At 41.9% G+C, this 66,142-nt stretch overlaps 5 protein-coding genes across 6 annotated transcripts in view; 3 read left to right on the top strand and 2 right to left on the bottom strand.

The window, feature by feature from the left end:
- The window catches only part of LOC147865382 (uncharacterized), a 4,415-nt gene extending 3,111 nt beyond the window's left edge, over positions 1-1,304 (top strand). Inside the window, exons 5-7 of the mRNA XM_087318170.1 lie at positions 215-326; positions 427-527; positions 1,016-1,304. Of these exons, the coding sequence (XP_087174296.1) occupies positions 215-326; positions 427-527; positions 1,016-1,072 (270 nt within the window). The 3' untranslated portion in view covers positions 1,073-1,304. The remainder of the gene's footprint in view (positions 1-214; positions 327-426; positions 528-1,015) is intronic.
- Positions 1,305-5,401: 4,097 nt separating this feature from the next.
- LOC147865381 (callose synthase 12-like) lies at positions 5,402-13,902 on the top strand. 2 transcript variants are annotated; one of them, XM_087318168.1, is made up of 2 exons: positions 5,402-6,025; positions 8,417-13,902. In XM_087318168.1, the coding sequence occupies exons 1-2, from the start codon at positions 5,530-5,532 to the stop codon at positions 13,366-13,368; spliced, it is 5,448 nt and encodes a 1,815-aa protein (XP_087174294.1). In that variant the 5' UTR covers positions 5,402-5,529; the 3' UTR covers positions 13,369-13,902. The 2 variants fall into 2 exon arrangements, with proteins under 2 accessions (XP_087174294.1, XP_087174295.1); XM_087318169.1 differs by lacking the exon at positions 5,402-6,025 and adding an exon at positions 7,249-7,452 and having other exon boundaries at positions 8,422-13,902.
- Positions 13,903-15,633: 1,731 nt separating this feature from the next.
- Positions 15,634-19,044, bottom strand: LOC147865380 (glutathione S-transferase T1-like). The gene is made up of 7 exons (XM_087318167.1): positions 18,888-19,044; positions 18,704-18,777; positions 16,975-17,035; positions 16,835-16,888; positions 16,681-16,760; positions 16,017-16,222; positions 15,634-15,925 (listed from the first exon to the last, which is right to left on the bottom strand). The coding sequence occupies exons 1-7, from the start codon at positions 18,953-18,955 to the stop codon at positions 15,725-15,727; spliced, it is 744 nt and encodes a 247-aa protein (XP_087174293.1). The 5' UTR covers positions 18,956-19,044; the 3' UTR covers positions 15,634-15,724.
- A 4,217-nt stretch (positions 19,045-23,261) lies between these two features.
- LOC147865379 (ARM repeat superfamily protein) lies at positions 23,262-31,844 on the top strand. Its single transcript, XM_087318166.1, has 8 exons — positions 23,262-24,460; positions 27,486-27,570; positions 27,723-27,819; positions 27,913-27,976; positions 28,056-28,112; positions 28,345-28,382; positions 28,474-28,555; positions 31,623-31,844. Exons 1-8 carry the CDS (start codon positions 23,282-23,284, stop codon positions 31,710-31,712), a joined length of 1,692 nt encoding a protein of 563 aa, XP_087174292.1. The 5' UTR covers positions 23,262-23,281; the 3' UTR covers positions 31,713-31,844.
- Positions 31,845-35,680: 3,836 nt separating this feature from the next.
- Positions 35,681-42,553, bottom strand: LOC147865378 (ubiquitin fusion degradation protein 1 C-like). Its single transcript, XM_087318165.1, has 10 exons — positions 42,535-42,553; positions 38,468-38,573; positions 38,227-38,304; positions 38,133-38,157; positions 38,018-38,050; positions 37,658-37,779; positions 37,345-37,475; positions 37,031-37,260; positions 36,721-36,962; positions 35,681-36,002 (listed from the first exon to the last, which is right to left on the bottom strand). The coding sequence occupies exons 2-10, from the start codon at positions 38,504-38,506 to the stop codon at positions 35,904-35,906; spliced, it is 999 nt and encodes a 332-aa protein (XP_087174291.1). The 5' UTR covers positions 38,507-38,573; positions 42,535-42,553; the 3' UTR covers positions 35,681-35,903.
- Between the last annotated feature and the right edge of the window lie 23,589 nt (positions 42,554-66,142).

Below are 66,142 nucleotides of genomic sequence, written 5' to 3'. Positions count from 1 at the left end.
AGATAAATGGGAACTTCTGAAAGTATTGAAAAGAGACAGAGAGGTAAGAGATAAGTGAAATGAAATGTCATACTAACATCTGTGACATGGCCAAAAGGGACCTATGAGAGCAAAGTTAGAACCATAATCTGGTATATGGTATCAATGTTAGATTAAAGGTTAAATGGAGATTCTCGTTGATTATGTTGTTTATTGGCTGTGCAAAGCAATGTAGGATGAAGAATTGGCACTGCCACCCCCAACTGACCAAGTTAAGGCAGCATCAACTGCGGTCTCCAAGGTACAGAAAGGATCTATTGAAGAGATGGAAACCATGCTAGAGCAGAGTAAGCCTCACTTATAATGCATAGCTATCTAACAAAAAAATATAGAGTGCAAGCAAGGTTGGTGACCTTCCCTTTTAATAGCATTGGAAAACATTCACAGTTTCCAAGGAGGTAGCGGAGCGAGACGAGTTCATGAGAGAAATGGATCGGCTTGGACAAGCAGAGAAGTACAAGAATCAAGTGCAATTTGAGATTCAGCAGGTTAGTAATAATTTCATAGTCAAGTCATTGAGTGTAAAATGTGGAGCAAATGTTCTTGTAATATAAAACATTGTAATAATCTAGTATTTCATTCAGATTTCACTTTTTTTGTTTAATATTATGATATATTTTGTAGTCTCTCACAGAGTATAATATTTGAGATGGAATATTAAACTCACTTGTGTTGTTTCGTAATGTTAAAATTTGGGTTGTCACAATTTAGTAGTGTAGTTCGGGAATGTGACAGAATTAACATTTTGTTATATAAACATGGAATATTAATGTGCTTGATTGGTGGATGTGAATTTTGAAATGGAATATGGAATATGGAACCTATAAAACTTTGCAATGGAATTTTTTTTAATAATTTTGTAGCTCATTTAGGGGGGGGTTAAATTTCTTCTATAGAACATGTGAAATACAGGATTTTGTAATGCAGAAGTTGGTTTATTGTCCGCACATTCTTATACAAGGCATTTTTTGTGCAGAGAGTGAAACAGATGAAGAAACTTGACCTGTTGATTCGGGAAGATCAGAGTTGTTAAGGATAATGATGAATTGTTGGTACACACATGTTCCACCAAAAGATTGATTTGTTTGGACTTTTTTTTTATAACAAGGCATATAATGATCTAAGTATAAGATATTTAAGAAATGGTGAAGCCATTGTACATGAGAAATCCTACTTTTTATGTTGTGCAATGGTTCCAAGTTGGACCATACGAAAGTTTGGAAGCATTCATGAAATATAAATCATAATTGACTAATTTTAAACAACTTAGGCCCATTAATACCATGGTCCTATGCGGATTCAAGGTGATCGATCAGTGATGATGATGAGGGGTTGGTATCTTGTCATAATATGTTTCTTTCTTGTATGTCTGCTTTTGAAGAAGTGCCTTTTGGTGAAGAATAACCCTCCAGTGAGGGTCTGTACAAGGGAGACAATTTCATTGCATTCTTCTTTTCTTTTTTTGTATTTTCTGGTAGTATCAATATCCAGTTGTGTGGATTTGAAATTTGCTCTTTTTTTGCACATATTTCTTGCAAGTATTTAGGACCACGTTTTATTTATAGGTGCATTTTTGCGTGTGTATATTAGTGAATGTATTAAGAACCTTGTTTTATTTATAATGTATGAATTTAAATTGTGTGGTTATGACTTTGTTTTCATACTTTGGCTAACTGCATTGGGACATTCTTTTTTATAATCATATTTTCTTACAAGTTGGAGCTTACGGCTATCATATTCTTTTCTGAAACTATGTTTTCTTACAAGCCACTAAGGGTGTCTAGAAAAATGTTGTTTCTCGAAAAGTTGTCATTTGTTTGAAGTGAATGCGAACTCGATGTGGCCAATGAATATACTTTTAACATGTTTGGGGAATGTAGTGATGCTATATCTTTTTTCTATTCAAATAGAATGTGTCCTTGCTCAATTTTCTTTTCAAAAGCAAATCCTTTGCCTTGATAGTCTTTGACTAAATGTAATGTACACGAGGATTGTTATAACAACCTAGCCTTGAACCTTTTAAAAATTACACATTGCGTACAAAACACATGAATGTCGAAATGGTAACAATAATAAAGTGAAATTGAAACATTATTTCATTTTTTTCTTCTTATGCTAAATGAATATCAAGAATTATCATCAAATTGTAGTAGCAATTTGAATATGACATGTACGGGTGTAATGTGACCAAAGTAAGATAGTTCACAATAAAATAAAAGGGGTAATCTATGGTTTTTTTGTCCTACTACTAAACATAAATTGTGGAAGAATGGATTTTATGATGATGGCGATAGATATGGTAGAGTGATAGAAAGATTGTCTCTTGTGGTCGTTAAGAATGAGATTGTCTCTTGTCGTAATTGAGTAATGGGAAAAACACATACAAAGGATGAGATGAGAAATTTGGTTAAATATAATGGAATTGCATTCTATGATAATGATATTTTATAATGGAAATGTATAAGAAAAATGAGTAGTATTAGTAGATAGGATGTCAATCATATTATTCATTATATTATCTCGAGGGAGACATCGAGGGAGGACCAACTTGGGTATTTTTTAAAAGAAAGCCCACAGTCCGATATGGGTAGTCGCACTTCGAAGCCTTTTAAAAACAAGGAAACTTTTCTTGGTAAACGTGAGGTTTGTTCAAGACTCCAACGACCATCCAAGTTCATATATTTATGTATATCAAGAGATTTCAAGTTTGTTTAAGATTTGCATGCTACACTTCCATTCCTATGTCCATAGTCTTTGAGTGGCAGGCTTTGATTTCAAATTTGGGAATTTTATGTGTCCTATGGGATATGAGCTAGTTTTTCCAACAATAGCTTCTGTTTTTTCTATCACATTGCTTTAGTTTATGACTTGAAGAATGGGAACAAAAGCAAAAACCTTAAAAAGTGGATATGTATCCCTTTATATTTTGCTTTTATTTATTCATTTGCTTTCAAGAAGAAAAGGCCATTGCGATCCATGTTAAAAAGATACCCTAGCTATTTGAAATTTGGTGGGCCATTGATCCCCTTAACGTATTCACATATAATAGAAGTGGAATAATGGCAAGCCAGTTGCGACACGTATGCCATTCATTCTTCTCAGTATATGGTAATAAAGCTCAACAAGTTGGAAGCCAACAAGCACATGCATCCTAACCGTGCATTACATTGCAATATGGTCAGAGTGCGATATTGTCAAAGTTCCACGTTCCCAAGCTTGTGTGGACCAACCTTCTATTGTAGTTCAACCTAGCACACAGTGCACTTGTAAAATTGTATAAGTTTTCAACCTTGTTCCACTTAGACTACTCCCCAAGAGTTTATTCAACACGTAAACGTAAGTGGATAGCTAACTTTCAAACTTGGTTCCTATAATACCATGGATTTATTGCTCAATCAATTACCCAATTTGCTACAATAAATAAGTTGCCCTTTTATTTTATCACATTGGTTGCTTGTTCACAAACTTCAAATGACTTTGAATAACATTACTCGCGTTTAGGGGAGAAGTGGCACTCAACACCCCCCCTCGCATATATAATTATATCAACCACATCATTAGATTTTTTGAATTCTACATCACCTTTGTATATAGAGAACTCATTTGCGCAAACTTCATTGTCCAATTCACTTTTGTACCATTGTTGTTATCACCTTATTTGAACGCTTGACAATATCATATTAGTCTACTCAAATTTCGAGACCTTTGTAAATTGAGCATATTCTAAGATCCACCAAATATTGCGAGAATGAAGCGTTGGTCGGAATTGGTGATCAATGTATGAGGTTTGCAAGGCTTAATTACCGTCATGATGGCCTTCATTTCCCTCACTCATCTGCAATACAATATGAACAAATATGAGCTCCCTTGCATGTGAGATGCCTCTATGAATGCTCACCCTCAACCTCTCTTGAACTCTCACATGAAACATTATAACAAAGAATCAAACCTTATTCCATTAGAAAATTCTCATATATGCAAATGTTGGCATGTTTAAAAGCGTGCTACTAATATGTCACTATGATGCGCATGTGAATCTCCTTTTCAATATATTGTTATGGTGGCAACTGGCAATCGAAGTAATAAAAACAACATTATAGCATCACTGTAGCACAAGTAACATATTATAATAAAATAGGCATCTCTCATAAAAGATAGCCTTATGTACACATGGCCCTGAGACTATAATGAACATCTTTGTAATAAATTAAAAGGCGGTGGAGACAGAGGCTATAACCTTATATCCCTAGCCTCGTTACTTTGCCAAATTGTGTCATGTCCTACATAACATAACACCTTGACGTTCACATACCTTGATCTATCATCTTCAAATTGGATATTGTTGGTTACTCAACAAGGGATATATGTGCGCCCATAGGCCAAATGTGTATATAAGTAGGTAGTATTAAGTGTTTTAGGAAGGAAAGTGTTTTATCAAGGAAATAGCCAATGATATTGTAAGTGAACGAGGTCGGTGGGAGAAGCCCACCCATCTTCTATCATTCTGTTGGTTGTTTATCTCTACTAGCGTCAACCTCACCTACGATGATTTGATATTGTTTGTGATCCATGGTAAAGTAGAAGTATTGGGTGCATGGACCTAATGTATGGTAATGTTGGCAGGAGGAGACATAACATGCATTTGTACCGATGCTTACAATATGTACCCACGTATGAAGTAGAAGTATTAGATGCAATGGATCTCATGTATGGCACCATTGGTAGGAGGAGAGGCGGTTGACATTTGTACCCACACTTACATGTATGTATATGGGCAACGTGGCCATCACGATATGGATATGGGTGGACATGGACGTCGAGACGGACAACTACATGTTATGGGCATATGTACATTACATATATTATATATATATATATATGTAATTGATAAAAACACAGCATAGGTTTCATTAATTTTTCTTCATTGTTGTGCCTTGGAAGAAATGTGGCTGCTTGACTCTATATCATGTTTGTGAAGCTGATCTTCTTCTTCTTCTTCCTCATGTTTGAAACAAGTTAAAAAAAACAGCTCAGAAAATCGACATCCATTTGAATTCTGTCGTCAACAGAAATTCAGCTCTGACGCGCGTGATCTCTCTCTCTCTCTCTCTCTCTCTCCATTGTTCTTTTTTTCCCTCTCTTCTTATCGTCAGTCCCCTTTTTCTCGGCAGAGCAGGGCCCATCTTCCCTAATGCGCTCACAGATCTCTTTCTTTGTTTTTTCCCCCCCCCCTCCCTGCAGTGAACCATTTGCTCTAATTTGCCGATAGATCGAAGCTTGCGCAGGGTTGTGATAACACCAGCGTCTCTGTAGAAGCTTTTCTAGTGTTCTTTTCCAAAGACTGTTATTGTTTGCTAGGTTTTGTTTTTTAGGTTAATTTTTTTCGGATTTAGTACCCCCCCTTTCTTAGTTTTTTCTGCCATGTTTTTCTCCGAGGGTTTATTTCACTAGGATTGTCTTCCCTAGTTTTTGTTTTCTTCTTTTTCTACCATGGAGAAGGTGCAGTATCAGAACTCCTCTTCCTCCGGAGGAAGGTCAAGAGGCAGAACATCAGCACCAACACCAACACCTGTACTGCCGCCACAGCAAACAATAACAAGAAATAGAAGAGGAGTTAGCGACGAAGAAGAGGTTCAAGAAGAAACTTTCAACATTCTACCTCTTCATGACATGCTGGCTGATCATGATGCCCTCCGATTCCCTGAGGTAAGAGCCGCCCATGCAGCACTACAGGTTGTCGGAGAGCTTCCTCGACCTGAGATGCCATGGCGAGGTGGTATGGATCTACTTGACTGGCTAGGAGCTTTCTTCGGCTTCCAAATCGGTAATGTGAAGAACCAAAGGGAACATCTTGTTCTATTGCTTGCTAACGATCAAATGAAGCTTCAGCCCCCGCCCGAGCCTATTGACCAAATGGATCAGGGTGTTGTTCGGAAACTTAGGAAGAAAGTGCTCAAGAATTATATTAGCTGGTGCTCCTTCCTTGGTTAGTAAGTCCATACCTTTTCTTTTCTTCTTCTAAAAGATATAGGAATTGGATGTGTAGTTTCATATAGGAAACTTTCCATTAATCAATTTATCCTCTTTTAAGATTTAAGAATCTGATATTTTATTTTCTAAAATGTTTTAACTTATGTGGAAAGAGCCTGCATAAGAAGATCAACCTCGTTGAACCTTCTAATATGTAAGAATCGGGTACTATAGTCACACAAGAAGCATTTAGAATTATGGTAAATACCATGATTTCTCCATCTTTGATTTACTAGAACACTAGCTATTTTATTAATAATGAATCTCCCTCGATACTGAATCCATAGAAGTGAGAAAGGAAGCAATAAAGAGGATTGAAAATTTGGGGCTGATATTGATGCAGATTGATGAGGTTTCCTGCTTAAAAAGACAAGCTGAAAACATATGGACCATCCTCTGTGAGGATATATTTATTAAATCAGAATTCATCTTATCTGCTAAATGGTCAAACTCAAGTGGGTGGTGGAATTTAACCTGAACTAGGTTTTCGTCTGATTTATGTGTCTTCATTTGGGAAGATTGAGGACAGTTGGACTTACCAACTACCTATATGCACTCTCAGAAGTGATCATGTGACCAGCAGGTTCTCAAATTCCATAGATATATGGGACTTATCTTACCCAACCTTCTTGGCAGTCAATAATTTCTAAAAGACTCCTCTATTTGTTAAAGTCCACTATTGGTTTTACAGAAGGTTGCTCTGTGATGTATCCCTGATGTAGTAATGGAATCGAAGCGCGTAGGTACTTCAACCAACCAGCTCCCATCGAGTGGTCTTGCAGAAGGAAAAGTGTTCCTATCCAGCTTTTGGGGTCATTACAGTGAAACCAGCCCTGCATTTTAGAGTGATGGATACTCCATTAGAGTTCATGCAAACTTCTCTCCCATTAATGCAGTTTGAGTGCCCCATAGGAGAGGTCTCTGCTCTTTGATGAAAAAGGTAGGATTGTTCGCTACTTGTAGAAGTAGCTGAATATTTACTTTATTATATGTTTGCCAACTGCGTCTTGCCCTCTTGGTCATGGGTGTCTCAATGTGAGCTTGGATTTGCCCAGCCAGCCTCAATCATTTTCCCAATATATATTGTAAGAAAGAAAGATATGTTATAATCTATTAGAGGCTGAAATCCGCATGCGAGGCAAATATTGATTGCAAACATGGGTGACCAAAACAAAAATAAAAGCTCTGGGCTTCTTTGTAAAGCTCCATGATATTGATGTTAATGCATGAAGTTATGATTGATGGTTATTCTTGAGATAGTCTTACAAGCATAAGATGGGTGGTGGTGAGGGAATGCAATGATGAAGTATACTGATTGCATCCGAGTGATCATCAGGTGGATTGACATGGTGGGCAATCATCTCCATGATCAGTCACTGGTATGTCCCATGGCCTTGTATCCTGGTTCCCGTCTTCCCCATTGTTGGCTGCATTTCTCTGCTTGTCTAATGGTGTCTACTTGACCCATGTATATTGATGATGATGATATATTAATGTCCACTTGTGCCCAACATGGACCAACGATGTTACGAAGCACTGGCCCTGGCTGTGTAAGTGGGCATTTTAAATGCTAAAGAAAAAAAACAGAAATAACAAAAGTAAGCCTGTTGCTGAATTTTGCTGCTGTTTTGTTCTCCCATAAGTGTTGAGTAGACGCACAAAGAGTATTCCTTCTGTTATCAGCAATGGTTCTGTCTTCATTAAGATTTGTTAAAAGCGAGCACAGCCGCATAGGAAATCCTGAAAATAATGCCTGATGTTTACATTTTTCAGTTATTCAAATGTGACACATTCTTCTTCTTTTGTTACGCTGAGAAATAGAGATCCCAAATTCCCCTTTTTCTGCTCAATATTCTGCCAACCCCTGTTTTCATTTCAATGTGTGTGAGCGAGCACATATCTTTGTGATTGCATGTCTTGTTGTATTGGGAGGCATGTCTGGATGAAAGTTTAGACATCAACAAGCTCTGCCCAGTAATTTTACCAATATTGAGTATTAATGCAATCGCAATAGTACTCAAAATTAGACTGTTCTCAACTTGTGTAGAGAGCTTCCAATGTGGCTGTGGAAGACACTGGTATCCCTTTCTTTTCCTTTACACACACATCCAGATATTCTTTAACAAACAGTCTCAGGATATAGTGGACCCTGCTGGAATGGCAGTTTTGAGGCATTGTCAAGTTTGCATCAAATATGCACTTATAAACTCTTTGAAGTGCATGCACTATTGGAATTTTTTCAATTTCTAGTAGCATTACAACGGACAGTGTTTGCAGAGAGTGAGGGGGAGAGTGGGCAAAGGGCGTAAGCTATGTATAAACAGGTGGATTGTCTTTCTGATAATAGGTAAGAAGAACAACCTATGGCTCCCAAAGAGTAAGAACCAGGTGAATGACCAGCGCGAGCTTCTGTACACAGGCCTCTTCCTTCTCATTTGGGGCGAGGCAGCAAACCTCAGGTTCATGCCAGAGTGCCTTTGTTTCATCTTCCACAACATGGCTGGAGAGATGAACCGCGTCTTGGAGAAATATATTGATGATACCGCCCAACCCTTCCGGCCGAGCTACTCTGGGAAGGACTCCTTCTTGCATCAGGTAGTCACGCCTCTTTACAACCTCGTTAGGGCAGAGGCACAAGCATCCCAGGAAGGTAAAGCTCCTCATTCAGCATGGAGGAACTATGATGACCTAAATGAGTTTTTTTGGTCAAAGAGGTGCTTCACCCAGCTGTCATGGCCGTTGAACCGTTCATGCTCTTTCATGCTTGATCCAGCATCAGCTACTGCTACTGCTGCTTCAGATGAAAATAGAAAGCTCTTTGGACATCAAAGGAAGGTTGGGAAGACAGGTTTCGTTGAACAACGCTCCTTTTGGAATGTTTTTCATAGCTTTGATCATCTTTGGACTGGGCATTTTCTATTGTTGCAAGTTATGATCATCCTAGCCTTCCATAGCAATGATAATCCTTGGACACAGCTGGCAGACAGGGAAGCTCAGGCACGGATTCTCTCTATTTTCATAACTTGGGCTAGTCTTCGCGTTCTTCAGGCCGTGCTTGATATATTTATGCAATTCCGTCTTATTTCTACACAAACACTCTCGATTGGCCTTCGTATGATCTTGAAGATTGTAGTTGCGGCTGGTTGGACTATTATCTTTCTGATCCTCTACATCAGGATGTGGAATCAAAGGAATTCTATCCGCAGCTGGTCAGGTGATGCCAATACAGCATTTATCCAGTTCCTCGAAGCTGCAGCGGTGTTCATATTGCCTGAAGTCATCACATTGGGCTTGTTTTTCCTCCCTTGCATCGGCAACGTAGTGGAAAAGTCAGAATTCAAGATTTTCTATGCTCTTACATGGTGGTTCCAGTCTCGTTGGTTTGTGGGCAGAGGCCTCCAGGAAGGTATCTGGGACAGCATAAAATACACACTATTCTGGTGCCTTGTGCTTCTTACGAAGATTTCTTTCAGCTACTTCCTACAGGTGAAACCACTTGTGAACCCAACCAGGGAGCTTGTATCCCTTCAGGACATCGAGTATTCGTGGCATGAGTTTTGGGGAAAGGGCACTCGGTTTGCAGTAGCAGTGCTTTGGGCACCAGTGATGCTGATCTATTTCATGGACACTCAGATTTGGTATACAGTTTACTCATCACTTGTGGGTGCCTTAGTAGGTCTATTTTCTCACATTGGTGAGATCCGAAACATCCAACAACTGAAACTGAGATTTCCATTCTTTGCAAGTGCAGTTTTCTTCAACCTCATGCCTGAGGAGTCATTGCTACCTGCAAGAGCATGGGGTACGTGGTCTGCTACCATCAGCGATGTCTGGCTGAGGCTCAAGCTTAGGTATGGATTTGGAACAAACTATAAAAAGCTTGAATCCAACTCTTTGGAAGCTGGGAAATTTGCATTTGTTTGGAACACAATCATCCATATCTTCCGAGAAGAAGACATTATCAGTGATCGGGAAGTGGAGATCCTGGAGATTCCAGCACCTGCTTGGAACATTAGCGTGATCCAATGGCCATCTGTGCTGCTCTCTAATGAGCTTCTTCTTGCGTTAGGACAGGCTGTCGATTTCAATGGCAAGGATGACAAGCGCTTGTGGAAAAAGATTCGTAGAAGTGAATATAAGAAATGTGCTGTGATAGAAAGCTATGGTAGCATCAAACACATTCTTCACAGAATTATTAAAGAAGGCACCAATGAGCATGCCTTAATTGAAAGGATATTTTCAGAGATTGAACATTCAATTGATAGTGGAACATTTCTACAGAATTACGTAGTGAAGGAGCTGCCAGAAGTGCATTCTCGGGTTCTTGCTCTTGTAACGATTTTGGACACGAAGCCAGGCCCCAAAGCTCTACCTTTGGTAGTGCGTGCTTTGCAGAATCTATATGAAGTTGTAGTAAGAGATCTACGTTCAGAAGAATTGCAGAGGCAATCATCTAGTGGCCTCGTTGTTGCAGAGGAACTCTTGTTTTCAGATGCCATTGAGCTTCCGAAGCCCAAGGAGGCATCTTTTTTCCGGCAGTTAAGAAGGTTCAAGACCACTCTTAGCACTCGGGAAGCTATGAACAATGTCCCAAAGAACCTTGAAGCCAAGCGGCGCATTGCCTTTTTTAGCAATTCTCTCTTCATGAAGATGCCACATGCTCCAACTGTTGAAAAGATGCTTGCTTTCAGTGTCCTGACCCCTTATTACAGCGAAGATGTCATGTATAGCAAAGAGAAGCTGCGTGCGAAAAATGAGGATGGCATTTCCATCTTATTCTATCTCAACAAGATCTTTCCTGATGAGTGGGACAATTTTCTCGAGAGGATGCAGAGGGAGGAGGATCTGAAAGATATGAAGCAGTTATGGGAGGCGGAGAATGTGTTACACCTGAGGTTATGGGCTTCATATAGAGGGCAGACTCTTGCGCGAACGGTACGGGGCATGTCCTACTATCATAGAGCCTTGCAAATGCTTGCCTATTTGGATGATGCCTCCGAAGTCGAAATGCAACATGGTAGAGAGTTGTTGGCAGCTACTTCATCGATGGGCACACAGACAGAAGGTGCTGACATTGCACGTGAGTCCAGCTCTCAATGGTCTTTCAGTCGCCGAAGCAGCGGTGTCGGTGCTCTCTTCAAGGAAGCACAACAGCGAGCCACTGCCAGCATGAAGTTCACATACGTTGTTGCTTGCCAGATATATGGTTCCCAGAAGGAAAGGAATGAGGTCCAGGCAGATGACATCCTGTTTCTTATGAAAAAGCATGAAGCACTTAGGGTTGCCTATGTTGATGAGATTACTGAACGCAACTCAAAATTGTATTTCTCGGTCCTTGTTAAGTATGACCAACTGCATGAAAGGGAGGTAGAAATTTATCGGGTTCAGCTACCAGGCCCATTGAAACTAGGTGAAGGAAAGCCTGAGAATCAAAACCATGCACTTATTTTTACTAGAGGTGATGCAGTGCAGACGATAGACATGAATCAAGATAATTATTTTGAAGAGGCATTGAAGGCCCGAAATTTGCTGCAGGAATTCACAAAGAAACATGGTGTGCGTCGCCCTCAGATTCTGGGCATTCGAGAGCATATATTTACTGGTTCAGTTTCCTCTTTGGCCTGGTTTATGTCTGCCCAGGAGACAAGTTTTGTGACACTAGGTCAGCGTGTGCTTGCTAATCCCTTGAAGGTGCGGATGCATTATGGTCATCCAGATGTATTTGATCGATTATGGTTTCTAACAAGGGGAGGCATCAGCAAAGCATCCAAGGTTATCAATATAAGTGAGGATATTTATGCTGGCTTCAATTGCACTCTAAGGGGAGGAAATGTAACTCATCATGAGTACATTCAGGTGGGGAAAGGCAGAGATGTTGGGCTTAACCAGACAGCCCTTTTTGAGGCCAAAGTTTCGAGTGGTAATGGGGAACAAATTCTTAGCCGAGATGTCTATCGCCTTGGCCATCGGCTAGACTTTTTCCGCATGCTCTCCTTCTATTACACAACCGTGGGCTTTTTTATCAGCAATATGATGGTCGTGTTGACGGTATATGCATTCTTATGGGGCCGTGTTTACCTAGCCCTAAGCGGCCTAGACAAGGGTATTGCTGCTAGTACTCTTGGCAATGATGCTCTTACTGCATCTCTCAATCAACAGTTCATTGTTCAGCTTGGATTATTCACTGCCCTTCCTATGATTGTGGAAAATACAATAGAGTTTGGGTTCACAACAGCAGTGTGGGATTTTCTCACAATGCTACTTCAGCTTTCTTCTGTGTTTTTTACCTTCTCTTTAGGCACTCGTGCCCACTTTTTTGGTCGAACTATTCTTCATGGTGGTGCAAAATACCGTGCAACAGGTCGAGGGTTTGTTGTGATGCATGAAAGATTTGCACATATTTACAGGCTCTTTGCGAGGAGTCATTTTGTGAAAGGAATTGAGCTTGTGCTGTTGCTAATTGTATACATGAGTTATGGTTCTGCTGGTTCTAATCCCACATCGTATATCCTCATCTCATTCTCAAGTTGGTTTTTGGCACTTTCGTGGCTCATGGCCCCATTTCTCTTCAATCCCTCAGGATTTGATTGGCTTAAAACAGTTGAAGATTTTGAGAATTTCTTAGATTGGATCTGGTATGAAGGTGGCATTTCCATCAAGTCAGAGCAAAGCTGGGAAGCATGGTGGTATGAGGAACAAGAACACTTGCAGAATACAGGTTTCTGGGGGAAAGTTTTGGAGGTCGTGCTCAGCCTGCGTTTTTTCTTCTTTCAATATGGAATTGTGTACCAACTGAATATTGCAAACAATAGTAAGAGCATCCTCGTGTACCTGCTGTCATGGATCTACATTGTCGTAACACTTGTCTTCTACATGATTCTTGGAGTAGCTTCCAGAAGGTATTCAGCAAAGAATCACATCTATTACAGATTGATTCAATCAATGGTAGCGCTTTCTGTCATTCTACTTGTCATATTGCTGTTCGAATTTACAGCCTTTGAATTTGTGGATGCGGTGGTGAGCTTGTTAGCTTTTCTGCCTACGGGTTGGGGTTTAATATCTATAGCCCTAGTGTTCCGGCCACTTCTAGTGAGGCTGAAGGTGTGGCCATTGGTGGTTTCCGTCGCTCGCATTTATGAACTGGGCTTTGGAATCATAGTGTTAATTCCTGTGGCAGTGTTATCTTGGCTGCCAGGGTTCCAATCAATGCAAACAAGGATTCTTTTCAATGAAGCATTTAGTCGAGGCCTTCAAATTTCTCGTATACTGGTTGGGAAAAGGCCAAATCCAGGCTATTAGGGTGGCTGCAAGAAGGTTGAATCTGGTGGAGATGCTGATAAAGCTTAAGAAAAGGCTGAATTCGGGCTGTGTGCCAGAAGAAGGGGATAATTGATGCTGAAAAAATGTCTAATCTGTGGCTACAACTTCTAGGCGTTGAGAAAGTGCGCAAGTGTGAGCAAATATCCTGTATTTGAATGTTCGGAAAAGTGTCATTTTTTTCTGATAAGTTTAAATCTTTGTCTACTACATTCATTCAGAAAGTGTGTTTTTTTATGTGCAAAGTTTACAAGCAGAGATCCTGGGATTTGAATCTTTCAAAAAGTGTCACAAATTTTATGTTTCAATTTACTCTCCAACTGCTACAGCTAGCAAAGAGTTACCTCTCTCAATCCACTGATGTAGCTCAGATCTTTGGATTATAAATTACAAGTATTCATCAGATCTATCAGATAATGAATTACTTTAGGTGCTAACCTGCAACCTGTATTATTTATAGAAACAATTGGACTGTATTTAATTCATCCAGATACTTCTAATGCATGCACTCTTCTATATGCAACTGCCTGATATTTGATCACTAGTTCATTATGGGAGGTGTTTGGTCAATTATGAAAATAATATTAATTTTTGTGCTACATGCACAAGTTTGTTGGATTCTAAAAGTGCTTTTCTTTTCTGGATTTGCTGAACCTTACTACGGATGTTGGAGATGACATGGAAACTGCCCTGATGTCAATGATAGGGATGCAGCAGATCCCCCGCCCGGTTCCCCGGGCGACATATGTGCGGACAAAGAGCTGCCTGCCCTCACGGGCAAGCTAACCCGCCGGTTCATCCGGATGAAAACCAACTGGTTCATCAAACCCGCCCCTTTTTCATCAAGGCCTTCATGATGATGAAAACCGCATGCAGATTATGGCCGGAATTGCCAGGGCAAAATAAACTTAGTTTGAATAAACTTAGGTCACCTCCTCTCTTTTTATTCACAATACGAAAAGTTACCAAGGAAAAACGGAAACAAAAAATACCCTGACTTTTCACTGCTTATAATAATGTATGCTCCTTCCAAAATAAATCAACATAATACTGTTTAAGTAGAGGTAATTGTTGGGTCTATTAATTAGACTATTATGCCGTCCAAGTACTACATAAAAAGACATTACTACCGATTAAACGAATAGGAAAGACCACCATTATGTTCCAATTAATGTGTTCTCACTACTTGGAAAGTGGCGGTGATTTAGTAATCTACAAAATCATAAGCATACCACATTCTGAGTTTGAAGCCTAATATAGTAGCAAACTATTGGGGAAAACAGGTTTTTCAAAAAAAGTATATCTTGTTTTCTAGATAGCACTCTTTTAAAGTTGGAAAATCATCACATTGCTTTCAAAAAAGACATTAGTTTTGACATCAGGGCATTGTAACCATATTGAATTCTCTCTTAGCTTAGACCTCCCTACAGCTCTACATTGTTCAAAGAGTGGTTATTAACCCTGAGCAAAATATTGTGCCCATTTTACAAGTTTTAATATTTTTGCCTGGAAATAAAGCCCATAGCATGTCACATACAATGGCTGAATGCAAAAGATGTGCATTACTAAGTCAGTAAGTCAAGCTTAAAAAGAACTAAATGCAGTCAAGGATGCTCACGGAGGGAAATCTTTGTTCCTTTCTGATATGATCATTCCTGAGGTCAAATGTGATGCTCCCTTATGGTGACCTGAAGAGAGAGCTATGACAGAAACAACTCTTCTGTAGTTGTGATGGTTCCTGATTCCATGTACTTGTACCTGTGCCTAACATAACACCTGATGCCTAACATAGTAGAGCAACGAGTTTCACGTTAAAAATAGCAACAGTACTATGATAATATTGTGGAGTGGCCATGTGTGGCACAATGCACATAGCCCATGCAGTTAGGCACCAAATGTGTAACAACCCATTTGGGCCTCTATATAAGTGGAGCTTGTGCCCACCAAAAAGGCAGAAGAGATTTCCCTTCCTTCTAATGTATATCACAATATGATGTTACCATATAATGTATCCATATAAAAGCAAATTATTGCAACGTGTAGAGAAAAAATAATGTTTGAGAAAAAAAAATCATGCAAGCATGAGAACACCTGTTAACCATTATATCTGGCTCCAAATTGCTTCATAGATTAAAACCCTAATAGATAAAACATAAAGGCAGCAAGCATAAATACCTTACGACATGTACATTCTTCCTATAATATACTTGCAGAAACCAATCTATTTTACTCTGGATTTTCTGCAAATGATCAAATAATCATAATATATATTCCATTATTTCATTTTCATAGTTTGATTGCCCAAGCAGTGTTTGACTTGCATGATTATATACTCATATTATAATTTTGATTGTCTGTTTGATCCATCTAGGTTGGCCTTGTCACTTTCTCTCTTTTTCTGGTACATGACGGCAGCTTTCAGCAGAGTCTCAGTCACAGAAGAAAAATGCGGTGATGTTGCTTCTTGAACGGCGTCAAGCCATTTGATCACCTTTGGTCGTGGGTCAAGTAACTCTGCTATGGCATCCTTACCAAGAACCTTAGGGTGTTGACACAAACACATAACAAACATATTAAGAATAATCATATAATGGTGTAGATCTACCTTGCCAAAAACGGTAAGAGCAAACCTGTAACTGCATAACCTCACAAGCTAGGCTCAAGTCAGCAATGGATGGCTGCAAAGAGCCAGTCAAGAACTTCCCATAGTCTTTCAACCATAGGGTCTCCATGGTCGCAAGAGATGTTTTCAGAACAGTTTCAGCTGCAGAGGCAGATTGTGGATCCAGAGTTCGACCCAATGAAGGCGCAAAAACACGGTTAAACACCAAACCAGCTGCAGCAAAATACCAAGTATTGAATCCACCAGTATATTGTCTTCACCAAACCCTTGCAATAACATACCCACTACTGAAGTCACTAGTATATTCTCTTGATCATATCATTATTCTGAAGTAAATGTCTACCAACCATGTTGCTTCTCACATAACACTAAATTGTCTATATTGTTGATAGGCTGTAAAAAAATGAGTATAACCACATGTTCACTTGCACTTTCTCTTCAACCTATAATTTGTATCTGCTATGATCATAATTGAATCTCTTTGACATATAATCGTAGGAACTATATGCCTCTATTTATTTAGTTGTAGAACTTGACTAGTCCTTACGCCCATGTGCCATGTGTGAAGCATGGTTTATTTAGTTGTATTTATTTATTTAGTGCCATGTGTTTAAGCATGGTTTGAGATGGCCTGCCCCCATTAAGTGAAAGAAAAAGTATTTCATCCTTACCTGCACCATGTCTAAGGTTGGTATGATGCCAATCCAAAATACAATCAATTTGAGCTCTCTTTCTTAGATCCGCAGGATACCTGAAACCCAAGTGCAATATAGTAAAAACCACACGTCTATCATGTTGCATAAAATGAGAAACAAGGATGCTTACCAGTGATCTTTCACATTGGGAAATGCACATGACAGGTACCTCAAGATTGCGTGACTACATGTCAAATCAAGGACACCCTCTTGATAGAAATAATTGCAAACACCAAATTTCATAGAAAATAAAACTTTGGTAAACCATACCTCTCAAAGAGATGAAATCCATCATGGTCAATGGCAGGCACGAGCCCCAGTGGGTTTATGGCTGTCAATGTGAAGTAATAATTCAAAATGACAACGATCATTCCTTACATTCATATAGCAAGTAAATGGCATTCCTCATGTAACACGCAAGAACATGTCTTTACACAGTTCAACCAGGAAAGAAGAGAACATATATTTTGAGGCCCATTACCCTCCAAGGATCCAATCATTGTTAGACATGACTACTTCCCTATAATTTGTCTTTTGAAATATCAAATCATGTAGGAGCAAAGAATCACTAGTTCAACAGAATACCTAGGAAGACTTAGAAGATGCTTTTATCCTATCACATAATCAGATAATTCTCATATTTAACATGTGAAAAGCTTCTTCTCTATTCAGATTAGAGACTGTTGATTATATCTACTGATGGCAATTTGCACACTATAGGATGTTCCGATTATCAAATACATGAAATTTCTAAGCTCGGATGACATCTAAGTATTAATTTCCATCTCACTGACTCTTTCATGTTTCCCTAACTATTACAAGAAATTCAATTACCATCTTTGCCAGGATCCTTACCCTAGTGCTTATATTTACAAATTTTTCTTTCATTAGACATCCATGAGCTGAGATTTTCCTATCTAGGATAGGATTTGGAAATTGTGCCAATGTAGCACATGCTGATTAGTGGCAGCATAGATGATTCATATGATTACTCTTCGCTACACAATTAAAACCAGCACAGATCTTTGTAGAGTGCGGCATTTGAATTATTGACCCAAAATCTACTGCTTCTTGTTGTTAGAGACATAATCACAGACTTTATTAATTACTTGTGCTTAGGCCTTGTACTAAAATATCGCATTCATGTCTGCTGTGAGGCCACTTAGATAGACAAAATGTTCTTTCTTTGTTGAATTTCACCATAAGAGATAACAAAGAATCTATCCAAGTGACTAGCGCTCATCATGAAGTTAATGATAGATCTTGGCATGCAGCTTTTGGGGAAATTCAATGCAGAGATAATTCGTGATTTCAGAATGAATCTGAATCTTAGATTTCCATATGCATGAGACATTTGGTGAAGCTCAGTCAAGATATAACAAATTATCTATGTAGGTGTGTAGAACTCAAGACAAGACAATTGAAGTTAATAATAGATCTTGGCAAGCAGCTCTTGGGGAAGTTCAACCAAGACATAATTCGTGATTTCATTATCATTCTGAATCCTAGAGTTTTGCATAAGAGAACTGTAAACTAGTTTTGCTAATCGAGCACATCAATATACAAGCAAAAACCTAAATTCCAATCCATTAGAAGAAAATTAACATACAAAAAAAACAGCAATAAACATTCCAATCAATATTAAGAAAGCATTCTGATGCATTCCAATCCCAACAAGCAACATGAATATTTATATGCATTCTTAACCAAAAGAATAAATTTACCTTCATTCTAATGCAAAAGAAAATGAACGCACACTCAAATTCAACAATCCAACGACAACAGCAATATATATTCCAGTCCATAAGAAAACAATCATACACATTCTAAATAAAGAAAAGAACATAATTTCATGGATCCCAATCCTAATGAGTGAAATTTCCTACGATCAAGAAAATAGCAGCTATGTAATAATTAATAGAAACGCATTCAATATTAGCAAAGAAAGTGTAAACACGTTTAATAACAAACAGCAGATTTGAAGAGAGACGGATATTACACTTAAACTCGGGTTTTCTATGCTCTCCTTTAATCAAGCTCACATTTTTCACATCAACAGGGATCTCATTCACGCTGCAAATAAACAAACAAACCGGAGAGATTCAGAAAGAATGAATGAAAGAAAGGAAAACGTTCAGAATGCAAATGATAATATATGGAGAGGAAGGTAGGGAGGGACTCACAGGCAAAAGATGAGAACAGCTCGAGAAGGCTGAGACATCCGATCGACAAACAACCGCAGGTTCGCCATATCTGGGAGATGGAGGAGGAGGCAGCAGCAGCAGAAGAAGAAGAAGAAGAAAGCATTACAGATAGAGAACTAAATGGGCTTTCCTGTACATATTTATTGTATTGTATGCATAGTTTGTTTTGTAGATTGATTGAGACAGATGATGTGGATGGAGAAAACAGGGCTGCACTCCTCTTCTTCTCTTTTTTGCTTCTATTGCCTCTCCATTGCATTGTATCATGACAATCTTTAGATTATATGGTCCGATCCGATTATGTTATATGGTCCGATCCGATTATATTATATGGTCCGATCCGATTATATCTGATGGGATCGTGGGGTTATCCGTTTAGGGTTTAGGGTTGGCTTCCCTTCTCGCATCGACAGACAACTCAACACGATCGATGCACTACTTCATCTTGTCGGCTTTTTTTCCACCATTTACATCTCATGCAGGTCTTATTGTCATGCTCGGAAATCGTTACTCGTCGATCTTTGCTCGCATTCTTGTGGCACAACCAACAATCATAGAGATAAAGGATGGGCCGTATCGAATGTGCATTTGCACAAACCACACATGTGACATGAACACGTCATGGGTATAATGTATATTTTGTTGTATAATTCAATGTGTGCATGCATGGCCATGTAATATTATTGTGTGGCTATGACATGTACTACTTTTGGTATGTTTGTTTAATACGGTGTAAACCATTATCCATCCATGATTGAAGCACATTCATTATCAAATGCGCCTTCAATCATCAGATAAGGCTAATATATTCATAATTCTGATACAATTCACCTTCTCAAATAACTGTCATGTTTACTTCCCTCCATCAAGGATAAAATCTTCCATTTTACTCGAGACATGGATACAATTTGAAGTGTTGCACAAATTGACGATTGTTCTACAAGGGTGTCCCTTTCACTTTTATATGGAGCAAACCCTAACATAATGTTTGGGGTGTCCCTTGGAGTTTTCAATTGTAATGCATGGGATACATCAAAGCCTTTTGATATTGCAAGTGTGGCACCAAGAGGCGTAATAATAAGTAAACTCTTATGGATCGTAACTTTTAGTTTGGAGTTAAGTGTTTGCATATACGCAAACAAAATAGAATAATTTCTCCTATTTAGTAAAGGGCTTTGAAATGGTTGCATGAACCTTTTACAAAGAATACAAAATCAATTGCATGATAAAAGAACGTTGTCGTGAAGGATTCCGGCTTTATGATCTTTTGTATGCTAACTGCAAAACTATTTTGCAATTATAATGCATTGTAAGTTGACGTTGTGGTAATATTGCCATTGCCTAGTATTTCATGAGGTAGATTATTTAATGTATTGACAACATGCTATTAATGGAATAACCAATATTCCAAGTGTGGCGTTGAGAGAGATATTATGTTGAATCATGTATGATGTTAAGCACATATATGGTTATATATAAATTATTTTGTACATGTGTTTCAGTCTTTGCATGTATTATGTGGGAAGTTTTTGACATGGGTCATTTTATTTCGTAATCTAACCCGCATTAAAGATTGTCATATAATAATTCAAGAAGAATCATCCAAGTTGTGGTTATAGTTTCCTCTTTGTTGCAAAATAGAAATGGAATGTGGAGGTGGGAAAAAGAAATGGGATGTGGAGGGGGAGGGGGTTGCGTTAGTGTTAGTAGTGTGGTTTTTCGGGAGGTGCATCATGGACTCTAAGTGGAGTTGGCATTATCATGAATTGGTGCATCACCCATGTATGTATGGTTATCATTTAGTTAGTTACAAACAATAAGCCAAGACTTGGATTAGGAATGTGATAAAGCAAAGAAAGGTGAGCTTAAGCCTTAGTTCTATGGACTAGAATCATTCCCCTTATTAGCCCATAAGGCATAAGGCGATAGCCAAGGCGAGTCTCTGACTCTTTCTCCACAAGTTATGACAATGGTTATGCCAACACTCTATTTGTCCATTAGCCTCGAGGTTATAAGTAGTTGTAAGGGAGAGCTCTAATCCTAATGGTTCAAAGAGCTTTGTAGCTTCATTGGCATTCAACTCTCCCTTGTCTGCCAATATCTTCCCCACAAACCAATATCAACATGTGACATTGTCCAGTTGGAACTTACACATTGCCACCATAGTTTTGTTCCTTTTGCACGTGGGAGGGTATAAAAGTTTAAATATATACTATCTATATACCCTTTCAGAATGTTTAGCTTGTTTTCTCTATTATTTGACATCTCCAAGGGGTGTTTGTTGTAACTTGGATTGTATTGTAGGAGGTGAAAATATCTAAACTAATCTTGACCACTAATGAAACTAATAAAATATTATACACGAAAATGAGAACATGGGACAATTGAGTCTTTCCAAAATGTAAACATAAAAAACCCTTCTAATATTGTGAAAAGTTTGAGAGGTCTCAAATTGTGCCGATGTCTCAATACCCATCATACATTGTAATATTGATACCGATACCCAGATTCCATACATCCTTTGCAAAATAGATCAAGGTGCTTGCCACTTGCTTATATTCTTGTAGAATCCACATTTGTGGTATCATCAAAAAATTGGACATAGATTCAGATTGAGTCGACTCTACAAACTCCTATCAAAAGACTTTGTGCATGGGTTGTTACAAACTACTTTTTCCTCCTAATCTTTGTAGGCTCCATCTTGCAAATTTTTATGATGTTTTTGCAAATTCAATTATCTTCCCAAACAAGTTGTTCCTTAGATGAGCTTTTATGAGAGATCTAGATAGTCTTACCTTTCAACTTAATGTTTAAGATTGATGTTGTTTGTGTCTCTCTATACTACATATCACTCGAATAAATTGTCTTCCCAACCCTTACAAGCCATTATGTGTAGAATTAGTTACAAACATCTAGACCATCATCCCATCCCGAGTTAAATGGTTACACCATTGTTAAAGGTTTGATATTCTCACTCGAGTTTCTATCCAACTATCATCAATGATGCCACGTGTCTATGATATATTATCCATGACATGCTACCAATATGGACGTATTGCGAGAATGTTTGGAATGACTTGTAAAATGTATTGCCTTTTAGCTTTGACTGAAAAACTATTTGCTAGAAATATCTTTAATGCATTATTGCAACCTCTTCCAACAAACAAATAGTCTCACAATGATAGCCAAACATTGTAATTTTGTTGGCTCTTGGCATCAAGCACTCTCACAATCTCTTTTGATTGGATGTCTCATAGTGACAACAAGAATGAATAAAAGCATGCCCGATTCATCTCAAAGATCCTGTTTTTTAGTGTTTTTGGTGTTGTGGCTCCATGTAATCTAACCCTATAGGCTACAATCAAAGGTTACAACTTGATGGTGTGGAATGAAATGATCACGACTTATGTAGAACAAGAAGCATGGGCATATAATTTCTGAAAAATATTTTATTGTTGGATGATAAGACATGATTTGGCGATCAACCGCCACAAATCGGTGACATTGGGAACGCAAGAAGCAAGCAGACAAATAATAAGAAGTAACAATGAAGCATTATAGTTGTGCTCATATACATGCTCGCAATGTCGTATGACCAAAATGAACGAAGGACTGAATCAAATCTCATAAGTAGACCATGACAAAATTCTTGACATCGAGACCGAGACGAGCATACATGACTCACCCACAAAGAAGAAGAACTGAGATGGAAACAAGGTTGCGTATGTGCACAAGGGCAATCTCTGTCTGGCTGGACGATCGAGTGGACATCATAAATCTCGGTCTTGTAATGTCGAGCCAATACAGAGCTGCGTCGGTGTTGAGAATGGAACGAGGCGAGATCAACGGAGGGGGCAGGGGGAGGAAATGAAAGGTGGGGAAAGAAACATGTGATACATATGACCTGACGACCTGACTGTGGGGGGGGGGGGGGGGGGGGACGGAGAGGCTGGCCTGGCCGCTCGCGCAAATCTCTTTCGATACCCGAGCGAGCGAGCGAACGATCGGGGGACGGGTGTGAGTCCGGAAGGTTCCGGAATCGAGAGGATATACAGAATAACCTATAATGGGGCCGGCCGGAATCAATAGATAAGACAGACAGACAAGAGAGACAGAAGAGATACATAACATAGAGCCTACAGCCTCTACAGGCCCACAGGAGCAGGAGGAGTTTGGGAGGGATGTCTCTCATGAAAGGAGGTTATGTTTTTTTTGGGGGGGGTTTTGTTTTCTTCTTCACCAAAAGGAGGGGGCTCTCTTGAGAAAACACTTCACTACATACTTTCTGTTCAGAGCAGAGAAAAGGCTCTGTTTTTCTTCTTAATTACATACATACTACATATTACTTACATTGAACTCTTCTGAATCCATCCATGGCTTCTTCTCCTCCTCCTCTCCAGCAGCAGCAGCAGCAGCAGCAGTACCCGCCGCCCAAGCGAAAGCGCAGGGAAGAAGAGCCCGACGAGCAGAACAAGCATCGGAAGACCACCATGAACGGTCGCCTCCCTGCCGGAGGAGATCGAGAAGCAGAAGATGGACCCCCTGCTATCCCTGACCATGGGCTAGACCTTTCCCTGCTTGAAGCCCTTGAAACGTCCGCAGAAGCAGTGGAAATCATCGACATTCGAGGTCTGAAAAAGCTCGTCCTCGGCTTCGAAAGAAAGCTCAGAGATAACCTCGAAGCCCGGATGAAGTATGTTGAACAACCCGAGAAATTCGTGGAATCTGAAGTTGACTTAGATGAAGAGATAAAGAAGCTTCATGCCCTCGCGGCTGCCCCAGATCTATACCCCGAGCTAGTTAGACTGAATACCGTGCCTTCTTTACTAGGTTTACTCACACACGAGAACACAGACATAGCCATTGATGTCGTTGGTCTTCTTAGTGAGCTCACCGATGAAGATGTGATTGGAGACAGCTCGGAAGAATCGGCTGAAATACTCGTAGATTCTCTCATAGAGAACAATGCACTTGAATTGCTTGTGCAAAACTTGTCTCGATTGGAAGAGACCGAGCCTGATGAAGCTTCAGCGGTTTTTAACACTCTCTCTGTGCTGGAGAACATGATGGAGGTTCGTCCCGCTGTTGCTGAGATGGTTTGTGAGCGGACTAAGCTTCTCCGATGGCTTCTGAATCGTATAAAAGCACGAGAATTCGACAGCAACAAGCTGTATTCAAGTGAGATATTGGCCATTTTGCTGCAAAATAGTGCCGTGAACCAACGGAGAGTGGGGCAACTCAATGGCGTGGATACAATCTTGCAAGCAGTTGCTTTATACAAGTCGCGGGACCCTAAAACGGGCGAAGAAGAGGAAATGCTTGAGAATTTGTTTGACTGTCTCTGCAGTGTGGTGATGCCATTAGAAAATAAGGAGAGGTTTGTGAAAGCTGAAGGTGTCGAGCTCATGATCATCATCATGAAACAGAAGAGGCTAACATATGGCTCATCTATGAAAGCTCTTGATTTCGCTACGACTCGATGCCCTCAAGCTTGTGAACGTTTCGTGGATGTGCTGGGCCTCAAAACGCTCTTTGCAGCCTTCATGGGAAGGGTAAGAGCGTTTCCTTCGCTGACTTGTTGGGTAGTTAATAGAATACCGCAAAATTCTGAAACATAACGAGAATACCCCTTTTGTTGCAATAAAATTCGCACTATATAAGAGCATTCTGAACTTCGATGTATTATGCTAAATGCCATTAAGATAGGGGCATTCTGGTGATTTTTCCTTTATTTTTTAATGAGATTGTAAGTTTATTCAATGGAGTTGCCTTCAAACAATTGTTTTTGTTGCATTTTGTAGTTTGCTTAGCTATAGAGAATTGTAGATCAGGTGAACTCTATGATAAGCTTAGGATAAATGAATTACTTAATGAAGACTAATCAAAGATAGTGGTGAGAGAGTATATTAGAGATAACTTATTTATGTAGGCTACATAGGTGAAGCTCAGTGGCTCCTCGCGTGGAATATTCATATGAAGGTAGAGAGTGTTCACACACCATACTAGAGATTAGGACAATGTTTGCTAGGGCCACTAGAGTGTAAGGTATTAGGGATGCTTTTGTAAGAGAGTTTCTCTTCACATTGATGATAAGGGTAGAGCTTGTTCTACTATAAAATCGTAGTTATTTGTGGAGGTTACATCATTCTGAGCACTATAAATAGGGGCACCTTAAAGAATCTCTATGCAATTAAATGCATGTTTAGTGCTTGGGGAAGAGTGTGATATTTATGGACATCATTCTTTTATTGTCCACACTGTAAATAGTGATGCATGCATTAAATGTCCTAACAAGAGTTTTATGCATGTTTAGTGATTTCACTAGGAGTATATGAATTGAGTCAATTAATACCTTGTTTGGGTTGATTGACTGAATAATTTCCTTTTGCAAAAATCACAATTTTGTGAGAACGTGAAAATCTAGTATCCCATCAATACTAATCACCATGATTTACATTTCAGTTGGCTTATGACCGCAATCAATCCCTGTTAATCTAGGCTCCTTAAAGTTAGGACACTTGGATTAATGAGTAACCACGTCCATTTTAACCTATTATCCTCTACTGCTCTGGGATATTTCTATGCACCTGAATGCAAGGGTTTACATTGTACGTGCCCCAACCACATCATTAAGTAGCATGCTTTGTTGCTCATAATACAAAACCATGATATTATCATGTAATGTAAAGTTAGTCCACGCTATTTCCCAAGCTAGAAGAGACACCTGAAACTGTCGAAGAAAACATACCACATTTATTAAGTAAAAATAGAACATATCACAAAATGTTTGATCTGAACTTTGTCCATTGACCTCGTTTATTAATGTCTTTGATCATACCACTGAGGTATACTAAATCACTTACGATAAACTTGATATGTGTTATGGATTATAAATGTTCTTAGAAAGCTTTACAAGCATCATGCGATGTGCCATGCATACACTGAACAGAAATAGTCTATAAGGACCTCACGGCGAATAGGTGAAAACTTCATGTTAGAAATATCATAGAATGATTCTTATAGTGATAATGTATTTGACAATTAATATGAAGTATATCATGTTGATAATCTATGTATGCATTATCAACCTTCTATTCAAAATATAACCAACAGAAACTTCTTGTGAACACCCACTGATTCTGCTGACATCTGTTGCTCTTTGTTAATTGGGTTTTGACAAATTTTCAATCTTTTTCTGTGGTATTGAAGTTCTTCTCATAATATATCGAAGCCCTCAGAGGTTACACAGACATGGAATATTATACATGTGAAATCTGCAATTGATGATTTGGGTGCTCCATAGATTTTAAAAAGAATGATCAGAGAAGACAGGGGCAAAGGATGCATAGTACTATGTTGTGGGTTAGCATTAAACTGGTCTTTACAAAATTACAAAGGTAGTAATGTCATGTACCAATTGAGATAGCCTGATCATTGGAGGGTTTCAATGCTTATAATTTCAATCCTGTGGAAGGATTCTTGGGTGGTGTTCTAAAGGATGCTTCGACAGTATATACACCTTGAGGTTGAGAGTCATGGTTGAAGATGAGGTCCTCTTGAGCACAATATTACTCAGAACGAAGAAAGTAAGCTATTTCTAGTTTCTTCATTAAATTTCAGGATAATTTTGCAATGGATTAAGATGAATTTGGAAACCCACCTGCAGTTTGGCATTGAGAGTTTCAGTTTTGAAGCCATATTTGTTCAGATATAAACTCTCCTCTAAATACAACCCAATAAGAGGTTTTGGTGCACTACCTGATGCCAAGAGGAGGGTTTGACCTTGCACTTTCACTTCCTTGCTCAAGGATTGAGAGTGTTAGTTTTGGAGGCAGTTCTGTTCAGATATCAACTCTCCTGTAAATATATCCCAATAGTGGGTTTTGGTGCACTACCTGATGTCAAGAGGAGGGTTTGAACGTTGCACTTTCACTCCCTTACTCAAGGATCTAGTTATTGCATGGCTACAAGTTTGTTCAGATGTCAACTCTCCTGTAAATACAACCCAATAAGAGGTTTTGCTGCACTAAAGAGGAGGGCTTGAACTTTGCTCTCTCTCTCTCTCTCTCTCTCCCATACTCGTGGATTCTTTGGAGCCAGTTTTGTTCAGATATCTATAACCCAATGGGATGGTTTGGTTTACTACCTGATGTCAAGAGGGTCTGAATTTTGCACTTTCACTCCCTTACTCAAGGATCTAGTTATTGCATGGCTAACAATACATCTGCTAATGCAGCTTCTGTGCTGTAATGTGCACATATATCAGATTATTGTAAAAAATGAATCTTCGTTTGAGGGATTGAATGCTTGAAGAGTTTTCAATCCTAATAAACAGCAAAACACTACACTGCATGGCAAATGTTGCTACTTACAACATGCTGTCTGTAATAATTATGCTTTTCTATTGTGTTCTGTAATGTATATATTGAGAGAGAAATGTTTTAATACAATGTTTTTCTTTTAAAAGAGGGAGAAGGGACATTCTTAGAGCATTTTATGCAATTTATAAATTCATGTCTTACAATAATAAATGTATATCTCGTAGTTAACATGGTTATTGATACCCTGAAATTTCAGATTCCTTCAAAGGCTAAACATGCAAGTGATAAAGCTAAAGAAGAGATAGAAGAACATGCAATATCTATAATATCATCCCTTCTAGGTATGGAGAACTATAAATGTCTCGACAATTTCTTTGCATTGCAATATTACTAAATTTTTGCTTAGCTAGTTAGGAAATGGTTTTTGTCAAAACTTATTTGGTTAGAGAACTCATTTGTTTTCTATATTCTTACAAATGTTTCAAACATACAGGTGGTCTTATACGAGGCTCGCGAAGAGAACGAATAATTGGAAAGTTCATTGAGAATGAATTTGAAAAAGTTGACCGTCTCATGGAGTTATATATGAGGCATGCATTAGTAATGCTTCAATTATTTTTGAGCACACTACCCACAGGTCTTCACAAATGTGCTTAATGACAATTGTATATCCATGCTCACAGATACACTGATCGTGTTAAAATTGAAAACAAGCGACTAGAAAACCTTGAATTCGATGATGTGGAGGTCCTTTACATTTCTTAGTAATTGTTTTTGCAAGTCAAATTATCAAGCTATTAGTGACAAGTGCTCCTCCATGTTGCAGATGGATGATGGTGATCGATATTTAGCAAAGCTTGATGCGGGACTCTTTATCCTCCAGGTTAGCAAGTAACATATATAGATGATGGAGAAAGAATGGTCTCATTTGGGAATGTTTAGATTTCATATAATGACTCATAGAGTAGATTGCTCTCTCTTCAAGTGGTCAATTGGCCAAAAGTTTTGAGAAGAGTGGACCTACTTAGAGTTACTATTTGGGGTTAAGACATATCCAGATGATGTGATATTTTTTTAATTACTTTGAGAACCTTGCCATGTTGTTTTGGTGACAGCTTTTGGCTTTAATCCTCGCTCACATATGGGCTTCTGAGTGAGTTTCTCTTATGTTTGCTACAAATTAATTGTGCCGTTTGGTTTGGCAAAGTCTATGCAGTTACAATTTGCCTATAATTTCCAAGCAGGAACCAAGGTATACAAGATCGTATTGATCTCCTTCTCAAACAGCAAAGGTTATCTCGGAAAGATATAGTAGCTATACTACAGGTAATCATCCATTCTTTGTGACTGGATATATTTGCTTATGCATCCTGGTAGATGTTTGAGTGTAAAGAGTGCCCTTATTTTTTTTCTATTTGAAGACTAACTATCCATGACATCGAGTCTTTCTGATTTTACTCCGCTTGAAGGATTAAGAAACATCTAGGCTCTCAACACTCATCCCTCATAATAAACAATATAAATCCCTAAAACACAAGTCCAGGCACCTTTTTGAAAGAAAAGGAAGAAAGAAAGATATATTAACGTCTTCTAAAGCCAAAATTGGCCCATGAGACAATTGGTTTACAACAAAATGAGTATTTATCCAGCCATTATAACTAAAATAAAATAAAGTAAATATAGAACTTAAGCTAAAAGAGTTCTAGTAGTGTACAATACGTGGTATACCCGATAAAGGAAGTGACGTTACACTAAACCTAATTTTATTTCCACCCAAGCCTCTCGAAAAGAAGTGGGGGGTCAAATGGTTTTGATGTGGGTGTGACCCATGGTTCCAATGTAGAGAGTGCCCTAGCCATGGCTTCTAGGCGGTGTAGCTCACGTTCCCTTATTTTCATTATTGCTTCCACACCACGTCGAGTTGCTTTGAAACTAGGCACCCGAGGACGTCTGGTTCTTCTTTGGTTTTCTGCCTCATCAAGGGAAAGGCCGAGTGATGCAGGTGTGTTGACATTCGTTGTCTCCCCCTGTTCTTGAAAAACTTCATTTGTTACATGTTGGTGAACATTAGCAACATTATTGTCAACATTTTGTAACTTATTCTCTCTGTGTTGTTTTAGCTCTAGAATGTATTTGCCTAATTTCTTTATATCTAGAGTATCTAATAGTTTGGGGAGGGTGGGAGAGGAACCAAGTATGTCTTGGTATTTTGCCCTTATCTCGGCGTAGGTTGGGCACTTGCATGTAAAGTGATACTCATCCTCTATCTCTATGGGACATAATGTACATATCCTTTCCTCTCTAGGGACTCCATTAGCACGGCCATTCTCAATCTCAAGTTGGTGAGATGATATTCTAAGTTGTCCAATGGTAACCCTTAGTGCATGTGGTAAGAATACATCTAGATATTTTGGCCGCGTGATAAAACCTAACTCAGAGAAGTGCATGAAGTGTTCCTTATAGTACAACATTTTAGATGGGAGTGACTCTCGTGGGGTGATCCATTTATACCGAGTGTAAATTTGCCATATTTCTTGGCGTATTACTTTATTGCGGTCCTCATGAGAGATTAAAGTGTTATCAATTGTGTGGTTGTACCTAAGGGGAGGTAGGTTATTAATGCCTAGACCATTCGCAAGAAGCCAACTCACCATCATGCCGTACCATGAGCTAGTATAGCCAAACTCATACAATGATCGAGAGGCCTTAAAGGCTTGATGAGATATTCTATCATGTGGTTGGCTATGTATCCTATGAATAAAGACTACAAGTTGGAAAAGTGCCTCTACTAACATTGGGGGTAATGTGAACTCAGCCCTAATAATGTTATGTGGTACTGTCGATTTGCTTCGGAGTTGGCGTGATAACATCGTCACCAATGGTCTCTCTAATTGCGTCCACATGAAATATGGTAATCCTGGAGCCCAAACCGCTGATGCATACATGAGGGAGGGGGTCACTAATGAGTCAAAGAGCCACCCTTTAGTTCGTGGCTCTTTAAAGTATGCTTGGTGGCATTGTCTCTCTAGGAGTGAGAGGGATGCATGTCCTCTCGTAAGTCTATCCTTCGCTGCTTGTGTCATCGAAAATTTACCTGAGTGAGCATTGAAAGTGACTCCGAGATAGATGTATGATCCAACCACCTCAACTGGGCTATGGGAGATAGTTGGGTGAAACTTAGCTCTAACTTGGGCCGATGTGTGGAAGATAAGGACTTTAGTTTTCCCTAGATTCACTACCAATCCTCGTTGTGCACAAAAGTCATCTAAGGCATTGAGGTGCCTTTGTAGGTCGTGTTCGTATTCAGAGAGCAAAACTATGTAATTTGTGGTGCTGGAAAGTAAAGCACAACGAGATACTCACTAAGCCAATTCTAGGAAAATGCGAGTGAAATTTATGATGTGTTTTGTATATGCCAGTCTGTTATAATCTGTTATTCCACAGTGCTCTCATTGTTCCTCTTTGTCTATTTGGTAGCTGTTTGTTTCTTATGTGTCTACGATGATCTCGCGTTGACATTTGGCCCACACGCTTTCTTCTTCACCATACAAATTAAGTTCTACATAGGAAATCGGAAGAAGGGTAAATGTACTGGGATTATCAGGACTGATTTCTTCATACAGTGGATACACATTTGTGATAAACTAGGTCAACTTCTATCTCTTTACCATGAAATCTCTTCCAATATTCATCATGTCCTAGCTCCTTCAAACTAGTTTTCCTGTTCAGCTATACAAGGTTTGTTATGTTGAATATCTAGTTGATGCTATACTTTTTAACCTTCTGGATTCCCTTGATGTGAAGGCGACATCTATTCTGGGAGGTTCTGCAAGAGAAATTTCACTAACAATGGTGATGCCGGTTTTTGAGGTTACGGTGTATGATAAACAAATGCATTGAGAGTATGCCACGTGTAACATGTACGAGCAGAAATGCTTAGAATGTTATGCTTCTCAGCTAATATTCTAATCCAAAAAGCTTACTTTTTGAATAGATTTTATTTTAAACACAAACCCCCTTATATATCATTAGATAGATTGTAAGTGTTTCTTTTATTAGTTCAACTTATGCATTAATATGCATTTGCTTGTACACTTCTTGTATGATTGAAATATGATTATCACTTTCTGGAGAAAGTACTCCCAAAAGTCTGAAAACTTTGCACTTGGAAACCTTTGGCCTGCCATTTTCATCCTGTTTCACAAGTGTAATTTTTGACAGAAACACTAAAATTGTGACGCTGTGTTTGATGAGTTTTTATAATTATTTCTTGAAATACAAGCACACAATTGGAATCAATTTTTTCATAATGGTTTCATAAAAGCATAAAATAATTTAAACACGAAGGGGGCTCTGTCTAAAGATAATGGCATAAGCTGTTTTGACTGTGTAGGAATATCATGACAACATCGGAGATTTGGATGGACCAGAAGAGAGGGAGAAAGTCTGTGACAAACTTCAGAAGTTTATTAGCTCCATGTGAAGCAAAATGAATGTATAGTAATTGTTGTGGCTTCAGCCATTTGTGCAAGGAAATTAAATTCATTTGAAGCACAATATAATCCTAAGTTTTGCCTAATTCAAGAGCAGAAACTCAACCTTGACGGTTTTTAAAGCCTGCTTATGCTATGTTGTATTGTATATAGTTGAGCACTTACAATATGTTTATGGTTGACCTTGCACACGGTTAAATCAGTCATAAGCTATAAATACTATGGCCTTCAGATGAACAATTTTGTATCAAGGAATTCACACGATGTGGAGAATTGTTCGGCGAGGCTAGACATGTTTTTCAATGCCTTATTTTTAAAATAGAAAGGTGAAATGAGTTTCTCGATTTTAGTAGAAACCTATGAACTACTGCCTTCATAAAGTATGTGCAGGAAAAATAGAAAAAAAGACTGGTAGTGAAAAGGTATGTGCAAAAGGCTCGGATCGTAACTATTTTGTTCAACCTTGTCAATGTCTATTGTACGGCGATTATATCTAGATGGACTTGAAGTTGGGCATTTTGAAGATATTCCTGAAGCAAAACCTTGAGGTGGTGGAAAGACCCAAGTAGGTTGAAGCAAGCACCAAGCCCTTGGCACTTCTAGATGGATGGATTCCTTATACCAAGTATGCTTGCCCAAACCTCAAAAGTGTTGGGGATAGAGGATTCTAACTCTACTTCTACGCCAATCAAACTTTGCTTGAAGTTAATAAGTTTGGCATCCAAATGTTGGAGAGAAGGGACAATGGTGAAGAGTCTCCCATATATGTGCAACAAAAGACTAGGCTTAGCTTATGTGGGGGAAGTGTTGGCAGGGTTCATGACAAGTCCAATGAAAGTAAAGGTTTAGAAATTAGATAACAAGTCCTCACACAATGGAAATGGATAGAATATTGTGTTATGCATGTGTAGGTGAGGAGAGAAAGGCAATTATACACCAAAGAGCATAAATTTGAAACAAGATGAGGGAAGATGAAGCTACAAATTATACATGGCTTCTAAGTTGTATTTGTACCTATTTGCCAAAGCCCCATTGTATCAAACCTCGTGTGTAATGACAGTAAGGTGATTTCCTATTCGGTGTTAAATATGTTACCATATATTTGTCTTCTCCATCTATTCGGTGTTAAAGATGTACGTGCATTCTCTATTTTCCATGCAATTGTTAACACGACTTAATAGAATTGTGCTAAACAAAGTAGTAAATAAGTTCAAAGGACACACAAAGGCAAACGATAATAAAATGATTTAAAAAATGGGATGCATTGCATGTTCTTAATAAATTCCTCATTGATGGAGGTTTTTGAAACACGAATGTATTATAGCTCAAGTAAGATGTAGCATCAAATTCAATGACATTGTTGCACCAAACTACAAAATCGTTTTCTCAAATTTAGGAAACCTCGATAACCTGTACATGCTAAATAACTTCCCTTTGTTTGGCATGCTTCCATACAACTTCTCATGTATTTTTTTACTGCGAGATGGTGTACTTGGGGCACCAACAAGAAGGCACATAAATGATCACGATGTTTTTGCAAATGAGTTGTGTATCTCACTTGAGTGCAATGCCCCATTTTTTATCCCATCTTAAGTTTAAACCATATAGTTTAAAAATCTACAAAAGACAACACACTCAAACCTTGAGTTTGTTTTTCCCAAGAAACCACAATTAGTAATGCTTACAAACATTGCTACTAAAATGCCATTGCAAACATCTTCACATTCCATGTTGATGTCTATTTTAGAGACTCGATCTCCATATTTTTGAAGCTTGTGATGGTATAACTTGAGAATAGATATTGATCTTACAAGCATAAATTTATGCAATCTCTTGTGAGAGGTGCATAATGAATGTGGCATAAACCTATCGCCCTAAGAAAGTGACAAGATGATATACCATCAAAGTTAAAGAACTATATCCTTGTTACCCTTTCATAAATTGGAAAATAACATATTATAGTAATTGTTTGGAGCTTAGGGTAATCAAGCAAATATCCAAAACATATGGGAAAACAAATATTCTAAAAGAGATTGGTTTATACCTTGATTGTTTAATGACACTCTCACTTTGCATATTCCCATTTGGGTAGTCGTAGACTTTTTAGCCCGGATCTTTATATATTAAACATTGTCACTCAAGTTTGAGTTCAAATATCTCAAGCCAACTACAAAACTTGGCTAGTTTTCTCATTTAATTGGTTTTTTAGATTCATAAAACCTTTATATTATAATGAAACACTATACACAAAATGTGTGTGCCAATGTTTTCATTTAGTCATTCAAAGATAATGTGCAATGTGAATGTTCAACCTAGTTAAGAAAGAGGCATTCAAAGACTTTGCCAAGCCATCATAGCAAGTGCATTGCCCAAGACACAAGGAACATGTGGACTTCACATCCCATGCTACTACACTCACAAGAAAACCTAAAATAACCTATGCCAAAAACAAACGAAGTTTCTAAATGGCTAGCGCTCTTAAATGTGCCATATCATGAATGCAACTAACCTGAGTTTAACTATTGGTAGTATCATGCCATCAACCAATTTAGTTGGCATAGAACTTATTCTACCAAGGTTACTTCTACTAAATTAGCGAGAGGTCTATGGCTACTATTATATTTGATGCAACCATAGATTGACACATGCATGATATTCATGATATTCTCCATGCGCAATATTCTCCATATTCAAGAATACAAAATGGCCCCAAGAATATTAAAAAACCATTCATTTTGTAAATAAATATAAAAAAATTATTTATTTATTAAAATAAATGTATTTCACCAAAAAAAACAATTATTCATTAATAGATTATGGCCCCAAGAATATTAAAAAACCATTCGTTTTGTAAATAAATATAAAAAATTTATTTATTTATCAAAATAAATGTATTTCACCAAAAAAAACAACTATTCATTAATAGATTATGGCCCCAAGAATATTAAAAAACCATTCGTTTTGTAAATAAATATAAAAAATTTATTTATTTATTAAAATAAATGTATTTCACCAAAAAAAAAATTATTCATTAATAGATTATAGTGTCAAGAGAGTTTATGAAACTTATTTTAATTAATTAATTTTTTTAAAACGAATATTTTTATATTTATTATACAAATATGATTACTAATTAGTTTGAAGTACTATTTTTAATGTCAAGATAAAAATATCCATAAATTTTGAGAAAATAAAAAGTGAGAAATTAATGAGCCTTTATTTTACTTTATTTATTTATTAAAAAAAATGAATACTTATAAGTTATACATTTATTATAAAAATTTAGTAGTGTGAAGTCCCCAAAGTCCCTCTTTTATTATACTTTATTTTCAAGTTCCTTTCTTTTTATCCTAGGAAATTTTTTTTTAAGTTTTTTTTTTTTTGGGGGGGGGGGGGTGTTAAACGAATACTTGACTACCCATTCGTATTCGTATTCGTTTGCATTCGAATGGGAAACCCGACGAATGCGAATCTGTCAATCTATGGATGCAATTATAATTTTAGTACAGCTTTACTTGACATTCCAACATACTTCAAATAATCACAAGAAAATCCAGCATTCAATAGGAGACTATATTGGGCTAGCTAGGTGGCCTCTCCAAATAAGGTTATTTATTTGAAAACAATCAGATACTTACAAATTAGTCCACAGGGTTACAAAATTGGTTCCAAATTGGACAAATAATGGGGATGTATCATCAACACATGAAATTGACCTAAAAGCTTTTGTTTATATCTGAAGAAATTGCTTTACTGTATACACAGATTATACACAATTATTAGTCCAAAACGAGCAATATTTAAAATCTGCAAACTACTTTTGAGAAAATGGGGACGAAATGCAACTCAAACACAGTTCTCTGAAATGCACAAATGCTTTCTATTAAAGAGACACGTGGAAAATGTGGTACGCGCTGAAACAGATACCAATCATAAAGGAGCAAGCAGATGCCATTCGTGAAAAAAACTACATAAAAACATATACATCCTCTTGAATATTTTTAAACCATTTCATTGAGATTGCCAATGGAACAAACAAAACTAGCTTTATAATTAAAAACTAGCTTCACCATTTTGCCACTTATACAATATATTCGACTGCCCTGTCCTTCAAACTGTACATGAATCAAGATGCTGAAGATAACTGACACACATTTCATTGATATATAACTTCAATTTCCTCAGCCCTTCAATGAGTACTTTTTTCCACTGAAAGCTTCAAATTTAGGTTCATTCCCTTCTGTTGTTTCCTCCTTTAGAGGTTCTTTTATTGGCAATGGCTGCATGCCACAAACAAACAAAATAACAACCAACTAAATACTATTTGACAGATACCATACACATCAAAATACTATAAACAAGAACTAAATGTATTGCTATATTTAAATTTACCACTTAATTTGTTGTGTGTTTGAAATTCCTCTTAAATTACATCTATAAGCTTGGCAATTCATTAATCTCAGATCATAGAACCATAATTCTCTTTAATATCTCTAATCCATTGATGAAAATCATGTTTGATTAATTCATCTGAATCGATTAGTGAGAGCATAAGTTGAGAAAAATCTATAATTACTTTTCTAATCTGAGATTGAGGAATCATTCATTGACAAAGCATATAGATGTGATATTGAAAAACTTATGCATAAACATATGCTTATCATTTTATGAGAATCATAAGAGCATCTGTTAGTCCCAAATTGTCAAAACTAAACTGCATACCTCTCTGTTGTGATAATTCTTTGTATTAAAGATGCTCATGATATTTATATTGTGGGTGTTATCAGTTGATGCATTTGAGAGAATGTTTTCCAGGGAGAGATGTGTGCATGTTGAAAAGGAGGACATCACCTTATCTTTTAGTATTCTTTACACATTCTTCCCACTAAGCTGCACTTAACTTTATTCCAAGTTGCTAGCTAGTACATGCAAACATGAAACTTATGTCCAAGAAGATAATGGCACGTCAGTGTTTTGCCCTTTTATTTATATGGATACCTTGGCAGGAACATTTGATTTCGCATGGCCACCTCCAAAAACTAACTTTCCAGCTGCCTTACTTGTAGGGGCAGTTGCGACTGCTGAAACAGGGACCTTCTGGTTAGAAGATTGTGATGTTGAACCAACAGCACCATTTTCTGGTGCAATGGAATACTTCAAAGGTTTCCCATCAAGGCGTCTTCCAACACCTGAAAACGCATTGAATTTTGGTGCTTCTGGTTCTTTCACTTCCGGTTGAGCTAATACACAAAAGACAAAATAAGCAATAGACGGTAAGTAATGACACAAAGAGAAAATCTAAAAATACCTTGTGAGTTGGTAGTATTATTGGATGGGGTACTTTTAGGTGGAATTGGCTCTGGCTCTTTGTAATCCAAAGGTGGCGCAAAGTCTACTTCACAATCTGTTTCAATTATGGTGATTGCTGATGATGGTTTTGCCTCTATAATATCAATATAATACTTTTTGTTGTTATAAGCGACCATGATATTGTCCCCGACGGTCAAACATGAGAAGTTACGTAGTGTGGTCTCTAATCTGTAATTTAGGAACCCTTTATTATTAAGATTCATTACGGTAATCAGATGATTATGTGCAAGCAACAAAAAATGCAATACTAACACAGCTTTTGGATTTGAAATGTCGAGAAAGTCCTTAGTATGTGGTTGTAATTTGACATATGTGCCCTTTGGTAAAGTTGCGCTTTTGACTTGTACTATGTCTCCTTCTGAGAGCAGCATGTTTTGCATCATCTGTAATAAAAACAAAATAATACTTTTCAAAAATAGAAACACCAGAATACCACAATGAGCATTTTGGTTTTTTCTCCTCCAAGAAATTCCCTGTGCCTTAGTATGTGAGACTGTCATAACATCGAGAGAGAGAGAGAGAGAGAGAGAGAGAGAGAGAGAGAGAGAGAGAGAGATGTATGTACCCAATAAGGCATGTATATCATTCCTTCCTCAGCTATGAACTCCAGAACTCCGCAATGAGACGTCCGATGCGTTGTGCCACTATGCAATTGAAATAGCATTGGATAATCTATTCGCAATGATGCTGTAGAAAGGACAACACTTCAGTTGTGATACCTAATAAAAATTGCATATGAACTACTTTTCTACAGATTTAACACATTAAAGTAAATGTGATTGATACAATGTACACTAGTTTTCTACATCTATTATATGGATATACATACTTTTATATGTTAATTTATCAAAATGGTTCCATAACACTTCTTATATACTGTGCATGGTTGACTACAAAATTACAATGTGCTGGTGAAGTTACATACCTAGGCGATCAAGTGCTGATGGAGGCATGATGACTGCAAAGATGAAGAAAGAAAGTCAAATAATGGGCATATCGGAAAACTATTGACTCTTTGACAAACACAGAACCAATAATACCTTTGTCACCATTCTCCAATTGGGGCTGCCAAAAAAAGTCAGTTTTTTCAGCATTTCAGGGATGGAAGAGAAGCTACGTATACAAATAACATACTTTATCTATAAAAGTTGCTGGGTAGCACCGATAATTCTGCTCGAATGTACCACCAGAGTAACCATATCCTCCATAAAACTACAAAAAAGAAACTGTAGATTAATGCATGTACATAACGGGAAATGCCCTTTACGCACCATGTATTATGATTTGCAGATTTAAAGGCATATCCATTAATAGCATACATATGCAGCTGCATAACAATTGGCCAAAAATATCACTATAAACTTTTAATGATTACCATGGCAAATGGATCAGGAACATTATTAAAGTTTGCCATCTTTTCTATCTTGATGATACACCTCCAAAGTATATGGCAATCAAACTGCAACAGCTACTTTGGAAATCTGTTTTAAACCAAAAACAAATAAAATAACATCAACTTCTAACGATACATCAATCTATCAAATACTCTAGTGTGGAGCCTTGGACAACGGAAGAGGCCAATGAGTGGTGCCTTCGTGAATTGTTTACAAAAAAATTCACCAAGGAACAAAACAGAAGCAGGCAGGTCTGGCCCACAAACATGGTAAAATCAACCAGACATCAAACCTGAAGATTGGTTGAGCAATAATAAGTTGATAATAATTTAAAAGAACTAGAGTCACTTCCATGGGTCCCGCTCAACTCACAACTCACCTACTCCCCTCATTTCGTCAATAAAGTTCTTTTCCCCATATACCTTCCAAAAAAAATCTACATTAATTCGGGCCTTTCGCTCAACTCGATCACTTCATTCCTTTGATACATTTAACTCATCTTCCAATATAGCTTCTTCAAAATAATCAAAATCTAAAAAAACTTCACTAAACATCCCCCATGCTCATTATACGAGTATATCTACTTATAAACGTAGCATAAACTTTGATTTGATAGATTCGTTTGCCTGATTAAGCTCATGCCAATTTATTCAAAAACATAACACTATGGAACCCTTCCTTCTCCAAAAATTAATCAAAGGATTTATGCTTGACAGAAATGAGTATGGTCTAACTGTCAAAATAAGTGATGACACATCCTCTAGATATGATAAACAGGAGTAGATGATCAAGGAGATAATGCAATACACAAACACAGTCATTAGGGTCAATAAGACTATCTACAAAGGCATCCTTAAGTTGTGGAAACTAAGATGTTGTCCTTTCCTAAGATGTTGTACTTTAAGCCATTGTTGGATCTACATTTGCTTGCGTATGTGCACTTGACGGCCTGGTTCTATTGTAAGCTTTGTCTCAGGAACTCTGCAATATATGGATTCTACGCATTGTTCTTTCTTGTCTCTGCTAGTTAATCTATATCGTTCACATATTTCCATGCAGGTTCAAAATGGTATCATAGCTTTAGAAGTTTTACATGCATGTACAATGACAAGCATAGGAAGAGAGAATCAAGTTGAGGTAGTGACATTTATGTTAAGGATTGAAAGTGCTCTGAAAACAAAAGTAGATGGTGTCAACAAGTGAAGTGCACCCACCAGTTAGTCACAGGACTAACTTGCTAGTGCTCTTGGAGGGCAAACTCAATAGAACAACCTACATTGTGGAATTCCAAGATAACCATCGTTTTGGATTTTTGTGAGTTTCTCGACTCCAAGCTCAGAGTCATATTGGAGACTGTGGAAACTTTGAGATCCATTGAAATCAATAGTCCCAATCCCCCAATGCATCAGATGTATAGACATAGAGAATGTAGAATATGAGGACGATTTGCACAATTGTGATGGTCATAACCAAATTGGTGTTGATGCTGATTTTGGCCCATGTCCAGAGTGGCAGAATGATGGGAATGGAGAAAGCAGATAGGACTAGATAGCCAGGGTAGTAACAGTGAAGTTTGGGGAAGAGTTGCCATGGAAGCTTTGATGGCCTGATCCAAAAACTGACCACTAGTAAGTACGCAATCCCTTACTCTCCTTTGAGGATTTCTTAGTGGTACTTCAAGAGTAAGAGTTGTAGATCAGAATCTGAAATCAATCAAAAACAGATTTCACATTCTCCATCAAGTCAGTAAGGAGGAGGATGGAGAACCAAAGAAGCCTTACAAAAGAACGTGGCACAAGTGTGGTAAACAATGAGACAGAGTCAAGGAAGCCAAGGTCAAAGGCCAAGATTCTGTAGCCTCTGGTTCAGAATCACCAAGAAGGCTACACATTCAGATGAGCAAGACATATTGAAGTTGTGAATAGTGCGGAGTGTAGATAGTGCCAGGTCCAAAAGCCAGTCAGTTAGGTGCTCAAGCTTAGAGTCACTGGAGAATCACTAGCTTTTCAACAGTGGAGCGAAGCTGAGCCATGTCAAAGATGCTCATTCCAGAACTTCAACGACATTGTTGGTGTGTTTGTGGCAATAGGGGCCAAACACAGTGCCCAGCTGGGAGAGAGTATCAAGTATGTGAGATGACACATTTAGGAAATGTGCAGTTAGTACCTTGGGTCTTAACAAAAAATGCAGAAACAGCATTTTGAGCAAGGGAGCAGTTTCCTGCAACATAAATACATAGATAAGCAGCAATCAACTTCCTCTCATTCTCTTTTGTTATTTATTAAATACCATACGTGCAAACCTAGTCTAGAAATTATGTATTGTTTGTGTATTTAATTCAAAAAATTGTTTTGCACAATTTCTTATCTCTTTTACTCCACGACCATTACACTCATTATAAAAATTGTTAAAGATATGCATAGACTTTATGCACTAAATTCGTAAGAAATCACCTTCACAAGATGAATGAAAATAATGTGAGTTTGACTGTCGTTTGAGTCTCATAAATAGATACTAGCAAGAAAAGAGAAATACAGCAGGTTGCCCACTGTTTATCATTAAGTGGGCAAGGATAGACGTTCCAGGCCCTAGAAACAGACCTCAAACCCAAGTCGCATAAATTTCCAACATAGAGACAGCAGCGCAGAAAACATTTGTTGAAAACTAAGTCATCTTAAAAGTAGAACTGATGACAATCGGATGAGTTTTTACAATAAAAAGCATATGTACATTTTGGTAATATATCTGAGTAGGGCAAGAAATAGATAGCCCTTGTGATTCTCATGCTAAGATATGCATGTGGTAAAAATGTAAACATTCATTTTATTGTTGATGCAAAGTTTATGAATCCTTTTGTAATTTTTAGCAGCCTTAATGGTATAAGGGCCACAAAATGGAGATATAAAGAGCCATCTTGAACTTCACGTGCACATAATTCCATGGCCTATGTTAAGTAACCTACCTATCATAAATAAAACATTCAATTTTTTGCACGTACTCCTAGTCTACCCAAACTCTCTATTCAATTCACTCTAATCATGTTAACCGTTATCACTGCCAGCTCCTTAGTAGAACAGACTTGTATAAGCACTCTTCAGACAGTGCATAGATAACTTATTGCAGACTTTTCGGAATGCCAATGACATCTATTAGCATGATCCGAGCACAAAAGTCCAGAGCCAAAATACTAACAAAACCACAGACTTAAATTAACGCTTCAGAATTTAGAGAATAAAACAAAAAACAAATGAAAACACCAGCAACAGTTAGTCCAACCGAAACCTTACGATGCCAGATTATAAAAAGAACTCTTATATTTGCAAAAGTTGGGAATTGATTAAAGCTGAACAATATGGAAGGGCAAAAAAAACCCGTTTCCATTGAATAGGTGGTTTTCTTTTAGCAAAGGAAAACTACCAAATCAATATCAGCATTATAGGTTTATTGCACTAAAACTTTATTAGTAGGAATTGTTTCCCTCGCATCACCTTCTAACAATACGTGCAGGATCTGACACTCCTTACCATAATGATCGTGTTACATCATTTGTTTAATTGTTTGATGCATTAATACATTTCACGTCAAATGCATTTCAAGTTGAAAACTTCAGAAGGATATTTCTCCCTACAAAATTTGCAGGTGTGAAATTATCATAATGGACTTGTATAGTCTCGGCTTCATCATCATTCTGACATAAACTTGGAAACAGATCAACACAGTACATTTGAATACAACATAATGTTGATAAGGGGGGGGGGGGGGGGGGGGGGGGTTAAAAAACTCCTCCCTTCTTTAGGTTTTATAGCTTATCTCAAATATTGGAGATGAACAAAAAGAAAGAGAAAAAATTGATTGTTCAATCAACGATTGAAAGATTAGTGTTCTCTTTCATACCGTAGTATGAGAAAAGAACAAAGAGCCCTTTTTCCACGTACACAGAAAGAGAGGAGAACAGTGATTTCTTTGATAAACGCAGAATCAAACATCAAACAGACGTGAAGAAATATAAAACGAAGAAGACGAAGAAGAAGAAGAAGAGAATGCTTACGTGAGTCGGATAGCCGTGAGCCTGGGCCGGGGGGGTGGAGAAAACCCTAAGAATGAATGAATGCAGAGACTTCTTAAGGGAAGGAGAGACAGATAGAGAGATGGAATTATATTTTATAAGGAGGCGGCTTCAATATGTATGTATACATATAACAAATACTGAAGTGCGAGTTAAAACGCTAAATAATTACAAGGGAGTGAGTAGTAAAAAAGAGTGCCGGAGAAACCCCCCCAAGAGTGTTGGAGAACCCCTAGGGGGCCCAAAATTCCCGTTAAGGAGTCAGGACCCACACACTCGGGAACACTTACCCAGGGGCATTGCCATAAGTACCTCTGTCACTTGGGAAAACACGTTGCGCTCTACAAGCGTAAAGATTTCCACCATGCAGACCCAACTACACGGTAGTACCTCGGAGACATCTCTGGGACACTATTGGTGAGCAAACATTGGGGATGGACAAGCTGATGAGATAAAGACACACCAAAACAGCTAAGGAGGCATGGGATACATGGATGAAGTTGAATGAATCAAGCACTGTGGCTAACGTCCTCCGACTCAAAAGCGAAGTCCTAACAATGAAAATGAAGCTAGGAGATAAAGTTCGTGAACATGCTCAAAAACGTACAAATGTTGCGTCTCAAACATCAAGTCATTGACCATACACTTCCCAAAGATGAGGTAACATACGTGTGTGCCAATTGGCCAAGTGATTAGGATGCTTTGGATGCAATTGACACACATTTATGCCTTAGTACTGATAATCTTTCAATAGATTTTTTCCAAAATGATTGGGAGTTTATTGGGAATGACATTACTTTTGCATTCTAAGAGGTGTTTGATATTGGATTTATGACATGTAAATGGACAAAAGTTATATCTTATTCCTGAGTTGGAAGTGGTAGTGGTTGATATTAGGAAGTGGCGACCTATTACTATATTGAATACTATTTATAAATATACGATAAGTTGTTGACCGGTATGAGATTGCAACCTTTTTTAACATACATAATTCATAACACCCAAACATGGTTCTTACAAGATAGGAGTATATTGGATACCATTTTCTTATTTAGGGAAGCCGTTGCACTTTCATAAGAAAGGAAAGAGGATTTAGTTATCTTGTTGTTGGATTTTGAATAAACTTATGATATGGTAGATTTGTCTTTTTTGAGGGGCACCATGGAAAAGTTAGGTTTTCCTAATCAATGGTTAACAATCAACTCAGCTCTTTACAACTAAGCTACTAGTAGGGTATTAGTAGTTGGAGAGCTAGTAATGACATAGGGATGTCCATTGGCTCCTTTTAGTAGTTTTCTTACTAGTAATGCTCTAAATATAAAAGGACTGTGATGGCCTTGGTTAGAGGAGCAAATTGTGGATTGGCAATTTGTTGATGCTACAACCTTGAATTTGCAAAGTTCTCACGATTGTAGTATTTGTAGAGTACAACGGTGTTGCGGATATCCACGTGTACGTGTTGGATCATGCGGGACCACGTGGGTCTTAGACTAGGGAGTCGGAGGAAGAGAGGCTACTAAGCTTGCAACAACTATTCAACTCGTTTGTCGGAGTTCTCCACTGATCACATGGGCATGTAGGACTTGTATCCGAACCGACCCTGTCGCCGGATTTCGGAAAAATGAGTACACGGGCTCTCCTACACAGTGGGTAAACGCGGAACAAAGGAGGGGAGAAGCGACAACTTCCCGGACACAGAAAATAGAGACACGAACATTAACACAAAGCAGAGAGAGAGAGAGGATACAACAATACTAATATTGAATTAAGACAGAAAGAATTACAATGCGATGGTGTTATGTGCATGACCAAATAATATCCCGTGGTGAGAATGTACCGTAGTATTCTATAAACGTGGATAAAGTATGGTCATGTAACAGATGGCCTTCGACTAGCCAGCAAAGCTTCAAGCTCAACACGCGCGCACACACACACACACACACTGATGAGCCTCTAGTCGGGAACACACGAGCTTCCTATGCGAGCAGAGGCCTCACCCTAGTGCACAATGTAGAAAACTCAAACTCGAGAGCACAAATCGACAACACCTTCCCCTCCAAAACAATGGATCCCTCACTCAGTCTCCGTCCCCTCCTTTTATAGCACAAGGAGAGGTTGTTACATCAGTAATAAAGACAACCGCTTCTGCCAGAGATCTCCCCATGATTTCCTCCCATCACTCACCTTTATTCCCCTCTTTTTGTGGGATCATAAAGTACCCATTAAAGTATTCCTTTCTCATACTTATTAATCCTTTATATTTACATTCTTTTTGTACATTAGACCAAGTTCACATGCATACATGCACACCCTTGTTCACACGCATCCGACGACGTTTTCCCTTAGTGGATGGAATCCTCCACGACATCCACCCCCTCCAAACCACACATCCTCCAACATGTGCTAGTCTAGTGAAGTAGTGGAGAATTTCGGATCAATCCTTACTTATCTTCCTCCGACCCATCGTCAATCTGGTCCTCATCCGGCTACCCGCACTTGTTAGTGCCCTCCTCCTCCACCTCTGGATCGGGGTCTGCCTCTTGTCGCTTGTTGAGAATCAAGCTCAACTTGGTCTAGTGTGTGAACTCACCTTGAGAGTGAATAGACACTCCAACGGTCAAGAGTCACCATTATGTCACCTCTTTGTATTCTAGCATTTAGTATGAGTCATAGAATCATATTCTATGACACATAACTTATGAGCTTTCACATTCCCCATGCTCCATGAGTCTTGTAGTTAATGAAGAGAGAGGGTGACTATATAAAGCACCCTCCTCCCACCTTGTATCTTGTTGTGTCTTTCTCCTTTGTTAATATACTCAACCTTGCGAATGCTCTGTGCCTCTCTCTCTCTCTCTATTTCATACACACACACACACACACACACACACACACACAGAGTTCACACCTATTCCGCTTCACAAGAATCCATCTCTTGATTCTTTACATCGCTTCTTGAAGACCTTGATCCGCTAGACCTTGATTCTCATCCCGTCAAGCTCTGCAAGGTGGTGTGTAGCATCGTCGTTGGCACTCGTTACCACATACGGCCCGAATCACCATCCCGCGAACTTACCAGTCGATTAGTGCTGGTTGTCAAGGTTACTGTTGTAGACCATCACCAAGTTGCCTTCCTCTATCTTCCTCGGCTGTAATCGGTGTAATCGGTCAAACCGTTCCTTGTTATTCATCCACGCTTCCTTCGCCCTTTCCTTCGCTCGCTCCACGTCCTCTGGTCGCCTGCCTCTCAAGCTGTCGGATTCGCGCGACTAGTAACTCTTCTCGACTCATCTCGTCCGCCCAGTCGACTGCCATCCACGATGTAATCGTCCGCTCCACTGACATGATCGGCTTCTACCCAAACATAAGCTTGGCCGACATGTACCATGTCACCGAATTGTGTGTAGTTCGGTCGGCCCATAAAGCATATGGCAGGAGTCGCGGCCAATTCTCAACCCATCTGTCACATGCTCGAACAATCGCCTTCACAATCGGGCCATGCCCATGCTCGACCTTCCCGTTCGCCTTTGGATTGTATGTCGTTGTGAGGGAGAGCTTGACACCTAGTCAGTCAAACAACTCTGTAGCTTCTTGTGTGTCCAACTCCCCTTGGTCTGCCACTATTGTTCCCACACACCCGTACTAATTGTTCCCACACACCCGTACTAGCAGATCACATCCTCTATCAAGAACCGGCACACAATTGCAGTCGTTTTGTTCGTCAAGGCTCATCCTTCCACTTGGTTTGTCAGGTCTTCCCTCGCCAGTACCAGGTACCTCATCTAACCTACACCCATCGACATCATCACCAAGTCAACCATCCACTTGAAGTGAATTGTTGGCATGTAGGTCGGATGCACCTCGTCACGGGCTCGGATCCTCGAATGTACTTGACAGCTCTCGCATGTTGTCACAAAGTGTTGCACGTCGTTGTACATTCCTGGCCACCAGTACCTCTCCTTGAGCTTCTCGAATGTGGCCCATGTTCCTTGATGTCCAACACAGGGTCTCTCGTGAAACTCGTCTAGTAGAACCGACTAGTCTTCCTTTCGTGTCACCACCCGAAGTGGTGTATTGTTTCGTTTCTTTGGATGCCGCCAAATTACCCCGTTTCGTAGGAAGTACTTGTACGCCTTCTTCCAAATATGGTCGGCCTCTTCCTCCATCTATGTTACGTCCATTGCCATTGTGCTTAGGAACCTTCCGATCAAGAGCCACTCCCCGTCGTAGTTGTTCTCGTTGAACTCATGTAGGGTCGGAGTGCTCTGTTTGTTCGCCGATAGTTGAATTGACTCGAAAAAATCGACTTTGACTTCCTCGTCCTCCGATACCATGTCTTCTTCTCCTTTGTATCATGATCGTGATAGCATATCGGCCATGGCATTGTCTTTCCCGGAAATGTGTCGGATTTTCGGGTTCCAGAACTAGATGTATGCGATCCATTTGAGCATCGCCATATCCAGAGTCGCACATCCAGATATCATCCCGAGAATCGGGAGACAACATATGTCGATAATCATCTCCGTCCCAATTAAGTAGTCCTTGTCGGCCTTTACCGCCGAAACGATACCCCACATTTCTCGCTTAACTTCGGCGTATCCTCATTGTCGCTCGCTTAGTACCTTAACTCCGAACCAGATGGCGAATCTCATTTCGCCTTCATCCTCGTGGTTGATCACCCACTTGATCTCAGTCGGACTTGTGTCGACCGTCACGTACATCAGGGACTCCTTGTAGAATACCTTTCGGAGAGTTGATGCCGCCGTTAGCATCCCCTTCAGCCTCCTCATAGCCTCTAAGTGCTTTTCGCCCCATTCAAACCTCCGCCCCTTTTCAATAAGCCGTAGATCAGCTTGACAATATGCGCATAGTGGGGAATCCAGATGTGGTAGAAGGCACATGCCCCTAGGAACCGTCAGACCTGTTAAAAACAGTGCTCGGCCACAACCGAGGAATAGGATCAACTCACAGAAATTGGGAAATACAAAGTGCACGAGGACAGTAGAGAGAAAAGGTACACTGGAATTTTACGTGGAAAACCCTAAATGGGAAAAACCACGGGAGTCCTCAAACTCCAACTATCACTATACACTGAGATGTACAATGGTGAAGCTACAAGGCAACAACCTTGAGCTCACTGTCTTCGCCACAGGCGGCGGTAATACACAGAGGCGTCGACCTCTTCCTTTCTCTCTCTCTCTCTCTCTCGACTGCTCTCACTTCGCTCTCTCGGCTGAAAACATAAAATGAGCAACAACAACATTTAAACTGATTGCCCTAAGTCATATTTATACACATATGACTTTCGGGCTATTTACAAATATAGCCTCAAGGGCTCTTGGCAAAACATATTCACAAATATGTCCCCGCATCCGGATCTCTCTCCGGGTACATTCGTCATCCGGCTCCGTTACCGGGGTCTTCAGCATCCGGCTCCGTAGCCAAGGTCTTCATCATCCGGCTCCGTAACCGGAACCGGGCTTGCCGTCATCCGAATCTCTCTCCGGGTACATTCGTCATCCGGCTCCGTAACCGCAACCGGGCTTGCCGTCATTCATCTCCGGACATCCCATCCGGAGGGACCGAAATCCCAACAAACTCCCCCTTCACTTCGGCATGGGATGTCTCTCCAATCCGATCCTCTTCCGGCATGCTTCCAGCTTGTCGGGTGTGAGCACTTTGGTCAGCATATCTGAGCCGTTCTCGTCCGTGTGGATCTTCGTCAGCACGAACTCCTGGTCTTCTATCCTTTCCCGGATCCAGTGATATCTTCGCTGGATGTGCTTCGTCCGGGAGTGATAGGCCGCGTTCTTCGCAAGGTGGATTGCACTCTGACTGTCGCAGTAGAGTCGGTACTCCTCCTGCCGGATACCGAGCTCTCTAATGAAGTCCTTCATCCATATTATTTCCTTGCCAGCTTCAACAGCCGCCATGTACTCCGCCTCCGTGGTTGACAACGCAATCGTCTTCTGCAGTCTCGACTGCCATGAAACAGCTCCCCCTGCATACGTCATCACATACCCTGATGTGGACCGACTGGTATCTGCATCAGCCGACATATCCGAATCGGTGAAGCCGTCGAGTTCGGGCTTGCCGGAGCCGAATCGGAGGCACACGTTTGCCGTGCCCTTCAGGTATCGGAGTATCCACTTGGCCACGTTCCAATGCTCTTTGCCGGGATTGCTCATGTACCGGCTCACCACTCCGACTGCATATCCTATGTCCGGTCTCGTACACACCATGGCGTACATCAAGCTCCCGACGGCTGAGGCATACGACACTTTCATCATATCCTCCTTTTCAGCCTTTGTCTTGGGACTTTGCTTGCTGGACAGCTTGCAGTTTGCCGGGAGGGTCGATCCGACCGGTCTTGCTTCCGACATGTTGAACCGGTGAAGCACCTTCGTCACGTACTTCTCCTGTGACAGCCACAACTGCTTCTTCTTCCGGTCCCGGATGATGTGCATCCCTAGTATTTGCCTCGCCGGACCCAGGTCCTTCATTGAGAAGGTTCGGTGAAGAGCCTTCTTCAGCATCCGTATCTTGACCTGGTCCCGTCCGACGATCAACATGTCGTCCACGTACAGGAGGAGTATTAGAAAGTCTCCTCCTTCGAACTTCTTCACAAACACGCAGTGGTCGGACTGCGTTTTGAGGTACCCTTCGTCGGTCATGAAGGAGTCGAACTTCCGGTACCATTGCCGGGGAGCCTGCTTCAGTCCGTAAAGGCTCTTCTTCAACCGGCATACCAGGTGCTCCTTCCCTTTCTTCTCGAATCCTTCCGGTTGCTGCATGTAGATCTCTTCTTCGAGGTCACCGTGAAGGAATGCCGTCTTCACGTCCATCTGTTCTACCTCGAGGTCCATGCTTGCCGCTATGCTCAGCACCGTCCGGATGGAGGTCATCTTCACTACCGGGGCAAATATCTCGTCGAAGTCGACGCCCTTCTTCTGCTGAAACCCCTTCACCACGATCCTGGCTTTGTATCTCGGGGGGTTTCCGACATCTCCCGGTTTCAGCTTGAACACCCACTTGTTTCGAAGTGCCCGCTTTCCTTTCGGCAACTTCATAAGTTCATATGTGTGGTTCTCATGCAGGGAATCCATCTCGTCCTGCATGGCACTCAACCACCTGCGGCTCTGGGTGTCATGTTTTGCTTCTTCAAAGCTCTCCGGCTCCCCCTCGTCGGTTAGCAGCACGTGCTCTGGTTCCGGAAATCTCCGGGGGGCCCTTCTCTCTCTTAGAGGATATCTCCGTTCCGGAGCTTCGGTAACCGGTTCTTCCGATTCTTCTTCATCCGAATCCATTTCGGGATCGGGGCCGGTTCCGGTATCATTTTCATCTTCTTCGGCCGGTTCTGTTTCTTCACCGTCTTCGGCCGGATCTTCGAGTGTTAACCGGTCCCTTGCCGGTCGGGACTGCTCCTCGTAGAGTTTATCCTCACCGGTCGACTTGGAGCTCTTCATCTTCTTCTCCGACTCCCAGTCGGCGAGTGTCTTGTTCTCCATGAAGATGATATCACGACTCCTGAATATCTTCTTGTCGACCGGGTCCCATACTCGGTAGCCGAACTCGTCGTCGCCGTAACCGAGGAATATGCATGGCCGGGTCTTTGGATCTAACTTTCCTCTCCGGTCCTTTGCCACATGCACGTATGCGAGACACCCGAACACCTTCAGATGCCGGTAGGATACTTCCCTACCGGTCCACACTCTCTGCGGCGTGTCTCCGTCCAAAGGTACTGAGGGTGATCTGTTTATCACGTATGTCGCCGTCGACATTGCCTCAGCCCAAAACCCCTTGGGTAATTTCGCATGTGCCAGCATACTCCGGACCCTCTCCATTATGGTCCGGTTCATCCTCTCGGCCAGCCCGTTTAGTTCCGGCGTCTTCGGCACAGTAAACTTGAGCCGGATTCCCTTCGAGCGACAGTACTCCTGGAACTGCCCCCGGTATTCCCCTCCGTTATCCGCTCGTATCGCTTTCAGCTTCTTGCCGGATTCCCTTTCCACTCTCGCGTGGAGTTCTTTGAAGACGCACAACACTTGGTCCTTTGTCTTCAACGGTGCCGTCCACAGCTTCCGGCTGTGATCATCAATGAATGTTACGAAGTACTGGGCTCCGCCATGTGACTTCGTTTCTACCTGACACACATCAGTGTGCACCAACTCCAATGGTGCGCTACATCTCGTCGGTGGCCTTGAATGGAAGGAGGTTCGGTTCTGCTTACCGGCCAGGCAATCGGTGCACTTCTCCAGGTGCACATGCTTCACTGGAATAAGGTTGTCTTCTGCAAGCCTCTTCATCCCCTTCTCACTCATGTGGCACAGTCTCTTGTGCCACAGCTCACCGGCAGTGTCGGCTGCCACATTCAGTTCTTCCGGACATAACCAGGCATTCATCAGGTACAGTGTGTTGACCTTCCGGGCCCGAGCCACTATCAAGCTCCCCTTGCTGAACTTCATGACACCGTTCCGGATGCTACCCGTGTAGCCTTCATCATCTAGCCTCCCGGCCGAGATCAGGTTCAATCGGACCTCCGGAACGTGTCGCACATCCTTCAGCAGCATCTTGCATCCGGTTGATGTCATCAGCCACACGTCTCCTATGCCGGCAATCCGGCACGTACCTTCATTTCCCATCCGGACACAGCCGTGCTCACCGGCTGTGTAGGATGAGAAGTATTTCTTCTCCGGGGTCAGGTGGAACGACGCTCCGGAATCGACCACCCAGGTCATCTCTTCACCGGCAAGGTTCAGCTCCCTCTCTTCGGTAATGAACATTATTTCTTCTTCACTTGCCGCGAGTGCCGTCGTTCCTTTCCGGTCCTGCCCTCGCCGATCCGGACCTCTCCGGTCCGTGGCTCCCCGGTATGCACCGTTTCTCTCCGGTGACTTCTTCGAATCGGTGTCGTCGGCTCCGTTGTCCTTTCGGTAATGCCGACAATTCTTCCGGAAGTGCCCCGGCTTCCCACAGTGGAAGCACGTGGGCCTTCCTCTTGACTGCGACCGGGTCCCCGACTTCTCCCGTCTTTGCGGACTCCGGTTCCATTGTCTTCCCCGATCCGATTCGGTAAGCAGCATCTTCGGATCGGAAACCGGTTCTTTATCTCTCCGACGCGCTTCTTCGTTCAAAATGCTTGTCTTTACCGTTTGTAAAGACAAGTTATCTTCCGTGCAGGAGGTGCTGAGAGTCACCACCAAGTTCTCCCAGCTTTCCGGCAATGTACACATCAGAATGATGGCTTGCATTGCATCCTCCAGCGGGAACTTGATCGCCGCAAGCTGGTTCACGAATCCCATGAACGTGCTTACGTGTTCCACCATACTCTCGCCGTCCCGGTACTTGAGGTTCACTATCTTCCTCATCAGGGAGGTCCGGTTCAACGCATTCTTCCTCTCGTAGAGGCCCGACAGCTTCCGCCACATCTCATATGCGTTGGTGTCGTTCGCCACATGTTGTAGAACGCTCACGTCGACGTATTGCCGAATGGTTGCAACGGCTTTCCGGTTCAGAAGCCTCCATTCCGTCTCAAGTACCCCCTTGGGTATTTCCGACCTGTCGATCGGTTCATACAGGTCCCGAACAATGAGCAGATCCTCCATCTTTATCTTCTAGTCGGCGTAGTTCTGCGCATTCAGCACCATCATCCCCGGCTGCCCGCTGCTGCCGCCTTCCATTTTTTGTGTTACCGTCGCTCTGATACCACTTTGTTAAAAACAGTGCTCGGCCACAACCGAGGAATAGGATCAACTCACAGAAATTGGGAAATACAAAGTGCACGAGGACAGTAGAGAGAAAAGGTACACTGGAATTTTACGTGGAAAACCCTAAATGGGAAAAACCACGGGAGTCCTCAAACTCCAACTATCACTATACACTGAGATGTACAATGGTGAAGCTACAAGGCAACAACCTTGAGCTCACTGTCTTCGCCACAGGCGGCGGTAATACACAGAGGCGTCGACCTCTTCCTTTCTCTCTCTCTCTCTCTCTCTCTCTCTCGGCTGCTCTCACTTCGCTCTCTCAGCTGAAAACATAAAATGAGCAACAACAACATTTAAACTGATTGCCCTAAGTCATATTTATACACATATGACTTTCGGGCTATTTACAAATATAGCCTCAAGGGCTCTTGGCAAAACATATTCACAAATATGTCCCCGCATCCGGATCTCTCTCCGGGTACATTCGTCATCCGGCTCCGTTACCGGGGTCTTCAGCATCCGGCTCCGTAGCCAGGGTCTTCATCATCCGGCTCCGTAACCGGAACCGGGCTTGCCGTCATCCGGATCTCTCTCCGGGTACATTCGTCATCCGGCTCCGTAACCGCAACCGGGCTTGCCGTCATTCATCTCCGGACATCCCATCCGGAGGGACCGAAATCCCAACATGAACAAACATGGTGATGTCCGAGATGCAATCCCTTAGCACCTTATTCATCACATTCACCATGTGTGCCACCGAATTCGTTCCGCCCTATGGCAGGGTACACATCCGAACTAAGTCGAGAGAGGTCCGCATCGTCATGATGTCCTTGCTTTCGACGGCTAGTTTGAACTATATAAATCTTCGACCGAGTAGATCGACCTTCCAGCGAGGGCCTCCGCGAACTCATCAATGGTCGGATCGACCCCTGCATTGCGGATTATCACTTTGTCGATTAATTACAGGTTTTGTATGAAGAGCAATGTGTTGTTCTTCTTTGGCATCGTAAACCACAGATTTGAATATGGGGCACTCGACGGTTCGAGGATCCCCATATCTACCTTCTCCTTGAGCAGCTCCATCAGTTTCGGGATATGACCTCTCCGTATCGGAATCGACTTCAAGTTCCACGGTACATGTGGTACCGTGAAGATCACCATAGGTTCGACGATAGTTGGGTTGGCGCACCTTATCTCCTCTGGTGAGAATGCGAAAGCCCTCCCGTGACTCTTGATCATTCTCTGAAATTGGTCCTCTTCGGTGGGCAATAGGAAGCCACCCCCACTTATCTTGACCTTCTGTAGCGTCTCATCAGTGAACCGGTGCCCTATGCTGCGCGGGTCTCGTGGACTCGGGTCGGTCGTGACCCCCTTCGTCCATTCCCAACTGTCCTCTAGTAAGGGTGTCGCGACTAGCCTCACCTTCTGGTCCACAATCTTGTACTTGGTGTCTATGTGGGCAGTCCGCCCCGCCCCGACCATCCGTCCAAACTCCTCGATCACCTGATACATATAAACCGAATTGAACAGAATCGTCCGGTCTTCACTCAGACCTCCCATGATCACCCTCCCGATTTCTCCGAGGGTGTTGTTGAATGAGAACGCCTCCACGGAGCCACTGGTAGTGTAGTTGGGATCCATGGCTCCATATGCCTTGAAGCGCCCCTCGACCCGTTGTCTTTCCCGACCGCTAATGTCGAACACTGTACATCCTCCATTGTCGGAGAGCCAAAATTTCCTACCTATTGTACAAGTGTGGGTTTCAACTAGATGTTTAGACTATTGTGACCCCACACCTTGATAGACCTCTTCAAAAATCCTCTCGGCCTTCGCCGCCGAGAGAGTCCCGGTTCCTCTCATGGTTCGGCCGAACCGTCACGAACTAGATGGAGTGACAATCGTCTTGGCTCTTCACCTGTGTATATGTTGATTCGTTATCTAGTACTCTTGCCTCCATCCGGGCTACTGTAATGTACGGCTCACCCAAGATCACCGGATGGGAGGATGACTCTTGCATGAAGAAGTGTTGGTCGATTTCAATGTCACCGACATTTACTCGAGCATTCGGGCATGCCCCGTGAACCTCTTCCGTAGTGCAGGTCGCCATGCGTATCTTCGACCCGTGCTTGGTATTATTTCCTACCTATTGTACAAGTGTGGGGTTTAAACCGGACGTCCAGACTATTGTGACCCCACGCCTTGATAAACCTCTTCAAAAATCCTCTCGGCCTTTGCCGCCGAGAGAGTCCCGGTTCCTCTCGTGGTTTGGCCGAACCGTCACGAACTAGACGGAGTGACAACCGTCCTGACTCTTCACCTGTGCATATGTCGACCCATTATCTAGCACTTTTATCTCCATCTGGGCTATTGTAATGTACGGTTCACCCAAGATCACTGGATGGGAGGATGACTCCTGCGTGAAGAAGTGTTGGTCGATTTCAACATCACCAACATTTACTCATGCATTTGGGCATGCCCCGTGAAGCTCTTCCATAGCGCGGGTCGTCGTGCGTATCTTCCACATGTGCTTGGTATTGATAGGTCATTTGCCCTTCTTATAGAAGTCCATTGACATCAAATTGATCTCTGATTCGTGGTCAATCAACATCACTATTGGCTCCATCACGTGCTCAATCTGAACCAAGGTCTTCGTTGTGGCCCTTGCCTAGTGTGCCCTGGTGTAGTGGTTGTCCAACAATTCCTCTTCCATCGCCACCTTGTCAATGTGGGCCGCTTTCACCTTGATCGATGTCGTGGGGAATTCTAGCCACAAGGTGAAACATCACCGAATGCGCGTGAATGAGTATGTGCAAGTATGCACAAAAACCAAAGACCGATGTACAAAGAAATGTAATATATGAGTAGAGTATTTAATGTACTAGGTAGAGTAGTTAATGGGTACTTTATGTCCCACACGAATAGAGAGGAATAATGGTGATTGATGGGAGGAGATTTCCCCATGATTTCCTCCCATCACTCACCTTTATTCCCCTCTTTTTGTGGGATCATAAAGTACCCATTAAAGTATTCCTTTATTGTACTTATTAATCCTTTATATTTACATTCTTTTTGTACATTAGACCGAGTTCACGTGCATACATGCACACCCTTGTTCACACGCATTCGACGACTTTTTCCCTTAGTGGCCAGAATCCTCCACAACAACGGGCTTTTGGAACTAGTATTAATTGAAATAAGTTGGTGGGTTTTTGGGTAGGTATCACAATAACCCTTTGTGGTGTCCACATGAACGGTTTCAATGGATTTTGCATGGTAAACCTATAAGATATCTGGGATGTTAGGTTGGTATTACAACACCAAACGAAGAGGGTGGTCTTGGATTGATTGAACCTCTTTTACAATGCAAGGCGTTTTTGGGAAATTTTCTTATAAGAGGGTTGTTGCTAGGTGGGGAGCCATGGAAAAAAAAAAGGTAGACAATAGTTAAGGTCATGCTTTCTATGGGTGGCAAATGGAAAGGTAGTATTAGATGGTGATTTTTAAGAGATTTTACTTGTTTCATTGATATTTTCGCTAGGATAATTTTTTTAGGGGTATCATGAAGGCATGGTGGGATTTGAGGCATAATTTTGTTCAATCTCTACCATCACGTAAGGAGGAATGGTTGCTTCAACCCCTCATAATGAACCCACTATTTCTAATAGAGGGGGTAACGTTATGGAACCAAATTAGATTGAAGCTGTTGATTTTGATAGAGGAGAAGTTGGGTGAGTAAGAAATTGGTTGCCTTTTTCTTCTTCAATGCTGGAAAACAAAAACCATGTTTGTAGAACAATATGGGGATCATGGACCATTATGTACATAGAGATGGATAAAGTGTTTACAATGTCTTCCTTTCAACCTTCTCAAATTCGTCTATTTTGGTATGGTATGTTTTCATACTGGCATGTCTTGTTGGGGGTCAAGGGTTATAAAAACTCTCATGAATGTGTTTATTTCCATGTTTTGCCTTCTGGACACATTCATTCTATCTTTATGAAAGACGATGTTGAAACTCAAGGGAGTATGTTGCTTATTCGTATATTGTGGAAGAACGGTAAAAATTGGATGTTGAATCCATATCCAAATAATATAAATAGTTTATTTGAATTGTGAGTTTATGAGAATAAGCCCATTGATAATCTTCTGTGGGATCCAACTGAGTGGAAATGACAAATCATATCAGCGCACAAAATACTAAGTAAGCAAATCCATTTTTTCTAGTACTTTGTAAAGATGGGTAGATAATTGCTAAGAAGGGGTTTGGCTATTATGCCAACAACTCAACAAATTATTGGTTGGGTGCTTATTGGAAATTGTTATGGGTCATGCAAATTCCTAAAAAAATTGTATTGTTTAGATGTGTTGCTCCCTCTTGGAGAAACACCTTCGATTACCCTTCTTGAGTAATCGGGTCAAGGTATTGTGGTGCGAGGGAGAGTTGGGGTCACGACGTCCTACCAAGATCGTTACTCGAGTCCGTGATTGTTGTTCGAACGACCCCACTAGGGAGAGATTACTAGCATGGGGAATAAGAAGGATTAGGATATGGGATTGGCTACAACCGATCCTGCAATACGTCCTTTACACAGACCGAACTTATATATGAAAATAGATATAGATTAATATAGACGAGACAAAACACCGAGATTACCCACAAGTATATGCATATATTGGATTGAAGTGTAACTTATAGATACAAGTACCGAGTATATTCGATAACCACTCACTCACTCTTTATTGGTCTATTCCTATTGCAGTCCTCTAGATTTCCCCCCTTTTTCTTTGCTCTCTAGAACTCGATAATATATATAGTCTCTTCTACTTGGTGCTTTCCACCCGTTCTTTCCTTGATATTTGGCTTCGCTTGTTCGCCTGTTAGTGTTCGGCTCCCTTTGGTTCGTTTCACACTTGTCACACTGGGTAACAAGATGGTTGTTGGTACATTATTATTCTTATGAAGTCGTGCATGGGGGAGAATCGCCATGATTTAAAATATGATAGTTTTTTCCTTGATATTTGGCTTCGCTTGTTCGGTTGTTAGTGATCGGCTCCCTTTAGTTTGTTTCACACTTGTCCCACTGGGTGACACCTGGCACGCTCGTGGGACAGTGCCTTGCACGTTGAACCCAACTAAAAAGGAATCGAAAAACGCGAAATCCAAAAAAAATCGAAAGAATTGGTAATATACATTTGTCTTCCTCCAAAATGGGCAAGATTCTCGTCGACTGTTGCGAGTCACCTACTTTGTCCACAAAATCGGCCAAGTGTCCGGTCCGTTATTGCGGATATTCTCGGGTACGTGTTGGATTTGGACGGGACCACCCGGGTCTTGGACCAAGGAGTCGGCAATAGAGAGAGAAAAGGGAGAGAGAATTCACTGGATGGTTTCACAGGCGCATGGGCCTGCAAGGTAGTCTTATTCGGACGATCACGACGTTCCAGATGATGAGCACGAGGGCTCGATATGCGGATGCACACAAGAAAGAACATAAACAGAAATGGGAATGCCCCGAACACAAGAGAGATTACAATGAATAACAGTGTTTAATCGGTGGAAAAGAAAGATATTACAATTGGAATCGGCCGGTGACAACGCTTCGGGCTCTACACACGCATGCACGGATTCTGATGAGCCTCTGGTCGGGAGCGCATTCCTACGCGAGGAGAGGCCTCACCGATACCTAAGAGATACTCAGAACAACATAGGGAAGCAACATAGCTCTCGATCCCAAACCGGCAATACTTCCTTTTCCCAAATCGTGGACTCCCCCCCCCCCCCCCCCCCTCTTTTTGTTGAAGGAGGGAGAGAGGTCGTTGTCACGAAAATCCGTTACTATGTGCGGATCGCAAGGCGGAACTGCCAGGGTTCTGGACTAGAAGGATTTAGTGCAACACGTACAACACAAGCAAAATTCACATATAAGACGAGTAAATGAGAGAAAACGTTTGTTTATAGCATAAGAAAATAGATTCTTTTATAATTCAAGAATCTTGTTACAATGGGTTGGAGATGAAAATGAGAGATAATTTTTTTTAAAGAAAGGAGCCAACAACCATGTAAGGAGTGGTCCAATATGAATATGAGAGATAATTTTTGATAAGAAAGATTGAGCAAGCCAAGCCAAGAGTTTGATATCAATCTGAGAGATAAATTGTTCTCCAAGGAAATGGGAGAGAGAAGAAGAAGAAGGAAGAGGGAAAAAAATGGAACATATATTCAGCTCTTTGTTGATCCTCCTTCCCAATGTTACTTTGCAAGTCCACTTTTAGTTGCATGACCTCTATTTTTAGTTGCATGCCTTTTACTTTTAGTTGCATGCGACCGTCCGCATAATTTGGCCAAATGACCCAATCATCTATAAAGTTTAGCCCGTGCGCAATCCGTACGTGCATCGCAACCAAACCGTAGACGCGTCCGCGCACAAAAGTCCCGATCGCGCCGTGTACGCTACCACGGTCTCTTTCTTCTCTCCGATCTTCACCGGCGTCTCCGTTGTCGCTCTTGCCCAATGAGGCCGAGAGTAATGGCTATCCGCCATCACTTCTTCTTCCTCCTCCTCTTCCGATCTTGCCATGGTTATGGCACTTGTTTTCACCTCCTCTTCATCCGATTGTTGCCACTTCCGCTTAATCAAGTCCACGATAGTATCATAGAACTCCTTTTTAGCAATCCCAAGTAGCTCTCTCAAAGTAAGGTCGACATGACTGTCTAAAACCTTCTCCTCAAGGACCTTCCGCAAGTCGGTTGTTTGTTCTATGTCCGACCTTAGTTTGTAAGTCGGCGCCGCTCGTTCTTTTCCTTTCTTCACAGATTCACCGACTTCCATCCAAGAAGGTTGGCTCAATCCACCGGGCTTCATGCTTGTTTCTCCTATCTCTTTTCGTGGCGTAGGTTGGGCTTGTCCTTCTTTCCCTACATTCCTCGTATTGTGACGCTTTGATGTACCATCTTCTTCACCTGTTCTTTTCCTCTTCTCTTCAACAAGAGCTTCATAGTTGTCACACACAACCTCCGCAAAGCTCGTGTTATCATCAACTGGATCCGACCATCCGGTAACTCGTCGCACATTCCGATCAACATGTTTTAGATCCTCCAAATCTATTTTTCCTTTCTTTTCGCACTCGAATATCGTTGGCGAAAACCCAACTCCCGGCTTGATCGTCTTTAGATTCTCTCTTCCGATTCGTATTCCCGCCAATGCAGCATAGTGCATGGCTTCCACATGCCTTGCATCTTCCTCTTCCACGATCTTTTTCAGCCCTCCTCTTCAGAAGTTCACTCATAGTGGCTTTTGGGTCTCGCTCGAGTGGATCATGTTGCCATCCAAATAGACAACATTCTTGCGAATTGCGTCTTGCAAGTTAGTGCACTCCATTTGCGAGTGCTCGAAGCTGTCGCACCACACACATCTATACGCTTCTTTTCCCTTCGGCCCACATCGACCTAAGTTGGCCTGCAATACCGCTTCAAAATTCTTGGAGAGCTCTTCAATTATAGATTCGATCGGCTTGTTAGACTCGATCGTCACAGGTGCCTTCCTCCACGATTGTGGATTCTCCATATTAGTTTCCTCTTGCCATTGTCGACACTTATCAAGACGGCTACAAGCCTTCTTCACCGCCGCCCAGTCCGCTCCCAAGCCATTTGGTTGTGTTTCATCCTCCAAAAAGTTACCCAACAACACTCGGAAGTCGGTTATACTTCTGGTCGAATTCGGCATAAACTCTAGACGCACACATATTCTTCCCTTTCTTCTCAATCCAAGACATTAGCGTATGTTGAGTCATCCGTGATGCATCTTCAAGCATGTATTCAGCGAGAAGCGCCTTTTCGAACTCCGCCCAAGTTGCATGCTCGTTTTGGATCTCCATGACGCGCTCGCAAATCCCTGGTTCCACCACACGTTTGAAGCTAGAAATTTGTTTGAGATCATTGACATCCCTTTGTTGCATCTCGTTTCGATAGGTAGCAAGAAAATCCGTGATGTTCTTGCCACCAAATCGTCCCGTTATCTCGACCGTACGATCAACAACTTTGTCGATTAAAGATTCTCGATCTCTCACCTTCAACATGTATTCCACTACAGACACCATGCCTTTCGTTAATTCCTCTCCTTGAGTTCCGCTTGTAGAAGCCATCGTTGCACTTGATATCCTCCCTACCGCCTCTTTAACGTCGGGTTCACCACTTAATTATGTCGTGAAAATCCGTTACTATGTGCGGATCGCGAGGCGGAACCGCCGGGGTTCTGGACTAGAAGGATTTAATAGTGCAACACGTACAACACAAGCAAATTTCACATATAAGACGAGTAAATGAGAGAAAACGTTTGTTTATAGCATAAGAAATAGATTCTTTTATAATTCAAGAATCTTGTTACAATGTGTTGGAGATGAAAATGAGAGAATTTTTTTTAAAGAAAGAAGCCAACAACCATGCAAGGAGTGGTCCAATATGAATATGAGAGATAAATTTTGACAAGAAAGATTGAGCAAGCCAAGCCAAGAGTTTGATATCAATCTGCGAGATAATTTGTTCTCCAAGGAAATGGGAGAGAGAAGAAGAAGAAGGAAGAGGGAAAAAAATGGAACATATATTCAACTCTTTGTTGATCCTCCTTCCCAATGTTACTTTGCATGTCCACTTTTAGTTGCATGGCCTCTATTTTTAGTTGCATGCCTTTTACTTTTAGTTATACGGCCTTGGCTTTTAGTTGCATGTGGCCGTCCGTATAATTTGGCCAAATGACCCAATCATCCATAAAGTTTAGCCCATGCGCAATCCGTACGTGCGTTGCAACCAAACCGTAGACGCGTCCGCGCGCAAAAGTCCCGACTGCGCAGTGTATGCATCCACGCATGCGCACGTCCCGACCGTGCCGTGTACGCATCCATGCATGCGCACGTCCCGACCACGCCATGTACACATCCGCGCGCTCGTCCAAATACACACGCTGTCGTGGAGAAAACCGTCCCTAGGCAGAAACCGGGTATAACATGCGAAAACCGGCCCTTACACGTGGGCAAAAGTTTTGTTGTATATTATGTAGGTAGGTATAAGTCGCCTGAGGCGAAATCCTAGGTAGTGCACATTCGGTAGGGAGGAAATCGAGGCATATCCCTGTCCGAAAGGACAAGGAATAAACATGATGTAACGAGAGGTAACATCCACCCTCCTTGGGTTATAAAAGAGAGGGAGAAGTGAGGTAAAAAGTATCGCGTTTCTGGGAGCGAGGAGAAGGGCTGTCGGACCGGACCCAAGCTCTCTCCTCCATTGTTCGACTTTCTCTGCAGGATTTCGGACTGTGTTGCCTTTGCTTCGTGGACAGTCCATGTGCTTCCGGTAGAGGCTCCACTGTGCAGTTGGGTTGAGTGCATGCGTGAGCATCGTGTGTACGTGTGTGTCCATCGTCGGCTTGCCGGTTGTAATCATTATCGATTGTAATTAAGACTTTGTTCTCCGTCTCTTTCCTCCTCTGTGTTTCTGCAAGCTCCTCTCTCTCTCTCTCCCCCCTCTTTCTCACGCCCCTTGGTTCAAGGCCCCCACGGTCCCGCCTCTTTCCGAACACGAAGAACGTAACAACACGACATATTTGGTGAACCCAACATGAAACAGGCGGCAAAGGAGTGAAGGATGAGGGGATCCGAGCTTGCTGAAGCTATGGTCGTAGCCGTCGATCGGCTAGTGAGCGCTCGCGAGGGAACGGGTGCTCGAGGTACGGGCTGAGAGCCGGACCTAGGAAGAGTTTGAAGGTCGGCTCCTCGAAAAATATGGGCTTGATGACGCGCTTTGGCTCTCGAGACGGGACTTCATGGAATGGGTAGACACCCCCGAAAAGGGGAGAAACGCGTCAGTGCTCCTCCGGGAGTTTGAAGAACGCTTTGCGCGTCTTTCGGCGCTCGACCGGACCGTACTAGACACAAGTCGCGTCCTGCTGTTCGTTAAGTCGGTGGATGCGAGGGACCGGGAGCAAGTGGGTCTCCTACTGGAGACTGATGACGGGCTGACGACCGACTAGGCCATGGTGAAGAGAGTGTGTGGCCGTTTCGACAAACGGCGAGAGTGGGTCGATAAAGGATCCACAGGGGCGGGCTCTGTAGCAGCAAGGAAACTCGAGCCAACCCCGCCAGCGCGAAGGGAAGAGATCCGAGACTGGCTTGAGACCGTATCGACTTTGACCAGCATGGTCAAAGGCTCGTCCAGAGGAGCAACTCTAGAGGAGCTGACTAGGATGGTAAAGGACCTCCAGATTGCACAGGCACGGAGGGACGACGGCGAACAAGCCCGTGACTGAAGGCCTCTGGCAAGAAACCGGTGTTTGTGGTGCGACGCGGTCGGCCACGTCCGGAAGGACTGCATGGACTTCGCCGAGGCAATGAGAGCCAACGTGGTGTACCTATGGAACGGTTGGGTGCACGCTAGCGAGACCCGAAGGGCCCTGGACCTGAATGTCGGATGAGGGGGTATGAAACGGCTGATGGAAGAAGTGGCGACTCGTCACGCGACGATCGTCCACTACTCGACATCGGCTGGGATCCGGGTGGGAGGTGGTGAGGCCCGGAAGATGAACGAAGCCGGATTCTGGCCGATGATGCTGGAAGGCCTCGCTGGTGCATGACTAAGGAAAGAAGAAGCGGACCACGTGGAAAAACGGGTCCGAGAGGTAACCGGGTGGAGTGACCTGGTCGAAGAGAAGACGGGCTTCGTTGAAGCCGCATGCCAGAACTACGAGGCTCTGGTGGAAGACAAGCGAGTAGGTAAAACCGGAGGGGCCGGGCCCTTGCAACGGTACGAGACCCAATTCGGTCAAAGGCAAAATGAGGCCGGTACGACCGGCGCACCGGATAAAGCCAAGAAGGTCGGGTACCGGTTGAGCACGGAAATCGAAAGGACCGTGGACCTGCGAAAGGTCCTGGAGGAACGTATCCATCACTTCTTCGTGCAGGAGACGTCCTCACATCCGATTATACTAGGAGAACCATACATCACGACGGCACGGATGGAGACCAAGGTGTTGGTCAACGGTTCGGCCTATGCAAGAGTCAAGAGCCAGGACGAGCGTCACTCAGTCCAGTTCTTGACGGTGCGACCAAACCATGAGCGTAACCGCGAGACCCTCAGCGGCAAAACCCGAGGGGATTTTTAGAGAGGGCTATCAAGGCGTGGGGCCGCAATAGTCCGGACACCTTGGAAAAACCCCACAAATGTACAGTGGGGAAGAAGACCTGTACCATCGGTAGGAAATTTTGGTTCTCCGACAACGGGGGTTGTACGATTCTCGGCGTCGTTGACCGGGAGAAGAAGAGGGCGGAGGAGCGATTTCGGGCATGCGGAGTCCTCGGCCCTGGAGAGGAAATCAACGGAGCCGTGGAGGCAGTCTCTTTCGACGACACCTTGGGACAGTTACGAGAGGTGGCCAGAGGAGGCCTTAAAGAGGACCGGATGATTCCGGTATGTTCGGAAGGGATGTACGAAGTCATCATCGACTTCTGTAACGGGCTCGAGTCGGATCGGATGGCCCGGGTGGACACGAAGTACAAGACTGTGGACCGGAAGGTGAGGCCAGTAGCGGCACCCTTGCCGGAGGGCAGCGAGTTACGGATAAAAGGGGTCGTGTCGGACCCAAGTTTACGGAATCCGGCTGGCATAGGGCACCGGTTCACCGACATGACGCTACGGGAGCTCAAGGTCGGTGGGGGTGGCTTTCTACTGCCGGCAGAGGAGAACAAGTTTCGGAGAATGCTCGGAAGGCATGGGAAAGCCTTCGCGTTCGCGCCGGGGGAGATCGGGTGTGTGGACTCGGCGATCGTCGAACCGATTCCGGTGCTGAGAGCTCACATCCCGAAGTTGATGGAGCTTCTGAAGCAAAAGGTGGAGATGGGCATCCTCGAACTGTCGAGCGCCCCGTATTCGAATCGGTGGTTTACGGTGCCGAAGAAGAACAGCACGCTGCGCTTCATTCAGGACCTGCAACTGGTCAACAAGGTGACCATCCGTAATGCAGGAATCGGACCGACCATAGACGAATTCGCGGAGGCCTTAGCTGGAAGGTCGATCTATTCGGTCAGTGACTTATTCTCGGGGTACGACCAATTCCAGCTAGCCGTGGAGAGCAGGGATATCACGACGATACGAACCCCTCTCGGCCTAGTACGGATGTGTACCCTACCACAAGGCAGGATGAATTCGGTGGCGCATATGGTGAACGCAATGAACAAGGTGCTGAGGGAATGCATCCCGGACATCACCATGCCATTCTTGGACGACATCCCGATAAAGGGGTGTCCGATGCATGATGCAAACAAAACTGTCGGGCCAGATGGATGCCAGAGGTTCGTCGTGAAACACATCAACGACTGCGAGAAGGTGTTGCAGAGGCTCGAAAACGCACAACTCACCTTCTCCAGAGAAAAATCGGTGTTCGGGCAGTCGGAGATCTTGGTGGTCGGACACCTGTGCGGGCCCTACGGTAGGAAACCGTCTCCGGCAAAGGTAGAGGCCATCTCCGCAATGAGGGACGATTGCGGGCCGGTCACGGAGGTCCGCAGATTCTTGGGAGCATGCGTGTTCTACCACATCTGGATCCCGCACTACGCACATGTCACGGAACCCCTCTACGGACTATTGAAAAAGGGGCATAGCTTTGAGTGGAGAACGGAGCACACGGAGTCGGTACGGAGACTAAGGGAGGCACTTACGGTAGCGCCGACTCTCTGTAAAGCGGTTTACGGTAACGGTGGACACGACCCCGACTCCGACCGGGATCGGGTGGGTGATCAACCAAGAGGATGACGTTGGCACGAGGTTCCCCATCTGGTTCGGCGCGAAGGTCCTCGGTGAGCGACAATGAGGATACGCCCAGGTTAAACGCGAACTTTGGGGTATCATTTTGGCGGTGAAAGCCGATAAAGACTACCTGATCGGGACAGAGGTAATAATCGAGACAGACTGCCTGCCAATTCTCGGCATGGTTTCCGGATGCGCGACGCCGGACCTGGCAATGCTCAGGTGGATAGCGTACATCAAGTTCCTGAATCCGAAGATACGACACATTTCCGGAAAAGACAATGCCATGGCCGACATGCTCTCAAGGGCGAGGTTCGAAAACGAGGACGACATGGTTTCAAAGGACGAGGAAGTCGGCGTAGATTTCTTCGAGGCGGCATATGTGAAAACCATAAAGGGGAGCACTCCGGTGCTTAACGAATTCGACGAGAGCAAGTATGATGGGTGTTGAACACAGTGCTCGGCCACCACCGAGGAATAGGATCAACTCACAGAAAACAGGAAATACAAAATGCACGAAGACAATAGAGAGAAGAGTACACAGGATGTTTTACGTGGAAAACCCTAAATGGGAAAAACCACGGGAGTCCTCAAACTCCAACTATCACTATAAACAGAGATGTACAATGGTGAAGCTACAAGGCAACAACCTTGAGCTCACTGTCTTCGCCACAGGCGGCGGTAATACACAGAGGCAACGACCTCTTCGTCTCTCTCTCTCTCACTCCCTCTCTCTCTCTCTCGGCTGCTCACTTAGCTCTCTCTAAGTGGAAAACCAGAAAAAATGAGTAACAACAACAAAACTGTTTGCCCTAAGTCATATTTATACACATATGACTTTCGGGCTATTTACAAATAAAGCCTCAAGGGCCCTTGGCAAACATATTCACAAATATGTCCCCGCATCCGGATCTCTCTCTCCGGGTACATTCGTCATCCGGCTCCGTAGCCGGGGTCTTCATCATCCGGCTCCGATACCGGGTACTCCTCATTCGGGTCTTCATTCCCGATTCCCGGACATCCGACCATCCCATCCGGAGGGACCGTAATCCCAACAAACTCCCCCTTCACTTCGGCATGGGATGTCTTTCCA

Source organism: Azolla caroliniana, unplaced genomic scaffold (assembly GCF_043228905.1).
Source record: "Azolla caroliniana isolate FFs.n. ecotype wild unplaced genomic scaffold, voAzoCaro1.0.p SCAF_4, whole genome shotgun sequence".
Classification (NCBI taxonomy): Eukaryota; Viridiplantae; Streptophyta; class Polypodiopsida; order Salviniales; family Salviniaceae; genus Azolla; species Azolla caroliniana.
Note: the sequence above shows the minus strand (reverse complement) of the source record. Positions and strands in the feature narration are given on the sequence as shown.

Bases quoted from the DNA above. Each gene is read 5' to 3' on its own strand.
- LOC147865380 (XM_087318167.1), bottom strand. From the start codon at position 18,955: ATGGCGAACCTGCGGTTGTTTGTCGATCGGATGTCTCAGCCTTCTCGA. The intron at 16,761-16,834 runs GTAAGCATCCTT...CTTGGGTTTCAG, and splicing joins CCCAATGTGAAAGATCACTG to GTATCCTGCGGATCTAAGAA. The intron at 15,926-16,016 runs GTTTGCTCTTAC...CAACACCCTAAG, and splicing joins GTGAGGTTATGCAGTTACAG to GTTCTTGGTAAGGATGCCAT.
- LOC147865381 (XM_087318168.1), top strand. From the start codon at position 5,530: ATGGAGAAGGTGCAGTATCAGAACTCCTCTTCCTCCGGAGGAAGGTCA. The intron at 6,026-8,416 runs GTTAGTAAGTCC...TTCTGATAATAG, and splicing joins TAGCTGGTGCTCCTTCCTTG to GTAAGAAGAACAACCTATGG.
- LOC147865379 (XM_087318166.1), top strand. From the start codon at position 23,282: ATGGCTTCTTCTCCTCCTCCTCTCCAGCAGCAGCAGCAGCAGCAGCAG. The intron at 27,977-28,055 runs GTCCTTTACATT...TCCATGTTGCAG, and splicing joins TTGAATTCGATGATGTGGAG to ATGGATGATGGTGATCGATA. The intron at 28,383-28,473 runs GTGAGTTTCTCT...ATTTCCAAGCAG, and splicing joins GCTCACATATGGGCTTCTGA to GAACCAAGGTATACAAGATC.
- LOC147865378 (XM_087318165.1), bottom strand. From the start codon at position 38,506: ATGGCAAACTTTAATAATGTTCCTGATCCATTTGCCATG. The intron at 38,051-38,132 runs GTATTATTGGTT...TCATCTTTGCAG, and splicing joins ATTGGAGAATGGTGACAAAG to TCATCATGCCTCCATCAGCA. The intron at 36,003-36,720 runs GTATCCATATAA...TGTGGCATGCAG, and splicing joins AATCAAATGTTCCTGCCAAG to CCATTGCCAATAAAAGAACC.